At 37.7% G+C, this 72089-nt stretch overlaps 2 protein-coding genes and 1 long non-coding RNA gene across 3 annotated transcripts; all 3 read right to left on the bottom strand.

Moving 5' to 3' along the window:
* Positions 1–11096: 11096 nt before the first annotated feature.
* On the bottom strand, positions 11097–13733 carry LOC121430808. The gene is made up of 3 exons (XR_005972069.1): positions 13648–13733; positions 12713–12780; positions 11097–12245 (listed from the first exon to the last, which is right to left on the bottom strand). It is a non-coding gene; the product is annotated as an uncharacterized LOC121430808 (long non-coding RNA).
* Positions 13734–37012: 23279 nt separating this feature from the next.
* LOC121431155 (zinc finger protein 646-like) lies at positions 37013–45145 on the bottom strand. Its single transcript, XM_041628660.1, has 2 exons — positions 45028–45145; positions 37013–38178 (listed from the first exon to the last, which is right to left on the bottom strand). Exon 2 carries the CDS (start codon positions 38165–38167, stop codon positions 37013–37015), a length of 1155 nt encoding a protein of 384 aa, XP_041484594.1. The 5' UTR covers positions 38168–38178; positions 45028–45145.
* LOC121431153 lies at positions 41227–42105 on the bottom strand. Its single transcript, XM_041628659.1, has one exon. It carries the CDS (start codon positions 42103–42105, stop codon positions 41227–41229), a length of 879 nt encoding a protein of 292 aa, XP_041484593.1.
* Positions 45146–72089: the final 26944 nt, after the last annotated feature.

The following is a 72089-nucleotide window of genomic DNA, read 5'->3' as shown; positions in this document are numbered from 1 at the left end:
CCCCCATCAGCGGAGGCTGGTACCGTGTCTGTATCCGATATATTATTTGTAAAGATGCCTCTACAAAGGAGCTATGTTGTATTGTATTGTATTGTATTTATTTTCCGTCAATTAAAAATTACAACAAAATATACAGTTACAAAGAAACGATCATTAAAAAGACGGAGGGATTGCCCTACTCAGCGTTGATAACACATCAACGCTGTTTTACAGAGGGGTCCCTTACATAGATATTTATGTAAATATAACACAGGAAAAGAAAAACTAATCGATTTACGATAAAGACGTTTACAAAATGTGAAAAGGTATGTTCTTGAAAATGTTGTTCTTACTAAATTCTATTTCTGCTCATACTCATTAGAAAGGTGCAAATTTGAAACTGAGCATGTATACCCATTGCCATTATTTTGACCAGGGTATAGGTGCATGAACAAAATTTGTTTCTTAGCAATCATGGTACAAGAACGATTTATCAGTATAGTTTATCTAATGTTCAGTCAATATCAAATTGGAATGAATGTGTCAGGCAAGCTCGCCAACTATAGTAAAAAGGTTCTTATAAAATTTTACGTTGTGAAGAAAGTTTGAAATGGTCACTCGTTTCGTGTTAGATGTCAAGTAAGATTTGTTTATTTATTGGAACGGGTAAAATGAACATTGAGCATTGTCACAGCACCCCCAGTAATAATAAAGATCATCCGCCCATGGCCAGGTCCATGATTATTTCAATGCACTATGAATTATGTTGCAATAATTTAGGCCGATAACGCAACATATTCATTTATAGCTTTTCTCTCATAAATACAGTCCGATCGTGGAGGTAGAAAGACTGTACCTCCATGGTCCGATTGCCAGTATCCGGATATTTATCCATCTTATAATGAGGGATGTACCTGTATGTGCATGACTTGTTGTCAAGTTAGAAACGAAAAGTTGCAATAAGTTTTGAGGCCATCATTGTCAGAACAAATTCCCAACGACGCGATCTTAGCTCCCCTCCCTTTTCTTCAGAATTTCTTTCTTTATCTACTAATTTCTCTCTTTCATTTTTCCTTCTCGTTCTCAGTTTCTTCTTGTGCTTATAATGACTTGAAAATCAGTGCTTATTATTAAATCATTGTCCCTGCTATTATTTGCATCGCGCACATGGTTCTTCACGCGTCCACCCCAGAAAGTGTTGATTTGAATCAATTAATAGAAAAAAATCTAGCAAGCATAATTTTGAAAATTTCACCAAAACCGGATGTAAAAATGAATGAAATTAAATTGTTTGAATTATAGTCTTAGAGATTTGAAAATAAGAACCAACTTGACTGCAATCATCAAAATGTGATCCACAACGCTTATATATTCAGGAACAAATAACACTTTTCGTCACCTTTTCAATGAGGAGGAAATTAGATAGTCATATTTCATATACTAGAATACAAAAAGAAGTGTGTGCCGTCACGTGTCATTATTCATATACAGACCAGGATGTGCATATAAATTACTGTTCTGTGAAATTATGATAATAAAAAAAATTACATCCGATTTTGATGAAATGTTCAGTGCTTGCATGGATTTTTCTTTTTATTCAAATAAACTTTTTGTTGCGATGGACTTCGTTCAATCGATCGCCATGCTTCTTCATGTGGATAGAGGACGGTTAGTAGCAAATCAAGTGACCGTTTGCCATATTTTTCCACATAAAAAAAACACGTTATAAAAATCATTTATTCAGTCTAAAGTATAAGAAGGTAAAATCTGCGCACATCGATCACTGAATATATGCATAGAGATCTGAGAAGTGGGACAGATATTCATAACAGTAACATTCGATGATCCATAATATGGCGTCATGCAGTGCCCCCCCCCCCCCCCCCCATTGCCAGTTATAAAGAGAAAGGGAAAAATTGAAATATGGAGAGAAGTATGACGATATCGACGTTACACCCGACCCACATTTCATTTTTTGGCAGGCCTATATTTTAGTTAGTGGTTTACCATGTGAAATGGCCTACATCCAATTATGGAAAATATACTTTCAAACGGAGTGTCATATTTACATAACTTTATCCAATAATTAATTACAAACTTATTACTATATCCATAGGGTTGCCGGTTTTCCAAAATTTGAAACTGACATGCTGAGTTTTAGTTAGAGCTCGATTATCTCTAGGCATGCAGCTAGGAGATAAAAGAGCATGCATTGACTCTATACACACACGTACCAGGGATATCCTGCATACAAACCAGTGGACTGTACTGTTCATGACCTTTTTCTACTGGTGTCCATGCAAGAGCATGGTGCAGGCAAACCTTACGTAACCTGCAGTGATTCTTCAACACAAAAACACACATCCCGGTCTCTCTCACACACGTATCATACAAGTGAATGAAATTCCAGGCCAGTCAACGTGCATACTGAAGCTAGTCTATAAATTCAAACACTGGTCACCCAAAGACGGTTTACAGTATATATAATTTTAGTGACAAATCGGTGCATTTCCAAAACATAAACAGGATGCATAATCTTGGAAATTCCTCTGTAAGGGTTTCTTTCTGTTGGTTTTATGTCCCTTTTTTCTCTTGATTCATCAGAATCACAGAATAAAACTTTTTTTTTCAATCGACTTGAAACAACATATGAGCAGAGACTAACACGCGGGAAGTCAGAACAGAGAAGAACCGAAGAGAATTTTTTTTTCTTCCAATTCTGTGCTAGTTGTATTCATTGTGAATGTAGTTTTATAAGTTAGTTGTTCCCGTGTTTATTGGCAGTCAGAGAGCTTATATTTATGTGCAACAGCGTATCACATCGTGGTTCCACTTCTTTTTTTTTTTTGAAATGGGGACGATCGGAGCAAGCTGCAAGGAAGATAGGAAAACAGACTGGTGTTGCATGTTTTGCATGTGAGTAACGTATACAAATCGATATGCGATCGAGGCTTTTTAGATCTAAATTAAAGTCTGGCCTGCCGTTCATTGTGTGATGCAAGAAAAATTGATCAAATTATCTTATCAACGAGCTTTGTAAAACTGAGTAACTCAATTGCGGTAGCGGACTACATTCCCGACCTTTCGTTTGAGGACGCGGACGCTAATTTACAACGGTAATTGATTTTGGAAGAGGTTTTTGGGCCCGTCGTAAGACTCTGGCCGGCAATGCAAATTGTGTGACATGAGATTTTTTTTTTCGTTTCGCATCTGCGACGGAAACGTTCAATATGCGTTTCGTGTGCAAAATTATGGTTGCTACTATGGTAACAGCGATATATCCGATCGAGGACGACTTTCCAAATCAACATTTGACTCCTCCTAGAGCTCGAGATGCCGCCCGGGGGGCCCACTTCCATTGATTAGTGGATACCAAGAGCGACTCGCGTAAAAGGGGACAGAGTGGGCAAGTACATTACGTATACGTTATAAAGGTGTCAAAACGATGTTTAAGATGCTGAAAAAAGGATACATATCCAATACTTGTAGGGTTTCACACTTGTTAAGAGATGCATTTTCATAATCTGGAAAATAATTAATTGCTTCCCTTGTTTAGCGGGGTACTGTTCGAAACCCCTGGTATCGATCCACTCATCAATGGAAGCGGTCCCCCGGAATTTGAATCTTCTGCGGAAAGTAAAACATAATGCCCATTACATCGTGTGCTAGAGGCATATCGTTTGTGTAGAAGGGGTTAAACAAAAGAAACAAAAGAAACCCGCGAGGTCAACACGTCCCTGGTCAAACGTATTGCATGCTGTGTACATACGTGTATCAAGGCATGCGAAATGAAATGTTCGGCTGGAGAGGTTGATCTAACCCATGAAATCAATTGCCAGTGATCCACCAATAATCCACATTAAATGCAATATCGATTCGATGGACTGTAATGATCTATATCTAAGCCTTCATTCAGTAAGTTTTTCCTCTCTCAATATGTAGTCGATTTTTTTGAAAAACCACTTTCTTATCCATGTCATAATTTATTTTAGGTCCTGCATTTCGAATATCTCCAGCCATCAGTCGTAATATAATAATCCCGACCTTTCGTTTGAGGACGCGCACGCTTATTTACAACGGTAGTTGACTTTGGAAGGGACTTTTTGGGCCCGTCATCATGGTCGTAAAACTCAGTCCTGCAATGCAAATTGTGTGACATGAGATTTTTTTTTCGTTTCGCATCTGCGACGGAAACATTCAATATGCGTTTCGTGTGCAAAATTCTGGTTGCTACTATGGTAACAGCGATTTATCCGATTGAGGACGACTTTCCAAAGCCACAGTCCCGACCTTTCGTTTGAGGACGCGGACGCTTATTTACAACGGTAGTTGACTTTGGAAGGGACTTTTTGGGCCCGTCATCATGGTCGTAAAACTCAGTCCTGCAATGCAAATTGTGTGACATGAGATTTTTTTTTCGTTTCGCATCTGCGACGGAAACATTCAATATGCGTTTCGTGTGCAAAATTCTGGTTGCTACTATGGTAACAGCGATTTATCCGATTGAGGACGACTTTCCAAAGCCACATTTGACTCCTCCTAGAGCTCGAGAGGCCGCCCGGGGGGCCCACTTCCATTGATTAGTGGATACCAGTAGCGACCACCCGTAAAGGGGGACAGAGTGGGCAGGTACGTTACGTATATAGGCCTATGTAACGTTATAAGGGTGTCAAAACGATGTTTAAAATGCTGAATAAAGGGATATATTTTATTCAATACTTGTAGGGTTTCACAGGCCAAATACTTGTTAAAGGCCCTATCTCACCAACGGAGACGTCGCCGCGACAGTCTCCAACTTATCAGTCGCTGCAGTCGCGGAGACGTCTCGGAGACAAAAATGGCTTGCGCTCTCACCAAGGAGACATCTCGATGGAACGTTTGAAAAATCATACACCTGACTTGGAGCAGGAGGAGGGATATCAGCACGCGTTCAGTCACATGGTTTCTGAAGTGGGTCAAACAGTGTGAAGAAGTGTCGCGGAGACGTCTCCGCAATGTATTATAATTTTTTTGGGTCTCCAGTAGGTCTTCGCGATGTCTCTGAGACGTCTCTGAGACATCGCGGAGACATCGCGGCGAAGTCTCAGCAGTCGCGGATATCATTAGTCTACGAGACGTCGCAGCAACTGATGGAGACTTCTCGGAGACGTCGCGGAGACTAGAAACAGTCTTCAAAAATATTAAACATGTTTAATCTTCTTGCGACTCCTCGGAGACTCTGTAATTTTCATGAGACGTCTTAGAGATGTCGCGGAGACGTCTCTGCAACTAGCAAAATTTGTAGTCGCGAACAAGTCGCGAACTTGTTTCAAGCCCAGTGAGATACCCCCTTTAGAGATGCATTTTCATAATCTGGAAAAGAATTGCTTCACTTGTTTAGCATGTTTAGGGTACTTATCGAAACCCCATGGTCGTGCCTGGTATCCACTCATCAATGGAATTGGTCCCCCCGGAATTTGAATCTAATCCCTATTTCTGGGGAATGTAAAACATAATGCCCCTCACATCGTGTGCGAGAGGCATATCGTTTGTGTATAAGGAGTAAACAAAAGAAACAAAGAAACAAACGAAACAAAAGGAAACGAGTTCAAAGGTATCGCATATGATGTGTACATATCAACGCATGCGAAATGTTCGGCTGGAGAGGTTGATCTTATCCATGAAATCAATTGCCAGTGATCCACCAATAATCCACATTCAGTGTAATATCGATTCGATGGACTGTAATGATCTATATCTAAGCCTTCATTCAGTAAGTTTTTCCTCACTCAATATGTTCTCGATTTGTTTGAAAAACCACTTTCTTATCCATGTCATAAATCTATTTTAGGTCCTGCATTTTGAATATCTCCAGCCATCAGTCGTAATATACATGCATGTATGCGGTACGGGTGTCGCGGAAAGGGATTTTGCACACGAAAAGCAGATTTGTAGGGCCTGTAACCCCCCTGTTACACAAAGCTTAGCATTGATCGTAGAGCAGTTTTCTACGTTTGATTCTATTGACTGTAATGCACAATCAATCTTAAAAATCAAGTGTATGATTAAGCGTTAACTTTTGTGTTAGGGGACCCTAATACTAGCGTCCGTGATGATTGCGAAAGGTCCCAATTTGACTCCTCCTAGAGCTCGAGAGGCCGCCCGGGGGGCCCACTTCCATCGATTAGTGGATACCAGTAGCGACCACCCGTAAAAGGGGACAGAGTGGGCAGGTACGTTATTACGTATATAGGCCTATGTAACGTTATAAGGGTGTCAAAACGATGTTTAAAATGCTGAAAAAAAATATATATATATATATCCAATACTTGTTGGGTTTCACAAGCCAAATACTTGTTAAGAGATGCATTTTCATAATCTGGAAAAGAATTGCTTCCCTTGTTTAGCATGTTTAGGGTACTTTTCGAAACCCCATGGTCGTGCCTGGTATCCACTCATCAATGGAAGTGGTCCCCCCGGAATTTGAATCTAATCCCCATTTCTGGGGAATGTAAAACATAATGCCCCTCACATCGTGTGCGAGAGGCATATCGTTTGTGTATAAGGAGTAAACAAAAGAAACAAAGAAACAAAAGAAACAAAAGGAAACGAGTTCAAAGGTATCGCATATGATGTGTACATATCAACACATGCGAAATGTTCGGCTGGAGAGGTTGATCTTATCCATGAAATCAATTGCCAGTGATCCACCAATAATCCACATTAAATGTAATATCGATTCGATGGACTGTAATGATCTATATTTAAGCCTTCATTCAGTAAGTTTTTCCTCACTCAATATGTTCTCGATTTGTTTGAAAAACCACTTTCTTATCCATGTCATAAATCTATTTTAGGTCCTGCATTTTGAATATCTCCAGCCATCAGTCGTAATATACATGCATGTATGCGGTACGGGTGTCGCGGAAAGGGATTTTGCACACGAAAAGCAGATTTGTAGGGCCTGTAACCCCCCTGTTACACAAAGCTTAGCATTGATCGTAGAGCAGTTTTCTACGTTTCATTCTATTGACTGTAATGCACAATCAATCTTAAAAATCAAGTGTATGATTAAGCGTTAACTTTTGTGTTAATACTAGCGTCCGTGGTGATTGCGAAAGGTCCCAATTATGGTGCGGGTGTCGCGGGAAAGGATTTTGCACACGAAAGGCAGATTTGTAGGGCCTGTAATCCCCCGGTAACACAAAGCTTAGCATTGATTGTAGAACAGTTTTCTACGTTTGATTCTATTGACTATAATGTACAATCAATCTTAAAAATCAAGTGTATGATTAAGCGTTAACATTTGTGTTAGGGGACCCTAATATTAGCGTCGGTGAAGATTGCGAAAGGTCCCAATTATCGTTCTCGCGTAGGCCGTAGCACCATCTGAAGAGATCAGTGCGTAGCACACGTACGCACGCATGCACGCACGGCAGCAGCGATGATTTTTGCGTTAAAAGCCGGGTTTCCCGACAGGGTTTAATATACACATAAAAGAGCATAATTTATCATGAAAAACACCATTTCATTTCATATCATCTACATCATGACTGTTTTAGGGCATACACATTCATATAACATATAGGATAAGAACCAAGATTTCCTTCAGATTAATTGTTATCCATTTTAAAACTAGACAATCTTGCAGTCAGAAGAAGCAAGAGAGAATTAACAATGATGCACACAATTTATTATAATGATGCCCCAAATTCTTTGTTGTGTATGTTTAAACGATATATTCCACCATATGGAACCAGAAATTCTTCTCACAATTTGTCAATTCCCAAAAGTCATACAAATTATAAATTAAGGAGCCTTACCTTTAGGGGATCAAAACTGTGGAACTCACTTCCAGAAAATATAAAAAATATAGATAACATAAATATATTTAAGAAAAGAATAATTGCACATTTCAGATCACATACACTTCCCTTTTCTTTTTAAGTATCCTGGATCTCGGGGGGGGGGGGGAGGTTTCTGTAGGTTCGTAACCCCGGTTATTTTTTTTCATATATATAATTTCGTTATTACTTCACCTCTATGTGATTTATTTTCTCTGCAAAATTCGTTTATCGTTTATCGTACTTCTTTGTTTTTATAAGTGTTTTGCATTATTTTTGTGCTATTCATATTGTAACTGAATCTTTATGGTTATTGTTGTTTTTTATTGTTATGTTATTTTTTTATGCATTTTCTCTACTTTTGTTTATCATCAAATAATTTGTTTATATACGTTGTTTCATATGATTTTTACCTTTGCACGGACTCACAGAAGAACAGCCAGTAGGCTGAAGTGGGTATGCCGTGATTAAATAAATAAATGAAATGAAATGAAAAAAATCAATTAGAATGGTGACAGGCCGATTTCGAGGAATTTACCAAAACTATCCACCCTCTTTAAAGTCTTGTTAGATTATTATTATTATTTTGATGTTATTTCTTCTTCATCTTCTTATTAGGTGGTCTGTCTTTAACAGATCACCTCTTAATTTCGTCAGAATTTTCTTCTTATTTTTATTTATTTTTACGGATTTTCTTGTCGCCAAGATATCTCAAAAATTTCAAATAATAAAGGCATGTCATTCTTCCTTATTTTGCGTGTAATCTCTATGGGACATGGCTTTTTCTCAAAATTAGATTCGACATTCCTCTATTTCGTGAGCCATATCTACATTTTTGCTTGTCAGTTTTCCCTGAGCTTTTGTTATGTTGTAGCTGATATTCTAAGCTTTCGTTATGTGCCCTCCATTTTTTTGATCAGATGCCGGGATCATGCCCGTATTTCGCTTGCAAAATTGGAAATATAATTCTCAAAATTGCTTACGTGTAATCTCTATAGGGAATATCGTGGCTCAATGGATAACGCATTTCACTTGCTTTCTCGGGGCGCAGGTTCGAGTCCTAGGGTAAACAAGATTTGTTTCCATTTTTTTCTTTTTACCACCTCTTACCATGCTTACATGATCCTTTATGATAATTAAAAGGTATAAAAGTTAAAATATACACTGTAGCAAGATAAAACAGATTATAATTACATATTTCATATCACATGTATCGTCATACATCAAAGAGACCCTTTTCACAGTGCCTTATCATCTCCCGTCTTTCACAAGTATTCCATCCATAATGAGCATTCCGTTGTCATCATGAAGATCATATTGATCTGCATGAACATGGTAATAGTAATCATGATGACTAGAGTAAAGACAAACCACCTAATTCGTCCGCATGACGAATTAAAGTCTAGTTTATTTATTTGTTTATTTTTAACGATTTTTTTTGTCGCCAAGATATTTTGAAATGGACTTGGTCAATTTCATTGAATTTCATGTCATTTATAGGATCTTTCATGGACACGTCAGAATAAGCTTTTCAAGGTCATCAGGTTATGATGACGTCATCTAGGCGTCATTTTGTAAAATCACATTATCAATCATATCTCAATTATCAAAAATCGATCAAATTAACATCACATCAACTTCAGGTCAAGGGTCATCAGGTAACGTCATCAAACGTCACCTGGAGGTCACGACGCGCGCGTCAAAATTTCAAAATGCTCAATATCACTTTTTGACCAAAGTAGAGTACGTTTCAAGGTCATTCTAAGCATTTCAAAAATTAAAACGGTGTTTTTGCACTGTGTTAAGGCATTACGCGCGGAAACGCGCGTAATGCCTTAACACAGTGCAAAAACACCGTTTTTATTACATCATTGCATTGACAATATGGCCCGAATTCACAAAGGTGGACTCTGCAAAATCCACGGAATCCGTGGATTTTTTAGTCCATGGATTCTGGAAAATCCATGGATTCTGCAGTTTGTGATTCACAAACAGTGGACTCAAAAATCCACGGATTCTACCAGACCCACGGTTGAGTTCATGGATTCAACCGTGGACTCAACCAAATCCACGGATTCAACCGTGGATTTTCAATCAAATTTAGGGACTTCCCCTTTTTGAGACTGCACTGCGCATGCTCAGTGTCATGAAAACAAACATCTGCAGCATATACACAATATACACAATATATTATTCTAAAATAAATGTTTACTGGTACCCCCCCCCCCCCCCATCTCCCAAGAATTATGTTTGCTGGCATTGATTGTTGTATATCTCTACACACACACACAAATAGAAGCACATCATCAGCTAGCTGCACCTGATCGACCATGGCCTCTGAAGTGGCAAAAAGCAGAAATCCATTATTTAATCGAGTTAATCTAAGATAGACAGGATAAGATATGTAACTGAGAAACTAATCACAATCCTTTTTACAGCAACCAATACCACATCACTAAAGCACCACTGGATCCATCTTTAAGAACAAGGTAATCACTGATTGCTAATTCACTTTGAATCACACCATGGTCATGATACAATCAGGAAACTAATCATGAATAACGTTTTCAGACATTCCAATCCTTTATACTTAAACATCATCACCTAATCTAAAATATCACAGCATTATATTTGATTTTGACACACACACACAAAAAATCATCATCATGATCACTCTTATGAATGGGAATAACATCTGGAATAATTCAAAGCACAATCAATTCAATTTGATAACAGACAACAATTTCATATATTATTTTGTCACATTTTCCACACATGAATAACCACACTTTACATGATTATTTAACTATGATTACATAGATTATGACTTAAAATTAATTTTTCTGCAAGTCAAGTGATATGCATGTAAAAATTATTGTTTTTTAATTTGTATACATCATACTATCATGGAATACCATCAATCCTATACAGGCCTCGGAGCCCCCCCCCCCCCCCGCCCCTCAATGATTTACGCAATATTTTTTTTAACGTCCTCGCTGACTTTTACTTGCAAGTCTTGCGCAACTTATGTGACCATTATGTCAGACCAAAAATTGCTCAAAAGCGTGATTTCGTGTACAAAATCAATGCAAATTATGTTTTCAACCCAAAATCATAAATGTATGATTATTTTTAGCTTTGCTGGCTTAAATGTTTTATTTTATGCTGTTTATTATCAGAAGAGTCCCCAACAAATTTCATTGAAAAAACAATGATATCAAATATGCATTACGTGAAATTGGGAGTTGGGAGAAATTAATTGCCAAACACAGATTTACAAACTTTTTTTGAGGGGTTTATATTGTATCAGCAGTACTGCAGATTATATTAAATACTCATAGATAAAGAAATAACAGAAGTTCTTGATTTGTTGATGTGGTTGGGAGAATTCATTTGAATATTGATATCATAAAAACTGTATATAGACATATCTATTCATAAATTAGGAATTATGTTGCAATGGATGACATTGTACTATAAAGACCAAGAAAAGCAATATAGTATACAGATAATACAGTACCTGACTCATTATCAATATTCATGAAAACTAGGGCCATACATTTTAAATGTCCAGCTCAGACGTCAGATAGGGGTAATACTATATTATATTTATGTTATTAATGTACTTATATTCATCACTCTGTATGATGATTAAGTATTTATTGAATATTGATATATGACTTCGGTATTATCAATTGAAAAATACACGAAGAGCATGACAGTAAGAAAGTGAGTATTTATTTTTAAAGTAAACCTAGTTAGAAGGATCTGGTCTTTGTCTGAATGATTTTCACACTTCTCTAACTTAAAGAAATACAATGGAATTATAAGATTTTGTATATATATGTTGATATATCAAACACAATTATCGAAAGACTCACTTAAATTCTTAGTCTGTAGCGTCTAATATCAAGATAAATGAATTTGTAAGGAAAATGCTCAAGAGCATATTTAAAGGACAAATAAGTACTGTACAGTACATTACAAAGAGAGGGTGCTAAATAAAACAATCTAAATTTCAATGCTTAAAAATAGTCAATGACCGCTATTATACTTTAGTGACATTGGAATGATGATAGGAGTACAAGTCACATTATCGACCCTTCCCCAAAAGTTCAGACTGGCATAACAGAGTCTACATTTATATTAAAAATGCAATCTGCACACTGACGGAATACCTGTTCTTCCGATTAAGGAAGTACAGGGCTTGTTCCCCACCAGGACTCCTAATGTAGACATGAGTCCCATCGATGACACCTATGACAACAGGTAGAGGTTCACTACATTCTGTATTCCTCCTCAGATCACCCTCACACATGTTGATGAGATGGAGTGCAGTCTCTTTTGAGAAGCGATACCGCATTCGAAAGGCTTCATCCATATACAACTCAAAAGGATTCATTCATTCCTGTAATCCCGTCAGGGTCTGGGCCTGTTGGCTATCTGTGTATACATGGAAAAAAGAATCAGAGTAGACAAACATGAAAAAAATGATAATTCAAGATCCCTGAACAATAGGTAAGGTTTGCTAACCATTCAGCCCCTCCCCCTAGTCTTCTTAGGTACAGTATGGAAATAGCCCAGTCTATTTAGGATTAAGTTTTTCTTTTCCTAATTTTGTTTTTACATTAATATGCATTGCATACATCAAGTCAAATGTTTCAAATAATCTGCTGCTTTAATTGCTGTACTCATTTCATTCATTTTGACTCCATCCATTTTTAAATCTTGAAAATTGTCACTGCTTGTGCAAGTAGGAACAAAAATTTGCCATGTTGGTTTCATCACTAGTGCTTCAACCAGTATCTCCTCCATATAGAAACAAGTCATAATTTTGTCAGTTATAAAAAAGGGAAATATTTTGCAATAAGCACTGCATCGGTTTATTGTTCAATTGAAACAAAGCTTACCTCTCTGAGGCTGTTGACACGATCAAGATGCATTAAATGAGCACGGTGATTTTCTGCCATTTTTTGTTCTGCATAGAAAATGAAATTGACATAGGGTTAAGTTTCAATGGCAAAGAAAATAGTCATAAGAAAGATGAGCATGAGACTAGAATGAGATTCAGTCATCAGTCATTGAGATAACAGTTTGAGAAAATTCTCTAAAATCTGTATTCTGAAAATTGTCTCATCTCTGTAAGGACATCCCCTATTTTATCTCTGAAAATGCCCATTTTTTTTCTTTGCTAAAATAAAAATACATGACTGCTCTCCCAAATTTATTTTCTTTGAAACGATTCATCATCTCAAATGAAATCTTCAAAATTGCTGAAAAGACTAGCCTGGAGGTTCCTGGAGAGTAAAAATCAGTCTAGGCATACGTAGTCATAGCCGGCCCGTAGGCTTACTCATGACCATCATGACCATGGATAGTACCATTAGTGCTAACTGAACTTCTGTCAGTTCTGAATCTGATTATCATTCTGAGATGCACCGTAGAGTACGGTAACTCAACTGATTTTTACTCTCCAGGAGCCTTCAGGCGTGCAGGCTAGAGTAAGATAGACCATGTAGATATAAGAAAATCCAGGAACAGGGTCAGGGGGATTCAGAAATTTCGGAAGAATCGAGTGAAAAGGGGAACAAGTCAAAGGTCTAATCGTCTAACGTCAACGAGTACGTCTAGCCGTGTCAAAGAGCTCGCGAAAGACCAACACAGAAATGCACTTATGGGGCTACACAAAACCATTTCCGCGAGAATTTTTTTCACTAACTCGACTCTCATGACCGTACCTAATATACATGCATTTATGACATAAATTCGGACATTACTTCACAAATCAATACATAAAAAGTGACAAAAAATATTGCTCATCAAACAAATATGTCAAATTACTCACAATTTTCTCGGAGCTCGGTCCAGCATGTATTTTTTCCACCACTTTCACGTCCAGTCTTCCACCTTCCATTTTGCTGCAAAATTATTGTCAAATTGGGGAGCTCCATTCCAGCTGCAAAAGTTTGTCATCAGCTAAGAAGAAGGGGTATTTTCTATTTACAAAATATATTGGAGAAGGGGGAGTGTCAAACTGGTACAAACTTTGTTGGAGCAGATACAATTGCTCGGGGATTTAAGAGCACCACCATCAACCATTCTCTGGTCTCATCTACGAAGAGACACGCGGTGTACTGAAAGTCTTCTTGGAGAATGTTTTCTCGTTCAGAGAGACGACAGCGAGGACTCAATATAGTAGGGCGTGCAACTCACTATCTCTGAAAATATCAGGAAAATTCTATAAATTACCAATATCGCGCTGTTAGACTAAATTATGCATTCGGAACATCCTTCCTATGATCAAGTGACAGGGTAAGCGAGCATTTGTGGGCCTTTTTTAGCACTTCACACTTACTTTATGTCGTAGGTCGCACCTATATACGTACCGTACTAACATTTAAATTTCCCGCCCTTTTACCAAAGGCCAATCATGGCGACTGGGCCGGCGGCATCCGATCCGGACCATACAATAACGAGTACGGATGAAGACATCTGGATGATACACTGTTAGAAAATTTATCCTTAAACTAAAAGAAGTTCCTGCAGCAGAGTCTCGAGAACACCTGTAATCTTACCAGATTGCGTAATCTTACAGGAAATTGGTATTTGGTGTGTGTAATCTTACAAATTTCCTTAAATAAAACACTCTTTTCCCCTTTTTCTAACAGACCTGTTCTTTTAAATTGCAGAAAAATTCCTGTTTCATGAATTTAAAAAATGATTCTGGTATTGCTTTCTGCAAAATCTTCTTTTATTTTTCTGTAAAATCAGGGTTTTTTTAACAGTGTACAAAGACCACGTCGAAAAAAAAGCACTTCGTACCAACCAGAAAAAGAAAAAGAGGAAAGAGTGACGATAATACAATTGAAAATATTAATCAAAACGCATCGTCAGACTCTGACTCGAATACATCATATCGTACTCCAGGTTTTACTTCAACCAAAAGATTGTCTGATTTCAAGCTATTTGTAGCACATATAGATAGACAGAAAAAATTGAATTTAAGGAATGTTGATTCCTTAAAAGTAAAAAAAAAAATCGATCAGAGATGTGACTTCGCAACCAGTAGAGTTTATTAAACCCATTAGCACTGGGTTGGTGGTAAAATGTATCAACCTAAAGCAGATGAAATCCATATCACAGATTCAAAACATAGGTAATATACCAGTCAAGGTCACGGTAAGTAGGTCGGGAACTAAAGGAGTGATATATGGTGTCCCAACTGAAACATCAGAAGAGGATATTCTTGAAGAATTGAGAGACCAGAAAGTGACAGCAGTAAAAAGAATAGTAAAGAAAGACCAGAGAAACAAAAAATGAAAAAGAAAGAGAAGGTGCTGATAATAATCAGCCTATTTTTATTCCTTTGAGGATTGTGATTCTTACTTTCAGTCTGGCAGATCTCCCTCAGAATGTCAATCTAGGCTACCAGATGTTTACAGTAAAACCATATATCCCTCCTGTATCCAGATGTTTTAAGTGTCAAAGGTATGGTCACACTGCTGATATATGCAGATCTCAGATTAGGTGTGTTAGATGTGGAGATCATCATAATTTTGATCAATGCCAGAAGAAATTGATACCAATATGTGCCAATTATGGAGGTGAACACTCCGCAGCATTCAAAGGATGCCAGCAGGCCAAAAAAGCAAAAGAGGTACAAGAAATAAAGATAATAAGAAAGCTAACATATGCTGAAGCATCCCAGGTCTGGAAAACACAAAGTGAACAAAGAGTCACACAGACAGTCACTGATGATGCTAAGGAATTTTCCCAATCAGTACCTAAGGTAAAAGTAAAAACCTATGTAACAGATAACCAGAGTAAAGTTACAAATCCACAGGTAGGAACGGTTCCAAGCGAACTACCTATGGAGACTAACTTTCCTGTCAACACCCAACAAAGGGATACACCACTGTCTGAAGTTAAAGATCAGGCTACCAGGTCAGCCGGTACATCGGCAAAGAATACCACACCTAATTTCATAAGTTTAGCCAGTGATGAGCAAATTGTTGTTTTTATATGTCAATTGATTATGAGAGAAGAAGAAGAAATAAATGCTTTAATTTTAACTGCTGCAAGAAGATTGCGGCAACAAAAAAAAAGGAAATCATAACTCAACAACGCAGGAACTAACGCTTTCTTTGCCCTACTTTCCATCCTTCAATGGAATTCTCAGGGCTTATTAGGGCACGGACAAGAGCTACTTAATCATTTAAAAACAAATAAAGAATATGATTTAATTTGTGTTCAAGAAACGTGGTTTTATGATAATAGTTCACTTTGTATTCCAAATTATACATGCCTTCCAAGAAATAGGGAAGGTCAGCGAAGAGGGGGTTGTGCAATATATATCCACGATAGGATTAAGTACGAAGATCCAATCAATGATCCAAGTCTAGAATTACAACAAGTTAACATATATGTCACCAATAAAACAATATCTATTATCAACTTTTATAATCCATGCAAAAGATTAAACGAATCAATTCTTAACACATTGTTGAAGAATGTTAATGAAACAGATAACCTAATAATCTTAGGTGATTTCAACGCCCTTAGTACCCTCTGGGGCAGTGACAAAACCGACAGAAATGGACAAGCCATTGAGCAATTTATATATGAGAATAACGTCATAGTATTGAATGATAAAACAGGAACTAGACTTGATCCTTGTACTGGAATGCTTTCGTGCTTAGATCTGAGTATTTCCTCCCCATCACTGGCCGGTAAGGCGATATGGAAGGTTAAGGAATATTCTTTTGGGAGTGATCATTTTCCAATTATTATTCAAATAACACTTGGAAAGAAAGGAAAAAATCATGGAAATCTAAGTAATCAGGCCAAAGATAACATGTCTCATGAACATATCTCTTTTAAGAATGTTAACTGGCCCATATTTGCATACAAATGTGAAAATATTATAAAAAATGATATAATTAATTCTGAAGATGATATTCAGAACATTGTTTATACATTTATGAACGCTTGAAAGAATGTATTCATGAAGCAATTCCCCAAAAAAGAAAGACAGGGAAAAATCCTGTCCCATGGTGGAACAAGGAATGTACTGAAAAGATTAAAGAAAGAAATAGAATAAGAAACCATCTATCAAGAAAAATTACACTTGATAGAATTAACGAATACAAAAAAAGAAGGCAGAAGCCCAACGATTTCTCCGGAAAGCGGAAAGAGAATATTGGCAAGCTTTTTGCAGAAGACTAGACAGATTCATGCCAGAGACAAAGATATGGTCTTGTATAAAACATTTAAATGGCGTACCTGTCAAAAAATCACAAAATATGCCTATTTTGATTGAGAAAGGTAAAGCCATTACGTCCTTACCAGAGACAGTAGAGATTTTTGGAACTTTTTTTCCAATCCTTAGGACACAAAAAACAAGATATCAATAAAACATTAACCAAGGAAGTACAGAATTCTTTCTACCAAAATGAACATGTCATTAATGAACCTTTCTCGATGAATGAATTTGAGAAAGCAGTTAAATCTACTAAATTTGCTGCTCCAGGAAAAGATATAATTCCATACATTGTATACGAAAATATGCCAAAAAACACAAAATAAATTATGTTGAACATTATTAATAGAATATGGGAATCCGGGATATCCCGAGTTCTCTAAAACATTCAATTTTAGTGCCAATCTTGAAATCTGGTAAGGACTCAAAAAAACGTTATCTCTTACAGACCAATATCACTTACATCTTGTTTTGCCAAAGTTATAGAGCGTATGATAAAAAATAGATTGCAGTGGTACATAGATGAAAATAACTTATGGCCTAATTTCATCAGCGGTTTTAGAAAAGGTCGTAGTACAACTGACAATATTGTTTTATTAGAAAATGACATTCAAAAATCTATCAATTGCAGTGAGCACACCCTTGCAGTATTTTTGGATGTCGAAAAGGCTTATGACAGTCTTTGGATTGATGGATTACTTTACAAACTAGCTCAATGTGGTATAGGAGGAAATATGTTACATTTTTTAGAAAAATATCTAACAGAACGTACCTTTCAGGTAAGAGTTACAAATACTGAATCCAGAACATTCCAAATCCATAACGGACTCCCCCAGGGGAGTGTTCTGAGCCCCCTTTTATATAATGTCATGATGAGAGATATTCCAATTGATCCTGAAGTGACAATATCCATATATGCTGATGATTGTGCAATATGGTTTTCTGGAAAAAATGTAGAGAATATTAGATTAAGGATACAAACTTATCTAGATGTATTATGTACCTGGTTTAAAGACTGGGGATTCAATTTTTCTATTGAGAAGACTGTTCCGGTATTTTTCACTAAGCTTACAAACGTTACACCTCCAACAGTCAAGTTTGAAGGGAGTATACTCACTTATAAAAATAATCACCGTTTCCTAGGAATGGTATTTGATAGTAAATTGTCTTGGCTTCCCCATATAGAGAACGTAGTTTCAAGAAGTAAAAGGAAACTAAATATATTGCGAAGTTTAACAGGAACTAAATGGGGAAGTTCATCTAAGTCCTTACTTATGGTTTACAGGGCAATTATTAGATCAATTTTTGATTATGGTTGTCAAGCTTATGATAGTGCTCCAGTAACTACAAAAAAGTTGTTAGACTCGGTGCAATATCAAGCACTCAGAATATGTGCTGGCGGGCTGCCGTTGACATCGCTAGTTTCACTGCAGGTGGAAATTGGAGAACCTCCTTTAGATTTTAGAAGGCAAATGTTATCAAGCAAGTACAGAGAAAATATAGAAAGACATAGTGATCACCCATTAATAACACGTATCAAACCATGTTGGCAGTTCGATTATCTTAAAGGTAAGAACGTTAGTAAACCGTTTGGTTATAGGATTCAATCTAAGATAGGAAAAGAAATTCGTATTGAAAATATTATTTCTCCAGCCTTTCCCCTTGGTTATTTTGTCCACAAGTTATATCTACTGATAGTCCAAGAGCATTAGGTTTAACATGGAAATTTCTGGTATCAAGCTGATTTTCTCAGGATAGGTCCAGAAAAATGTCTAGAATAACATACTAAAAGTCCCCATAAATCCTCCGTGGGGTTTTCCGTAATCCAAGATGGCGTCCAAAATGGCCGCCATTCACAGATAATGGACATGACTCACTCATTATTCACACTAAACACCACATTTCGGTGCATATTTATTGGTTTAAAGAGGTAAAAGATCTAGTGATATAAGTTAGAGTAAAAAGTAAGCAGACTAGGGTACCTAAAAATCCAAGATGGCGTCCAAAATGGCTGCCAAAGCCTAAAAATCCACCATTCATCTGTTTTGTGCATACAGTAGCCCATTATTTAGATGATCATTCGCATCTTATTGGTATATTCCTGGACTTCTCCAAGGCATTTGACACTATTAACCACGACATTTTACTTTACAAGCTGTCTCATTATGGAATACGTGGAATTGCCTTGGAGTGGTTGAGGAATTACCTTCAAAATAGAAAACAATATGTTTATTTAAATAATCACATCTCTGATCAACATGACATTAAATGTGGTGTCCCACAAGGTAGTATATTAGGGCCTCTTTTATTCATTATTTACATTAACGATTTTCACAGATCATCTGACATTCTTTCTTTCCTTTTTTTTAGCAGATGATTCCAATGTATTTTTTGCTCACAAAAACCCTCAAACTCTAGTTCAGATCATGAATTTGGAACTGCTAAATTTGACTCAATGGATACGCGCCAATAAACTATCTCTTAATTTAAACAAAACCAAATATATGATATTTAGTAATTCTATTGAATCTTTACCTTTTGACATTATCTTTGATGATACACCTTTACAAAGTGTTTCCCAAATTAAATTTTTAGGAATTATAGTTGATAATAAGCTTTCTTGGAAACCCCACGTTCTTCATGTGAGCAAAATATTATCTCGTAATATTTGTATAATTAATAAGTTAAAACACTATTTTCCTCCGGTCACATTACTCATGTTATATTCCTCCTTGATTTTACCGTACCTTAATTATGGAATATTAGCATGGGGAAATACCCATAATTCTTTATTGGACAAAATATTAATTTTACAAAAGAAAACACTCCGAATCATATGTAATGCACTAGTTCGTTCTCATACAGATCAATTGTTTCTGGAACATAAAATCATGAAAATACAAAAAATTATATTCATTTCAATTAGGTCAATTCATGTATAGATACAAACATAATTCGTTGCCACGCATATTTGACTCTATGTGTCACCAAAACCAATCCCTCCATAACTATCCCACCAGGGAGTCAAATGAATATCACTTGCCCCTCCTCAGAACGCATCTAGCACAAAATACTTATTTATATACAGGTCCAAGATTTTGGAACTCCCTTAGCGATGAGATTAAAGATGCCCGTTCTTTATTGTCCTTTAAAAACAAATTAATATTTATGCTCCTTATTTCCTGATGAATTATATTCACTATTTAAACTAAAATTTTGTATCATTTTTTGCCAATCTATTATCTATGTTTATACAGAACATAAAGCCTTATTATTATTTTTTTTTCCAGTTAGACATAAAATTTGAAATATAATTATATATATATATATATATATATATATATATATATATATATATATAAGTATAGCTTGTCTATACATTATATTGTACCTTTTATATTGTATGTGTGTATGTCCGAGTGTGTGTGAGTATGTGTGCGTGTGTAATGGTGTATTTGTATATGTGTGTATGGATGTGTGTGTGTATGTGGGTGTGTGTGTATTGATGTGTATGTATGTGTAGACATTATATATATGCAGCAAATTAGCTTTGCATCCCTCTCCCTATCTCTATTTTCTTTCTATATTCTAGGCAGTTTTCATCGTACTATTGTCCACCTCATGTTCCTGTGTTGTGTTGTTTCGTGTTATTTACTATTATTACTTGCCTTTTCGTTATCTTCATGTATTACTTTACGTATATTTCTATATTGTATCTATCTTGTACCTATTTTTGAGGGTCCACATTATACAAGCTTTGCTTTTCAGTGGACCCCTCCATTCTTCTTATGATATATTCTTCTTATGATATATAATTGCATTGATTCAATTATATTTAATGATATTGATTATATTGATTTAACTTGATTTAACTTGACATGTATGTTAATTTATATTTAAATTACTTTCAAATATGTATTTTTTTTTCAATATTGAATTTTGTTCATGCTATTGTTTATTTAAATTGAATCAATCTATCTTGTACTTATTTGTATCATTTTGAAGAATGAAAATAAATTTTAATTGAATTGAATTGAATTGAAAAAAAGGATTTAAAAAAAGATTTTGCACAAAAAACTTATAACTGCCGATTAAAAATTAGCTGCTGTGGAAATTAAGGCGCCTTTCCATGTGCAATTTTAGAATGTCAATTTCGGTAAAAATCGTCTGAAATTTTGGAGGAGTTTTTAAGGCGTTTTACGTGCTCCAAACTTCATTTCATATTTACCGTATTGTATTATCACCACCATCATTATAATCATCACAATTGTCATCACCACATTAATAATCACATTTAGCAATGGTACAAATTTTATTCCTATGATGTCTATGATCAAGATTATCAATCATATCTAAGTAATTCATTTCGTACAACATTAGCCGACACTGAATGAAAATTCATGACAGACCACCTAATTCGTCCTCATGACGAATTGAAATCTAGTTAATATTATTATTATTATGAAATGACATCTAGATCATCTTGCCATTTCTAATCATTTTTTTTAAGATATAGCTACGCCCACTGCCGCCACCACCACAGAGGGCACACTAGCTACAACTAACATACAACCCAGCACACTTATTACAGAAGATACTAGTACTACAGATTTAACTACTGATGCTTCTGATTCTAACACTCTTCCATCAAAAATCGCTTCGCCCGGTATGTTCATATCATAATAATTCACTCCCCAAAACTAAACGTTATCTGTATACCCGTGATCAAGGTATCACAGGAAGATGATATTCAAATATTACAATTTTCTTCCTAGAAACCTTTGTGAGCGTCATGAGGATTGAGATCACAGTCAACAGACGAAATGGTGTACTGCTTGTATTCACAGAAGAACTTAATGATCGGTCTACGGACGCTTTTAAGGCTTTGGAAGATGTATTTTGCAGTGCGGTGAGGAAGTTCACTTATTTATGTTTTCAATGCTTTAATTCACTTCATGTGATGAGATTAGGTTAAATCAGAACAAATTAGATGAGATTAGATTCTACTTTATTTGATTTAATCAGATTTTGAGGATTTTTCTGTACTTGGTATAGGTCTTTATACTTCTTGGTATACAGACACTATTGAAAGTCTTAAGCATCGGGACAGCTTTTTAATTCTATTTAGAAGACAGTGTATATTTTGTTGTAACAATTTCTAGATTCTGATTCATTCTTGTAACTGTCTACCCGCCTTTCTATCCCAAATGAACCTTATCATTCACAGGTTTCAACGTATTTGATTGTAAGCTTGAATTCAGCTCAGCTCATCGATATCACATGTGAGGTAGTCTCTTTCCGAAATGGTAGTGTGATCGGTGATCTCCAGATGGGACTCGCAGCACCATCTCAGGATTCCGCTGATAGTCTTGCTGAATCAGCCACTGACCTGCCACCTGTGGATGAGACATTACCCTTTCTCGACGATTCTCTTTACATCGAAGGGTTAGCTGTAGACAGTAAGTGCATAGTTAAATTTTTTTTAATCTAATTTTTCCGTTGAATAAGTCATTAATAAACTAAAAGTAAAAGAAAGTAATAAGAATTTGCTTAAAGACTGTTTATAAGGAAATAACCCTTTTAGAACATTATGTAGTGCCTCCAATATGTTACTTCTAGTGCTTTCAATTCTGTATCCTCCCGCCCAAACCCAACCGCATCTTCCTAACATCTAAATAGAGCAGAGAATAAATACATCAAAAACAAGCACACAGCAAAAATAAAATGTTATACGGGTATTATTCTGTTTGTTTTATTAGATACCGATATTGCAAATAATTATTAAAGGCAACAGTTTTTTTCTCACACTTGCCGGAGATTACATACTTTGAGGAAAAAAATACTAAAAATAAAAATGAATCCATCCGTCTATATCAGCCTTTTCTTATTTCTGGAGATGTATTGCCAAGGTATTCCTCTCTTGTTCAATCTTATATCATTCTTCCCTATATATTTTTTTACAATTTATCATTATGGTTCTAACAGGTGGCAAAGCAGCTTCCTGCCTTACAGAGTAAATCTCTTTTTTCACTATCAAAATTACTGCATTCAAATCTTTTATCCTATTAGAACTTCCATCAATCCCTAACGAAGTGTCTTCCATGGAGAGACTTTCTTATTCTTTTTTATGATCCTAATTTTTTTCCAATATCTTTTCAAAGCGCTTGAACATTCGGGCAACCTTTAATCTCTTTGACACGTTTTACTAGGTACCAATAGCAGTGAAATCTGTTTTATCATAGTTGGCATTACTCTTAGCCATGTTTTACTGAACACCGATAGCTTTGAAATTGGTTCATATATTATCGCTGTTAATACTCTTCGCCATATTTTACTAGATACCGATAGTTGTGGGGACAGCAACCCCTGTAGAAATGGAGGAAATTGCACAGATGAATTCAACACGTATAGTTGCGCATGCCCGGAGAATTACACAGGGAAAGACTGTTTATCATGTAAGCATAAATTGATTTATTTGTATTGTTTCTCCCACAAGAGGTGAATGCGAGACTTAGGGATCCAAATGTCGTCCGTCCGTGATGTCCGTCACAAAACTTATGACACATAACTCTGCAACCGTAAGTCACTTTTCAACGAAACTTGGATGGTAGATGGCCTTAGGTTACATGCATGTTATGCTGCAGTCAAAGGTCACATGGTAAGGTCAAAGGTAATTTTCAGATCAACGTTAAAGATTACATATAATACTCTCTTATGACACCTAACTCTGCAACCGTAGGTTACTTTTCAACCAAACTTGGATTGTAGATGGACTGGGGGATCTGCATGTTATGCTGCATTCGGATGTCGCATGCAAGGTCATTTTCAGGTCAACGTTAAAGTTTACATGCAAGACCCTCTTATGACACCTAACTCTGCAACCGTAAGTCACTTTTCAACCAAACTTGGATGGTAGATGTACTTAGGGGACCTGCATGTTATGTTGCGGTTGGAGGTCACACGGTAAGGTCAAAGGTCATTTTGCAGGTCAACGTTAAAATCTCCCATGACACCTAACTCCGCAACCGTAAGTCAATTTTCAACCAAACCTGGATGGTAGATGTACTTGGGTGACTTGCATGTTATGCTGCAGTCGGAGGTCACATGGTTTGGTCATAGTTCATTATGAGGTCAACAAGTTTACGTGCAAGATTTCTATGACAAGTGTTATTCCATCCCAGTCATTTCACAATGAAGTTTCGATACAATTCTGTTGCATGCCCTCGCAAATCACGATATTTCTGGTTATTTTCATAGGTGGGCGAGACAGAAAATCGTTTTTGCCTTGATACTCTGAATGTAGTCATATTAATGTGCTGGTAAGATTTGTGGAATAAGAAAGTAATGGCAAACTAGCCCTCATGCACGATTTGTCCTATTATCAATGCAACAAATATTTTCTCCCTTGATAATCGTCAAGTTTCAAATTCTTATCAAAGAATTTCAAATTGAAAAATTATGCTTTGACCATCAGTATCCCTCAATATATCTTGCTGACACTTACTCACTTATACTTCAAAGAATTATTTTAAAATCGCGAGTATAATGGTATAATGAAAAGAAATAGGGAAGCATATATATTTACCCATTAACACGATCATAACTCCAGCATGGGCGCTAGTAGGTGTGAGCGTCCACCTTATTATGGGTGTTCTCTGCATCATACCCCAGGAGGGCTTTCTACTCCTTAGCTAGGAGTTTCGCTTTGTCCTGTTATTGTTGAGTTTTAATAATATTTAACCACAATAGTTTGCATTTCCCATTGGACGAGCAGTTTGACACTAAAAAAATACATGATAATCATAATGTTAAAGTCCCATAGGTAAATTGGTAAAACACATAAACATTAAATATATATATATATATATATATATATCAATATTATCTAACAGAATCCGTTCTTATTCATTTTCCCCATAGTCTCTGGTAGGACTGACCTAACACCTGGTGTTATTGTTGGAATCATACTTGGTGCTATGTCAGGAGCTCTGATCTTCGTTATCTGCGCATGTTTAATAATGGTCCAGACAGTCCGTCGTAATCAGGCAAATAGGATAGTAATGGGGTAAGTTATATTTGTATGATTATTTGAAGCAGCCTTGTATTGATTTTTTCTTCTTCATCTTCTTGCAGTGATAAAGTGATGCTGTTGACTTACGGTTTTATCCCTTATAAATTGGACAGACGGACATGACGGATCCTAATCAAATATGATTGTTTGAATTCTATCACATGACCAATCATTTACATGTATCTTAGCTAACAGAAATATTGTCCACTGATTGGTGCTAATGACTAGTTTTATTGACTGGTCTTGGTTTGAAGCAGCTTGCTATTTCTCTCCTTCTCCGCCTTCTTCTTTTTCTTTTTCTTCTGTGAATCCATTTGACAGTACAGATCAAATGGCTGACGTTAAAAAATGCAGCTATATTATGAATTGGTGAAATGGATCCTAATCAAATTGGTGGCTGATTTCTATCACATGGCCGGTCATTTATTTTCAATAGCCGACATGAAAATTGTCTAAAAAAATAACTGGTTTCTAATGACAAATTATATTGACCAGTCATGGTTTTGAGATGATAGAATATCAAAATAACAAGGAAGATCCATATCACTATCTTATAAAAAAAATACACATAATTTTGCTTGGGCATTAGAATACTTGTTCACTTTTTTTTTTCGTAACACTTGTTACTTTGAAACAGTCCAGATATAAATGTTAAAAATGATTCAAAGTTATTTTGCGTGGAATTCTTCCTAATTCCTTTGACATTGTGTATTAATATATTTGTATTATGGATTACGCAACTGTAAAATTTACTGTCGATAACTGGGATATATTCATTTGACTAACTAATTCATTACGATTAACTTGCACGCCGAATAAAAGTACACAATTTTTCCAGCGCGCGCGGAGTATCTTCCTACGCACGCACTATCCTAATATCATCACGCAAATAGGCATACATTTCCTCTTCCGCTGCAGCCGCTTTGCTGCATTCTGTCGGTCTTATTGCCAGTGTCGGGCATCGAGTGGATTTAGATTTCTCCCGCCAGCCCGCACTCCGAGGAGCCGTCTGCGAGTTCACCTACATGGGCATCCCCATTCATATGCAAGTACTCCCGAATTCGGAATTCGCCCTCTACGTCAAGCTGGACAGTTTGACCGGGAAGCGCGTTTCCGTTTTACACCCTGGCGAAGGCATTTTCCGGAAAAGTAGCCAAAAAGCGACTAGTGAAGAGTCTACACACGTCGCTGGTTGCATGCAGCGTGCAACACAGGCGAGTCCACCACAGTTAACAATTCGTTGGTCCACCACCACCGCATGCCATTTGCGCAGTTACTGATCAGAGCACAGAGTTCCTCGGACTTCATGTGGCAGTCAGGAGTGAAATCCGAACATGCTTTTGCAGTCGCGTTGTTTATGATAGTTTTTTTTTCTAAAAATAAATTATTAACGAAATGAATAGAATGACAGACAAAATCAAAATAAACAGATACTTATAATGGAAAGACACATTGAAGTTTGATGGATTGATACACTTAGAAGCTGCCGAAAGATAGATATAGAAGACTGATAAATAGATAGAGACAAGAAAGACAGATAGATAGATAGATAGAAATAGAGAGAGAGAGAGAGAGGAGAGAGAGGTGGATAGATAGATAGAAAGAGAGAGAAAGAGGGAGAGATGGATGGATAGATAGATAAATAGAGAGAGGGGGAGAGACAGAGAGGTCGATGAGGGAGAGAGAGATGTTATAGATAGAAATATGGACGGACAAAGAGAAAGAGAGAAAAAAGCCAGACAGATGCTAGAGAAGGAGAGAGATAGAGAATTTGAGAGACAGATAGATAGATGTTAGATAGATAGAAAGATAAAGAATGAGAGAGACAGAGAAGATAGACAAATTAACAGATAGATAGATACATAGATAAATAGATATATAGATAGAGAGAAATAGAGAAAGACAGACAGATGGATAGATAGATGGATAGAGAATTTGAGAGATAGATGTTAAATAGATTTAAAAGTGAGAGAGACAGAGAAGATTATTAGATAGATAGATACTGCAGTTACATAGATAGATAGAGATAGAATTTGAGAGATAGATAATAGACAGACATCAGCAAATCGGCAAGGCAAACATTCGTATTGAACCTGGAAAGTATAAGCTCAGCTGTATTTCCAAGTACGGTATGTTCTGCGGATAACTGCGGACTTTGGATCGCGCGCCCAGCTGATAATGTAAACAAACGTAGACGTAGACTCTTCACTAGTCGCTTTTTGGCTACTTTTCCGGAAAATGCCTTCGCCAGGGTGTAAAACGGAAACGCGCGTCCGGGAACATACTTACGGCGACCACTCTTTCAGCATTAACTCTCTCCATTCTACCCCATAGGCGGGCCGCGCGTTTCCGTTTTACACCCCGGCGAAGGCATTTTCCGGAAAAGTAGCCAAAAAGCGACTAGTAAAGAGTCTACACACGTCGCTGGTTGCATGCGGCGTGCGACACAGGCGAGTCCACCACCGCATGCAATTTGCACAGTTACTGATCAGAGCACAGAGTTCCTCGGCACTTCATGTACAGAGAGAGCGGCAGTCAGGGTCTCACAGGCCTAATTCATTCCCCATAGACTCATGTGTTAAATTGGCACTTTAAAAAATTCATAAAAAATAAGGATGAAATTCGGGGGTCGAATGTTTACTACCAGTGGATAGGATTTATATCTGGCAATCCATATCTGACCAGAAAAGGGTCCCTCGACCGGCTCATTTTAAAAATAAATTGGCGTGTTTGAAGACACCGTCGGGGGAGCAGATTCATCAACTCAAACAGCAAAATAGCCGTAATCCTTCCGCCAGTCAAAATATAGTCCAAAATTGGTGATATTTCTTCCCAATTAGGGAAAAGGAAGTTCAGTAATTACCAAATATAGAATCAGTGTTAGATGGACAATCATATGCATACACTTTGTCAATCAGCCATATCAAAATAAAAAAAATAGCAATGGGTTGGCTCGAATGAATATCTAGGGCCTGCCACTAGTGATTAGGCCCGTGAGACCTGTAGGTCACACAGGCCTAATTCATTCCCCATAGACTCATGTGTTAAATTGGCACTTTAAAAAATTCATAAAAAATAAGGATGAAATTCGGGGGTCGAATGTTTACTACCAGTGGATAGGATTTATATCTGGCAATCCATATCTGACCAGAAAAGGGTCCCTCGACCGGCTCATTTTAAAAATAAATTGGCGTGTTTGAAGACACCGTCGGGGGGAGCAGATTCATCAACTCAAACAGCAAAATAGCCGTAATCCTTCCGCCAGTCAAAATATAGTCCAAAATTGGTGATATTTCTTCCCAATTAGGGAAAAGGAAGTTCAGTAATTACCAAATATAGAATCAGTGTTAGATGGACAATCATATGCATACACTTTGTCAATCAGCCATATCAAAATAAAAAAAAATAGCAATGGGTTGGCTCGAATGAATATCTAGGGCCTGACACTAGTGATTAGGCCCGTGAGACCTCAGGAGTGAAATCCGAACATGCTTTTGCAGTCGCGTTGTTTATGATAGTTTTTTTTCTAAAAATAAATTATGAACTAAATGAAGAGAATGACAGACAAAATAAAAATAAACAGATACTTATAATGGAAAGACATATTGAAGTTTGATGGATCGATACACTTAGAAGCTGCCGAAAGATAGATATAGAAGACTGATAAATAGATAGAGACAAGATAGACAGATAGATATATAGAAATAGAGAGAGATGGATGGATAGATAGATAAATAGAGAGAGGGGGAGGGATAGAGGGAGAGGGGGAGAGAGAGAAAGAGAGAGAGAAGGATAGATAGATAGATAGAGAGAGAGATTTTGTAGATAGAAATATGGACGGACAAGAGAAAGAGAGAAAAAAGACAGACAGATGCTAGAGACGAAGGAGAGAGATAGAGAATTTGAGAGACAGATAGATAGATGTCAGATAGATAGAAAGATAAAGAATGAGAGAGACAGATGGATAGAGAGATAGATAGATGTCAGATAGATCAAGAATGAGAGAGAAGAGCGACAAATTAACAGATAGATACTGTAGTTACATAGGTAGAGAGAGAGAGAAATAGAGAAAGACAGACAAATGGATGGATAGATAGAGAGAGATAGAGAATTTGAGATAGATAGATGTTAGATAAAGAATGAGAGAGACAGAGAAGATTATTAGATAGATAGATACTGCAGTTACATAGATAGATAGAGATAGAATTTGAGAGATAGATATATAGACAGATAGAGAAAAAGACAGACATCAGCAAATCGGCAAGGCAAATGATCAAGGCAAACATTCGTATTGAACCTGGAAAGTATAAGCTCAGCTGCATTTGCAAGTACGGTATGTTCTGCGGATAACTTCGGTGCGGACTTTGGATCGCGCGCCCAGCTGATAATGTAAACAAACGTAGACGTAGACTCTTCACTAGTCGCTTTTTGGCTACTTTTCCGGAAAATGCCTTCGCCAGGGTGTAAAACGGAAACGCGCAGGCGGGCCTGCAGATTGGGAAGTACGAAAGTGAGAATGTTCGGCTGTTTTTGAGAGGGCAGGCGCGTAGCCAGGGGGAGGGCGGTGGGGGCCCCCCACAAAAAACGTCCCCAAAAAGAAAAAAAGGGAAAAAAGAGAGGAGAACAGGAAAAGGGAAGGGAGGAAAGGAAAAGAAAGAAAGGTAGCTTTGTGTTTTTTTTCTTTGTATTTTTTTTCTTACAAGAGAAACTCCTTCACTCTTGCTCTAATCTATATATGAATTTTACTAAACAACCATAATTTTGGAGCAAACAATTCCTAATGTAAAAAGAGGAAGGTATAAAATTTGTGTCGTATCAAATAAAAAAGTAAAATTTTTTTATCAAGTTCTATTAAACTTTATGTCATTTCCCTGCACATTCATCTCCTGTCCTGCTTTGCGCCCTCACTTTAAAATTTTTAATGACACTTAAGTTTCTTTATAGTTCAAAATGAAGCGCTTCAGGATAAGTCAAAGAAATTAGGCATCCCTTTTCTTATATAATGTCAATAAATCACAGAAATGTCTACTTCTTGCGCTCTATTTTCCTTTCAATGAAGTTCAATAATCTTAGAAAATCAATCGAATTAAAGCCAATGGGGTATTAGAGATTTGAGGAAACGTCAGCCCTTTAAAATTTTAGAGGTTCATTGCTCTGCGCGGGGAGGAATTACTTCTTCTCCTCTGTTTTGCGAGGTAAAGATATGCACTGTCGCTAAATTGTTTTATCATGATGATGCACAGCATTTGTATAGCGCCATTTATCTATCAAAGACATTCAAAGGCGCATTGGAGGAGCCAGCCAATCTGGGTCGCCAAGAAGGGAGCGCACACAGAACTGTGACCCGCAGGTCTCCTCCCGATATCTGTTTGGGGAATGCAGGTGGACCACTTCACCGGGGTTTCCCCCTACTCTCTTCGAATAGTGCAGTGGGTTCGTAACGTGCAAAGGTGGTGATTCTCCTCTACACGGGGCCTCCATTTAACGTCCTATCCGAGGGACGGAGTGTTTTCTACTGTAACATAGTCTGCATCTATGAAACAGGGTAGAGACGTTTACACACAACGCACTGGCTTCAGTCATCCGCTCGGGGTGGACTCGAACCCATGATCTTTGCTTCGACGGGCAGACGCTTTCCGACTGAGCTGATTTCGCTCTCATTAATCAAATCTGATCTTTCCAAGGGAAGTATTCAATATATCTTTGAGAAAACCCTTTTCTTGGGACCCTTTTCATGGCAAAATAATTGAGAAAACGCTTTAGCTTCCGCGCTTCGCACGGGGTTATTATTTTTTTAATTTCCTCCATTGTATTCCTTTTTGTGCATTCACAATCACTTTTGAAAACAAGGTTCAAAATCACAATATATTCAACTGAATTGGAGCCAGTGGCGTAACTACGGGGGCATGGGGGGCACGTGCCCCCCCCCCCCCCTCCCATCGGCTGGGCAATAAAAAAAAACGGGAAAAAGGAGAAAAAGAGGGAAAAAGGAAGGGAAACGTAGTGGGGAAAGAAGAAACTATTGTTCATTATAATGTTATATTGTTATGTTGGCAAAAGAAGCTGCTGAAAACTGCTTATCTAAAAAAAAAAGAGCCAATGGAGTAAAATAGAGAGTCAAAAGGGGCCTAAGCTTTCGATCCTAGCAGAATCTTCTTCGGAGGCAAAATGACAAACATATAAAGTGGAACAACCATAATATAGACCACAGACATTCAACAGCAACGCTAGAAACAAGGAGACAAAAGGGGCATTAGTGAGAAGAGATGACCAATCAGGTTAATGAAGGGGATGAAAGAAAAGGAGTATGCAGACACAAAGGGAAGTTAATGTAAGTAAGGCCAAAGAAAGACCTCAAGCCGAGAGGGATTAAGATATGAGGCAGGCAACATCAAACAGGATCTGGAACAAAACAGTGATAGAGGGTGTGAGGAAGAGATGAATGACAAGAGAATTAGTGAGAGGTGGGTCAAACAGGTAACAAAGAAAGGCATAATAAACTGGTAAACTGGTGCATAAGAGTGGGGAAAAAAGGGGGAAAGAATGGAGAACAACTGATAATGTACAAAAGACATAAGTATGTATGTTGGAGCTGTGTTAACGGTTGATCTATGCCCGTAGCAAAGCTGGACACTCCAGTTGGCCGCCATTTTAACCTTCCCAACCACTCTATCACTGACATGATGCTACAGGGCATCGAATCTTTAGGTACCCGTCCTGACTCAGTCCGTACTAGCAGAGGGAAGTTCTGGATGAGACGACTTCGCACCATCCAACCTCATGGCCTGTACATCCAAGAGGGGAACGTCTGATCTATCCTTCTTTTCCACTTTCCATTTGTACACACATTCCCCCTCCCCCTCAGCTCTTTTAGATTAGTTACATCATAGTTTTTGCCTCTACTTTCCTCCCATATCTCATATAAGCTCAGCTCCATTTTTTCCTCTTTTATTCAGGTGATATAATTATTATTATATATATTTTTTTTCTCTCCCTTCATCCCTTAGATTTACACTTATTTATTTTGCTTATCTTCATGTTTACTATGGTTTTTTTCTTAATACACTCCCTTTCCCATACAGCATCAGTTTCTTTATTTGCTTTTACCCTTTTAGGCTATTTGCTTCCCTTCCATATATACAGTTTTTTTTCTGTATAGTTTTTTTTTCTTTATAGTCTTCTGTTTTTTCCCCTCACACCAAGCGGATTACAATATCAGTTACACCATTTGTATTTATATATTTTTCCTTTTTGGATATATTTATATAATTTTATACTTACAGATTTAATTTTACACTTACTTTCTTCTCTTAGTTTGTTTATTGCTCTAACATACATACTTATGTCTTTTGTACATTATCAGTTGTTCTCCATTCTTTCCCCCTTTTTTCCCCACTCTTATGCACCAGTTTACCAGTTTATTATGCCTTTCTTTGTTACCTGTTTGACCCACCTCTCACTAATTCTCTTGTCATTCATCTCTTCCTCACACCCTCTATCACTGTTTTGTTCCAGATATCTTAATCCCTCTCGGCTTGAGGTCTTTCTTTGGCCTTGCTTCCATTAACTTCCCTTTGTGTCTGCATACTCCTTTTCTTTCATCCCCTTCATTAACCTGATTGGCATCTCTTCTCACTAATGCCCCTTTTGTCTCCTTGTTTCTAGCGTTGCTGTTGAATGTCTGTGGTCTATATTATGGTTGTTCCACTTTATATGTTTGTCATTTTGCCTCCGAAGAAGATTCTGCTAGGATCGAAAACTTAGGCCCCTCTTGACTCTCTTTATGCTATGTTCTCAGTAGTCGATTGGTTTGATTTCCGCTTTTCATGAACTTAAATCTGTCCTTAAAATATCAATTTTTCTGATCTGAATATCAAAAATTTTCAGCTCGCGCTTCGCGCTCACGGTATTTGGTTAGAAAGATACGTATGATAAGTAAATCACAGTGTCATCTGTATAGAGATGGATGTTGCATGACTTGAAAATAGTAGGTAAATCATTAATAAAAATTATAAAAAGCAATGGACCTAGTATCGATCCTTGAGGAACCCCTTGCCTGATTGGTAATTCTTCAGAGTTGCAGTTTTGAATACACGTTACATTTTTTATGTCTGAAAGAAAGCTATGAAACCAGTTCAAATTCGTTTCTTCAATCCCCGCTCTTTTAATTTTTTTCAAGTAGACATTGAATGTTAACCATATCAAAGTTCTTGGAGATCTACGAAGACCGCACCAGTGTATTTTCGTCATCAAGGTCTATTAACCAATCATCCGTGACTTTGATTAGGGCGGTTGAGGTAGAATGTTTAGGACGGAAGCCTGATTGGTCCAAAGTGATGATGTTATTGTAATTTAAATGTTGTACGAGCTATTTATTTATTAATGTTTTCAGAACATTCGATAAACAAGAAAGAGTTATTAGGATTTGATCGATCACCTTTTTTGTGTAACGGAATAACTTTGGCAATTTTCCATTTCTTTGGAAAGACACCTTGAACGATGGATTCATTCATAAGATAGCTAACTGGACGTAAAATTTCATTTATGGACATTTTTAGGATATGAATGGGTATTCCGTCTTAACCCACGGATTTCTTATTTTTCAGTTGTAGTACTAGCAAATCTAATGATTATATCCCAGTTAATGACAGTAAATTGTAAAAATACAAACCGTTATTTTCTTATTTCCGCAAATTGGCAAAATCCAATATCCCGCCAAAATATGCAAATTACCCATGAAAATCATTGGCTGTGAAATGCACGCAATTGTGTGGCAGGAGTGAAATACTCTCTGAAAAAATAATTTTTAACAAATTATTTATTTTTCTGATATTCAAAATGGCCGCCATAGGTAATTGTATACCTTATTATGTACATGTACAATATGAATAGGGAAAACTTATTTTCACAAAAATGAGCACTAAACTGCAAAAAAATCGCGATGTATGAACAAAGTTATATATGCAAATCATTATTACTAACGAGATATATCATTTATTATGTCATATATGAGAACATTGCTGTATTTTGATATCTAACATAGCCGCCAATGGACCAAACAGTATTGCGCACAATGGCAATTAGGGCCAAAAAATTCACAAGAGTGATCATTGAAATGCTTATTACAAAGATTAAACAGGTGGAATACTAACTATAAACATAATTATTAACGAAATATATTATTTATATGCCTATGTTTGTGGTGAATGTTGTATTTTGATATTCAAAATGGCTGCCAAAGGCCCTAAAAGTATAATGCTCGATGAGAAATGATAGCTAACTGGACGTAAAATTTCATTTATGGACATTTTAGGATATGAATGGGTATTCCGTCTTAGCCCACGGATTTCTTATTTTTCAGTTGTAGTACTTCTTTCAATATATAATTTTGACTAACAGTACAAAGTTTTAATAGATGTTCAACTGCCATACCAGTTACGTTTTCTGTCGCAGAGGCCAGGTTCAACAAATTACCTATATTTGCAAAATATTGATTAAATTGGTTGGCCATGGTTTGACTTTGACTAGATTGAGGTGGAGACGAAGAAATGTTCTTGGGTAACAAAGAAGATAATGTTTCCCATGAATTATTATAATTTTTTATCTTGGTTAGTTATCTTTATGGACTTTACTTTGCATGAGGCCTTTTGCCTCCTCTGTCCTTAAGGAAGCGGCCTTCGTGTCTTCATCTCCCTATTTTGTAGGCAAATTCTCTTAATTTAGACATGCCTCCCTTCACGTTGAATCCGTGTTGGTCTAGCAAATCTAATGATTATATCCCGGTTAATGACAGTAAATTGTAAAAATGCAAACCGTTATTTTCTTATTTACGAGATAACTGGATATAATCATTTGAACCCTCCCTCCCACCCTCGCCTTTAGTCCAGGAAAGAAGAGGCATAACCTTGTTTTTTATATATACAATATTTTTTTATGGTTTCCTGTCAATTCGAGGGTGCTGATTACGAATCTGGATGATGCCACTCGTGTAACCTTGAGCATTTTCCGCAAATTGGCAAAATCCAATATCCCGCCAAAATATGCAAATTACCAATGAAAATCATTGGCTGTGAAATGCATGCAATTGTGTGGCAGGAGTGAAATACTCTCTGAAAAAATAATTTTTAACAAATTATTTATTTTTCTGATGTTCAAAATGGCCGCCATAGGTAATTGTATACTTTATTATGTACATTTACAATATGAATAGGGAAAACTTATTTTCACAAAAATGAGCACTAAACTGCACAAAATCGCGATGTATGAACAAAGTTATATATGCAAATCATTATTACTAACGAGATATATCATTTATTATGTCATATATGAGAACATTGCTGTATTTTGATATCTAACATAGCCGCCACTGGACCAAACAGTATTGTGCACAATGGCAATTGGGGCCAAAAAATTCACAAGAGTGATCATTGAAATGCTTATTACAAAGATTAAACAGGTGGAATACTGACTATAAACATAATTATTAACGAAATATATTATTTATATGCCTATGTATGTGGTGAATGTTGTATTTTGATATTCAAAATGGCTGCCAAAGGCCCTAAAAGTATAATGCTCGATGAGAAATGGTAGAAAGGAAATCACAAGAGCGAGCGCTAAAATGCATATATATATGTGATAAATTATTTGGATACTGTCTAAAAACGTATTAAAATATATCATTCAGGTTTCAAGTTTGTGTAAAATACTAAATTTCGACTTTCAAAATGGCCGCCATCGACATTATATGTATTATGTACAATGCAAAGTGGGAAACCAATATCCACAGGAGTGAGCACCATAATGCACGTAACAGTGATCTATGAGTAAAATATTGTCTAAAAGCATAATTTCTATTAAGATATATCATTTATTCTGCCAGTTAGCTGATAAATACGGTTATTTTAAAGTCAAAATGGCCGCTACAGTCCCTTACGGTATTATGCACAATATGAATGGGAACAAATCAATTCAACAGAATTTAGCTTTGCTTGGTCAAATGGTAATGTATGAGTGAAATGTTGTCTGAAAACATGATTTGAATAACAAAATATTGTGATGGGTTCCCTCCCGTCACTCTCTCCTTTCTCTCTTCTATTAACTCATTAGACGGGACCCAGATCAGTTAATTGTGTCATTCACTCACGTGGTCAGCTTCCAATACCAGATTTCTCCCAAAACACATCCATAAATACAACCAACGCATATAAATTATACTTGAAATCAATCTTGAAGTTACAGCACTTTATTTCCGGGTAACTTACCCGTATACTTATACAAAACACTGTGTCACACGAGCGGCACCTCGAGATCATCTGCAGCGCCCGGCACGTACGTCCTCCCGCAAGGCCTCATAAACCGCAACTAACCATTTTCAATGGACCGACGGACATACGTGCCGTGCGCTGCAGCCGTCTCGCCACGTGCACGCACGTTTACAATAAACTGACTTCGTTACACAACACCCACCCAAGATTGGTCAGTCCCCTGGCTGACATGCAAGTTTTTTTTTTTTTTTTATATCGTTTTGCCTTACTTCGAAATTAAAATCTGAATGACAGGGAATAACACTTGACCCCTATGACTTTAACGTCTGAACAAATAAAAAAACATCTTTGATTTAGGTCAAGCTAAAATGTCTGGGGGTTTTTTAAGAAGCAATTTCCATTTCATCATAAATGATTATTTTTGTTTTTCTTTCTCTTCAATAATCCGTAAAATCTCGGATTTCATCCTTTTAATTTTTAAGAAAACTTGTAAGTGTTATAAAAAAATGTTCCTTTTCAAGTACAATCTCAAAAATAATGTCCTCCGTTTTCCATGAACTTTTCGGGGCTTTGTTGAGGTCCAACAAAGCGAATCAGAAACGTAAAATTTAGCTTAAAAGTTTTGAATAAAAAGAGGGTCATAATAGCAGTCTTTCATCAGGAATCCGGCTTCTAGGTCTACCTCGTACGCTGTGACGACCTCTTCCTGGTGCATGAGCTCGCCGTCACTGAATGTTTTCCTTTTAACTGTTTGGCTTATTTTCTTTACTTTGCCTACACATGTGGCCTCCAACTCTTTGTCTGATAACGGGGTCCCTACTTTCGCGGCCTCGTCCACTCCGTGTATCTTTATGGTACCTTTAGCATGTTTATTTTGGTTTGCAGATTCTTTGTGATTTTGGTGCACTGTCACTTGATAACGCCGTTCCTTGCTCTCCTGGTACACCTTTCCTTCCTTCCCGAAACATGTCGTGGAACTGTATTCGCATACATTCACAGTTTTCCCCTCGAGAACTCTCTCTACTTCTAAATTCCCGATGTCTCGCCCTATCCGCACTCGTCTGATATCATTGGTAACTGGGACGTCATCCTTCGCTTGAACCAATGTCCCCTCTGATTCTTCTGCGTCCTCACATGTGCTGTCGGCCGGTCTTGCCTCTGATTCTTCTGCATCCTCGGATGTGCTGTCTGCCTGTCTTCTTTCTGAGGCCAGAAGAGCCCACATCCCTCTTGCTTTTCCTTTTAAGGGCTTTCTATTCTCTCTCTCCACTTCGTTACGGGTCGTTGGTGATACGTCAATCACCAGATGATCGCCGAAATCATCTTCCCTTTCACTTCCTCTCTTACCAGAGGATCGTTCTTTACTTAGCCTTCTTTCTGAACCTCTCCCTCTTTTGCAGTCGATCTGGTTGCTTTTATGTTGATCACAGTGTGGGCGATCTCTGCTTGCAGTACTCCGTGGTGACCTACTTCTTTCCCTTGTATGTATTTGGGCACGTTTGGGCAATCTTTCCTCCAGCTGGTACCTCGATGACCGTGGACTCCTATGGGGAGAGCGGCTTGCCCGGGGGCTTCTCCTCTTAGGGCTTCTCCTGTGCTTTCTCTCATGGGCCCGTAGATTATCCAGTCTCCCAAAGGTCTTTCCACATTCCTCACATTCGTACCTTCGCGGATGCCCATGTTGATCGTCTAGATGTCGCTTAAGGCTTCGATAATGACGGAAGAACCGGTTGCAGGTGTAGCATTTGAAGCTTCCTTCAGATCCCATCTTGATTATGTCTGTATCATAACAATAAAATGAAGAAACAAATAAAGCAGGTTAATCCCGACAGCCAAAACACTTTATTCATTGTTACTGTGGAATCACACACTCGCATCCATCTACTGCAATTACATTCCTAAAATATATCGTTTCGGAGCGACCCTTTGTCTTGAGGGATATTGTTTTCGAGGAGGTGGTATGGGTTTCGAACAGCTAGGATTTGTACGTGGAGCAGGTGAGGGGTTCAAACTAGTTTGATTTGTTCGTGGAGCTAGTGTAGGTTTCAATCTTCCTTGCTGTGTTCGTGGAGCTGGTGTGGGTTTCAAACTTCCTTTATTTGTTCGCGGTGCAGGTGTGGGTATCAACCTTCTTGGGGAAGGAACTGGGGTGTCTACTACTCCACTTGAAGTGTCCGAAGTAGATGTGGCACCTCCCTCTGCTACCATTCTTCGGGAAGGAATTGGGTCGCCTATTCCTAGATCTTCATCACTAATGTTCATGTTGTCCTGACCAGAGATTTCTTCTAGAGTGGAGTCTATTACTCTGGTAGTTTCTTCCAAATCGGTTTGTGGCTCTGCGATCCACGCTTTAAGAGTTTCTCCTTGGTAGGGTTTTAGCCGATCGCAATGAATCACTATCATTTTTCCACGTGGTTTCCTTTGGATTCTGTAGATGACATCAGACAGTTTATGAGTAATGAGGTAGGGTCCTTTCCATCTTCGCTGTAATTTTGGACTTAGCCCTTTAGTCTTTGCGGGATTGAAGTACCAAACATATTTTCCTACTTGTAGGTTGTCTTTCTTGGTTTTCCTGTCATAAACTTGTTTCTGATGCCTCGCTGCTTGAGCTAACTTCAGTCGAGCTTGCTTATGGGCCGACCTCATTCTTTCTCTAAGCGCGAGCGCATAGTCTGTTGTCTGCTCATCATCCTCTTCCGTGTCACTTGTAGATTCCATAGTAAGATCAATGGGCAATTGAACCTCACGTCCCAGCATTAGCATATTCGGGGTCTCTCCTGTTGATTCTTGGACTGCTGAACGATAAGCAAACAATGCCATGTGAACTTTTTCGTTCAAGTCCCGTTGTCTTCTGATCGGATCTATCATCATGGAGACAATGGTAATTAGTGTCCCATTGAATCGTTCGACGAATCCATCCGACTTCGGATTGTACGAAGTTGTTCGCGTTTTTTCTATTCCCAGAATTGAACACATTTCTGAAAAAAAACTTTGGACTCAAAACTATGACCCTGATCCGAGTGCAAAACCTTTGGTACTCCGAATCTGCAAACGAATTCATTTACAAATTTATCCGCAATGGTTTTTGCCGTCTGATCTCTTATGGGGTATGCCTCCATCCATTTGCTAAAGTAGTCTCCGACTACTAGCAAATACTTGTTGCCTTTCTCCGATTCAGGTAAGGGCCCAACTACGTCCAAAGCGACCCTTTCCATTGGATTGCCTACTGGTTTTTGTTGAAGCGGAGCTCGTCTTGTCTTGGTAGGTCGTTTCTTGCTTGCACAAACATCACACATACGCACTATAGACCTAATGTCGGGATCCATGCATGGCCAATAATATCGCGTGCGGACCTTCGCGATAGTCTTGTTCGTTCCCAAGTGTCCTCCTGTGGTATTCCCATGAAGTTCCTGGACAACTTTCTTCCGACACTTTTGCGGGAGAACAATTTTGAATTTGACTTCCTCTCCGTTATCTGACTCCCAACGACGACATAGAACGTTTTGTCTCACTTCAAGTTGATCCCATATCCGCCAGAGAGACTTCTTTGCATGAGGTTTGGCTTAAACTTTCGACAAATCTGGTCGGAGTCCACCTTCCTTCTTAGCTTCAATGATCCAGTTCATGCTTTCGTCTTCACATTGCATCTTACTCATATCTGTAGCAGTGATCGAGGGTTCAATCGTTACAGCATAGACGTTGTGCTTCTTTTCTTTCTTAGCTTATGTCCCCTGATGTAGTTCTTCATCGTCTACGACTTCGCCTTGGCGATCAAGCTCTTGTCGTTCACAATGGGAACATGAACCACAAGGCCTCCGGGAAAGACTGTCAGCATTGGTATGAGAGCGACCGGCTCGATGCACAATCACTAGGTCATATTCTGCTATAACTTGTGACCATCTAGCGATCTGTCCTTGAGGTTCTTTGAAGTTCAAAAGCCAACGTAGGGCACCATGATCAGTTCTAACTGTGACTTTCCTTCCGTAGAGATACTGTAGAAATTTCTTGAGAAATGTAACTACTGCCAAGAGTTCTCTTCTTGTTACGCAATAGTTTTTCTCTGCCTTCGAAAGTGTCCTACTAGCATAAGCCACTACCCTCTCTTCTCCATCTCTTCTCTTCTCCGGTTTCTTGTGATAGAACAGCGCCAATACCCATATTGCTTGCATCTGTATCTAGGATAAAGTCCTTTCGGGATCCGGATATGATAAAATGGGTGATGACTGAAGACGAGACTTCCGTTCCTGGAACGCTAGGTCACATTCGGATGTCCATACAAAGTCCCTTGACTTTTCCGTCAATTTGTGCAATGGACGGGCAATATTGGCGAAACCTTTAACGAATCTTCGGTAATAGAGGCAAGTCCTAAAAAAATCTGTACCTCCTTTACATTCGTAGGCTTTGGCCAATCTGCTATTGCTCTCGTCTTCTCCAGATCAGTGGACACACCATCTGATGATACAATATGCCAAAGATAGAGCACACTTCGCCTGAAGAGAATACACTTCCGTGGCTTTAGTTTCAAACTGGCTTCTCTCAGTCGACTAAAGACTACATCCAGTCGTTCCAATTCTTCGGCCACTGTATTTGCGAATACAATGATGTCATCAAGATACACCAACAAGATTTTCCAGTGAAGGCCAGCAAGGACTCGTTCCATCAACCTTTCAAAGGTCGACGGAGAGTTGCAAAGCCCGAAGGGCATTACTCGCCAACTGTACAGACCTCCACGGACAACAAATGCCGACTTCTCCCTTGCCTCTTCTTCCAATTCAACTTGCCAGTAACCTGACGCAAGATCGAGCGTGGAAAACCATTTTGATCCATTCAGTGTGTCCAGAGAGTCATCAATCGGGGAATAGGGTAAGCGTCCTTGATTGTCACGTGATTGAGTTTCCGATAATCGACGCAAAACCGCTTAGTCCCATCTTTTTTCCTAACAAGGACGACGTTTGATGCCCAAGGACTTCCAGACGGATCAATCACTCCTCTTTCCAACATGGATTCTATTTGACTGTCGATTTCTTGTTGCTCTGCTGCTGGAAATCGCCGTGGCCTTTGTCTTATAGGTTGTGTGTCTCCAGTGTTGATTTTGTGTTTTACAAGGTTCGTTCGTCCAATATCTGTGTCTGATTTGGCAAACACATCCTGATTCTTGATCAATAAGTTGGCGATCATTTCGTGATGACTCTCGTCTACATCAAGTTTACTTCTCTCAAACAGGTCTTGAAGATGATCTGGTACGATTCCTCCACCAGTGCCTACTGTACACTTTGAAGGCATGTTGTCTATCTCGTTCTCATTTACGGGTGTAAAGTAACCTGCCATAGTTCCTTCCTTAATCACTGCATCTTCTTTACCTGGGTTAAAGAGTCTCAGGGGTACCAAATTTTGATTTACATCTGCTAACACACGAGCAACCAAAATGCCTTTCTGCCCAACCTCACAACTATCCGATGGTTCTATTATTCCAACGCCTTGTGTTTCTTTCACTCGTCCCCTTACCAACACCTCTTGGCCAGGGCTTACTCTTGTGGTTTTCTCGACCGTCACTCTCCTGCATAGTTTCCTGCCTTGATTATTCATTAATTTTATGTTCTCCCCATTTAAGGACAATTCCATTTTTCGCAGGTATAAATCTGCATTAGTAGCGAGCAGAAAGTCCATGCCGAGTATCCCATCTATGCTGCCTATGTTTGCAAACATTACCTCGATACTACAAACACTTTTCCCAACGCGCAACTCTACCGTGGAACTTCCCAAAATTTCCATGGGACTGCCGTCAGCATTTCTTACTTTTGAATCAAAGCTTAACAGCGTTGGTCTCTTTTCACTTGGAAGTTCGTGGTATACTGTGGAGGACAAAATTGTGTCGGTCGCTCCTGTGTCCACCAGAAGTGAAGTTTTTACCCCTCTTATCTCAACATCTACATACAGACCATTTTGTCCGTCTTTTATGCTAGATGGAGAAGTGAAATATTTGTCAGAATTATTTATATGTGCCTTTCCATCTAGATTTGCTAAGTTGTTAGGCCTTTCTTTCCTATAAGTCTTCTCTCGGCCAGCAGAGTCAGCTGCTATTCGTTTCCCGACGAATTGTTTCTGTTGTGTTGTTTACAATGCCTTGCAATATGTCCCATTTTGTGACAATTGTAGCATTCGAATGTTGCCCATCTTTCTTTCGGATCGAATCTTCCCCTTGGTCTCTTCTCTTCACGTTCCTGTTCTTTATGTTGCAATTTTTCACGTAGGAGCTGCACCTCATTGTGAAGATTCAGAATGGCAGAATCGGACTCATTTTCCGCTTTCCGAACGGCATGTCTTGGCCTTCCTCTACTTCGCTGCTCTTCAAGTTTGATGAAGTTTTCACTTGTCAGTGCTGCTTGTATTGCCTCATCCATCGACTGCGGACGAGATCTGAAAACACCTTCTCTGGTTGATTGATCTTCGATAGCCTCGAGGAAATGAGTTCTAGCCAGGCGGTCTTGTGCCTCCTCATGCAATTCTGGATATGCTAGTACAGATAAGTCCCGTATAGCTTGTCCAAGCTCCTGCAACGTTTCATGATTACCTTGACGTCTAAATCTGAGTTCCAGTAGATAATTCTCTGCAAGTTGTCCTGGTCCGAACCTCTTTTCTAGAAGACCAATGAGGTCCTTGAAGTCTAAATTCTGCACATCAGCATTAGGACAGCCAATAACCTTGATTGCAGGTCCACGGAGACTGGCGCTAAGAAAAACCTTAGCTTCTTCTCCCCAATTGTTGGCTAAACAACAAGCCTCGAAATGTCTTGAATAATCCCTCCAGGGAACTTTACCATCAAACTTGTCTGGAATTATGTTAGGTTTGGCGACCTTCAGCACAGATGTATGTGTAATTGGCTGTCCAGAGCTACATGTATCTCCCATATGGAAGAGCCGTGGTGTAGTGGTTCTGACTCTCGCCTTGTAAACAGAGGGTCGTGTGTTCGAATCCCACCGCGGTCTAGCGTCCTTTGGCAAGGCGTTAATCCACACTTTGCCACTCTCGACCCAGGTGCTAAATGGGTACCCGGTAGGATGCGAAAGATATTGTATGTTTGATTTTGCCAGCGCCATAATGAGGCTGCGATGAATGCAAGGAATGCTCCCCAGGGAGTGGAAATTGTGCACTTTTCGTGCGGGATTGAAATGAATCCAATGACCGGGGTAATAATATGCTGTAACGCGCTTTGGGCCATTCTGGGAAAAGCGCTTTATAAAAATTGGGTATTATTATTATTATTATTATTATTATTATTTCGTTGTTTCCCTCGTAGACCGTTTGTTTGCATAGGCTCCCCCATTTCTGATCGAAGATGTCTCCTATTAGTAGAGGAGAGTGGTGGTTCCCATTGACTATCCTCGAATGCTGTTCGGCCTACAGGTGAAAATGGAGGTTGGCGTTCATCGATGCGAGGAGCACTCTCCGCCGTCCAGTTTTCCATTTTCCTTAATGGATCCATATATTGCTCAGTCTGACAAGGCTTTCTTTCCATTGAACTGATCAGGCGACCCAAATTCTCACGGAGCCCATGATTTTCTTTCCGTAGCTCATCACTTTGCAACTGTGAGCGCTGCAACTCAGCTACCAATACCTCTAATTCATCTTCCAACTGAAGTTCCCCCGCCGCCATGTTGACGATTCAATGCCTACTTGGCAGAAAATTGATAAGATGAGCTGATAAAGGCGTCTGCAATTGAAAACACACTAGTAATTGTGCACCGATTTTGCGCCTATAATATAGGTGCCAAGTAATAGAAAGCGCCTGCAGGAGTCACGATGACAAAGGAGCTTAACAGCACGAAGATCCCGTAGATGATGACAATGGAGTATACACGTGCTGTTTTGTGTACCTTTTGTCCGTGTCAAACAATGGTTGCTTAAGGCGACTTGAGATAGAGTGAAAGCGCCTGCAGGTGCGGTCATGTGTTTCGCCTGTGCGTGCTGAACACTGCTCTAATTGTATAAGGCGCCAATGAGATGAAAAGGCATGTATATGTGCTTGTGTATCGCCTGTAGGTGTTAAACACTACTTCAAGGCGCCACCTTGATAAAGGGGCCTGAAGGTGCTGATGTATCGCCTGTATATAGGTTTTAAACACTGCTGAAATTATTCAAGGCGCCACCTAGATGAAATGGCCTGTAGGTGCTGATATATACCGCCTGCAGGTAACCACTGGTGAGTTTGTTTAAGGCGTGTGTAGGTGAAATGGCCTGCAGGTGCTGATATATCGCCTGTAGGTGTTAGCCACAGTTGAGTTGGGTTAAGGTGTACATAGGTGAAACAGCCTGCCGGTGCGCCTGTAGGTGCGGTGAAACTTGAAGTAAACCCTCAACAAAATTAAAAATCCAGTCAAAATCCTATTAAGCTGATCTATCCCACCGCTGCCACCAAATTGTGATGGGTTCCCTCCCGTCACTCTCTCCTTTCTCTCTTCTATTAACTCATTAGACGGGACCCAGATCAGTTAATTGTGTCATTCGCTCACGTGGTCAGCTTCCAATACCAGATCTCTCCCAAAACACATCCATAAATACAACCAACGCATATAAATTATACTTGAAATCAATCTTGAAGTTACAGCACTTTATTTCCGGGTAACTTACCCTTATACTTATACAAAACACTGTGTCACACGAGCGGCACCTCGAGATCATCTGCAGCGCCCGGCACGTACGTCCTCCCGCAAGGCCTCATAAACCGCAACTAACCATTTTCAATGGACCGACGAACATACGTGCCGTGCGCTGCAGCCGTCTCGCCACGTGCACGCACGTTTACAATAAACTGACTTCGTTACAATATATAATAATTATCTTATGTAATTTAGGTGATAAATACTGCAATTCAACATTCAAAATGGCTGCCATATGCCCATTTTGTGAACATTATTTGTCTCCACCCAAATTGTATATTATACGATAAGTGCCAATGGTGGCCATTTTCAATTTTAAAAATGCAGCATTTTTCACCTTAATTACACAGCATTATAATATATCTCGTTAGAAACCATGGTTTTAGACAATAATTCACCCTTACCTCACAATTAACAATTATACGCAATTTTTAGAGTCGAGCAAAGCCAAATTCTATCAAAATTATATGTCCCATGTTACAATGTACACAATACTTTTAGGACCTATGGCAGCCATTTTGGATTTCAAAGTACAGCATTTATCATACCTCCACCATGACAACGACCCATATGTGATGTTTTTTAGTCTTTTTTTATTCGTACATCTTTTGTTTTTTCTTTACTCGTACATAACAGTTATATGCATTTAATGATTCGCACTCTTGTGAAAATTAGTTTCCCTGTTCGCATTTTACGTAATTTAGTTAGGGCTAGTAGAGGTTATTTTGAATGTCAAAAAAGTATTTATCATCTATATGGAAGAAGAAATGCAATGATTAAAAAAAATAGGTTTTCAAATAACGTGTTACTCATACAACAGGATTATATGGATGTCATAGTCTAGAATAATCTAAATTATATGTCCCAATTCACATTATAAATAATACTGTTAGGGCATATATGGGCCATTTTGAATTTCATAATACAGTGTTTATCTCATGTATGACTAAAGAATTGATATATCTTGCAATAAAACATGTTGTCAGGCAATATTTTACTCATAGATCAAATTACATGCATTTTATGTTTCTTACTCGTGTGAAAATTAGTTTCTCCATTCGCATTGTACATGAGTAATATACAGTGCCGGCCACAGGAAACGTCACGCCCGAGCACGCGAACACCCTAGGGGGCTTTCGCGTCTAACCGAGGGTATTCAAGGGGAGCAGACTAGGGCGTTTAGACGGGCCCGCGGTTTCCTGCGTGCTATGTAAAATTGGCCGTGCCCGCACTTACCCTAGGAAATCCTAGGGTACGTACATTGCATTATGTTTACATGTGCATGTACTTCGATTATCTTGTGATAGACCATTATGTTTTTAAACTAGCGTGATCGGGATCTATTGTAGGTTGAATTTTTGATTTAAGATGTTATTTGTTTTCTTTCATCCTTTCTTTCATTCTTTAATTTCTGTTTTCCCTTTTAATGTAGTGTTATCTTGTCCCTTTCTTTATTTTCCAATTTAGAGTTTGGCTCATTCCTTTCTACCTTCATTTTCTTTGCCTTTAATCATCTTAATTCATTTCTCTAATCATGCTAATGCATTTGTATATCGGGGAAAATTGTTCTTTCTCACATCATAAAAAGTAGACGCGCAAAAAGCGAACACTAGCAAAACAGGTTGTGCTCATCGATTTTTTTATTTGGTTCTTTTGTTATTGTCAATAGTCTGTGAGAGTCTTGCTCCCCGTCCACACCGACCCCTCTCCTTTGATCACATCCGCTTACCAATTTATGACAGGATGTTCTTAGAAATGGGGGGGGGGTATTAATTATCTGATGCGTCAACAACAATGAAAAAGTATAAATTTACCCCAATGTTGCAGATTTAACAAGTTTGTCTTTTTGCTAAAACATCTGATTACATTATCTGCTCTCGATTGCGGTGTTAGTTACATCGGTAGATATTCGGATTGGGAAGATAATAATAATTAACATAATCAAAGTAAAGATTACTTGTCCAACGCATTTATTACGCGCAATTTTATACAAAATTATAGATGGGTTTAAAACGAATATTAATATCCTTGATACACTTATATGATGATCGTCGAAGTAAAGATTAACCTATTATTTTTACGAACTGCAGTTTTATATTGATAGATTAGTTGGATATTATGGAGGGTCTAGACATTTTTTCAATTATTTCATTTCAGTAAAACAAGATTTTCCTTCGAAATATTTTTTTATATGAATTGGAAATGATAAAACCAAATCACAAAACCAAACCACAGCTCGGTACAATACATAATTCAGTGTTATATGGAAGATAAAAATAATAATACATGAGATTTGTAAAGCGCACTTTCCATCTTGATTAGATGCTCAATGCGCTTCAGAGCAGAACAACAAAACTATTTGCATATTTGTAACAATTGAAAACTTTCCTAACGCATTTAGCTTAAATGCTTAGCCCAAGCAAAAGTATGTTTTCGAAAGCTACTATGACGTATTGTATGGAATGGGTACTTAACGAGTTAATTATCACTTGCCGACAAAGCAAGAATGGAGCTATACAAACCATTCTTTTCTTTTATTAAGAATTTTAGCGGGTGCTCACGCAAACGCTAACTATCAAACCTAACTATTCTTTTCGGGGAACAAAGGAGTTAGTCGAGCCAAGTTGAAGAATAAAAGCCCGTCCCGGTTCACCTCTATATAATTATAGTCGAAAATCCCTTTAATCATCACGCTCGATATCCCCCGCTATATTTTCTCTTTCTCTCCCTTTCCCCTCCTTTTTATCCCCCCCCCCCCCCATTTATTCACTCTTTTCCTTCTTGCTCCCCTTCACCTTTTTCTCTCTTTCCCTCCTTCTGCTGTCCCTCTATATATTTTTTTCCCTTTCCTTCTTTTTCCCCCTCTCCTTTATCCCTTCTCTTCCCTTTTCCCCTCTTCCTTTTCTGTGCCCCCTTTCACTCCTTGATTTGTTTCTCCCTTTATTTTCTCTTGCTTTCCCTTCCCCTTCTTTTGTAATACCCTCTCCGTTATATTGTGAAACAACAGTTTCTTGTATTCTATAGAAATGTACAAGTAGCTTGGGAAGAGAGAAAGCATAGTTTGAGAGAGGGATTGAGAAAGAACTAAACGATAAATGAAAATAAATATGATGATGAGAGGTGCATATGAAAATGATGTCCACAGATAAACATCGGAAAAAGATGAGAGCTAGTGGTTGAGATAGATAAAGGTAAATCAGGAAGGGGATAAAAAATGATGAAAATTAGAGAGGGGTTCCAGTATTTTGATAAGAATAGTCGTATCCTTTTCTTTCCTTTTCCTTGTTTCTTTTCTTAGTCCCTTTCCCTCTCTCTTTCTCCCCTTCAGTAACTTTTATCCCCGCTATTTCATCTTTCTCAATTTTCATTTCCTTTTTAATTTCTCACCCCTTATTCCTTCGCCTTATCCTTCTTTCTTTTATTTGCCTTCCACCTTCCCTCTTTTCTTTCTATCTCACCTTCGCTTTTTTTCATCACCTCTGTTTTCTCTCTCTCTAGGTTCTTCTTCTTGTTTTAATTTCCCCCTTCCTTATCCCTTCTCCATTTTACCTTTTCCTTATTTCTTTTCTTTGCCCCCCCCCCCCCGTTCCCTCTTTCTCCTCTTCGCCCCCCCCCCATTCACTTTCTCCCCTTTCCTCTTCTCTCAGTCCGGGCTCTCAGTTTTCTATTTCTCTTATCTCTTTCCTTCTCGTCTTCAATCCATCCCTTCCTTTTCGCCTTTTTCTTTCATTTTTGCTTTCTTCTCCCTTTTATCTGCATCTCGTAGATCCGCGCCTGAAAGGCATATCAGGGTATATAAAAAAGGATGGCCATGCAGGGAAAGAATAGAGTAAATGGTTCTAGGACGACCTCCGGAATGTAGGGTCAACATCCAGGGGCGGATCCAGCTTTCGCCAATAGGGGGGGCCGAAAAATATTTTCATCAAAATTTTTCTCGATTGGCCGCTATAATCTGATTTTTTTGTTGGTTTTTCAGGGGGTAGTCCTATAAAAAGACTAAAGTTTAAGTATATGTTAGTTGTTATTGTTATAAACAAGATAAGGTATCACATGTGGTCTTAATATATAATGCGAGCGCGAAGCGCGAGCTAAAATTCTTTGATATTTTATGTCCTTAGAGCTGAAGATTCTGAGCAGTTTTTATAATCATGAACAAAGATAAGTATCCAAGTAAATAATGCGAGCGCGAAGCGCGAGCCGAAATTTTATTATAGTAATGTGAAAAGTATCATCAATTAAATAATGAGTGCGAGCTCAAAATTTTTGATATTCCGACCTGAAAACTGGACAGTCTAAGCGCGTTTTTATTTAAAAAAAGAACAAGCTGTGTGTCTCAAACAAATGCGAGCGCGAAGCACGAGCTTATTTTTTTGATATACTGACATGATAAACAGATAAAGGAGCATTTTGACAAATTTTTGAAGAATTTCCAAAGAGGATAGGTATCTCACAAATCAAACAATGCGAGCGCGCAGCGCGAGCCTGAAAATTTTGATATAACAATTTGTGTAAATCAAACAAAATAATTAATGCTTGACGTGCGAGCTAAAATATTGTGTGCAAATTGACATAAGAACTGAATATATTAAGTGTCATTTAACCCTCTTGAATGTGATTCATTACACAGGCAATGCGAGCGCGAAGCGCGACCGATTTTTTTATATTAAGTCTATTTTCCGATTCTTCCCCTCACCCTTTTCTTGTTTCCTTTCGGGGTCGGGCCGGCCGTTACGAGGCTGCATGTAAATTACACATCATGTTTATAATACCTCTTTCTTACTTTTCTTTGTTTTTCGTAGTTTCTATCAAGTTAAAGAGTAGACTTTTTTCTGCAGGTTGTCAAAAAATAGGGGGGCCGGCTCGGCCCCCTCCTGGATCCGCGCCTGACATCGACAAATACCGGCTCCTTTCTCAGAAAATCATTATATCAGTGAATGAAATAACGGACACCACTTGGAGAATATTCATAGGAAATGACCATTTACGCTGGTGCCAGTGTGTAATCCAACACAATAAGTCATTTGGTGAAAAGCCTAAAATCCCAGTTATCAGCCCAAAACTTTTGAATGTAATTTTCATAACAGATTTTATCCACGATAAATGATCGAAAACTTATGCTTGGTATGAGAAAAAGATCACATGCAGTCTTGAACGAATGTGTCAAATCAGACTTCTTCTTTCGACCAAGAATGCACTGCCGAACATCCTAGAGGAAACACTAGAAGCGGGCGCTTACTGCAGGCACTCATGTCCTAGGGGAGCGGACGCAGGCTTCTTCCCGCGTCCGCTTCCCTCAAATGCCCGCTACGGCCTACCGCGTTTGCCCTAGGGGGCATTGTGACGTTTCCCGCGGCCGGCACTATAGGGGCTATGGCGGCCATTTTGAATTTCAAAATACACCATTTATCACATAAATGGCATATTTACAATTTCCACTCGTTTATCTGAATAATATGCATTTTAATGCTCAATCTTGTCATTTTTTTTGGCCCCGGCCATTGCCTTGGTACATAATACTCTTTGGGCCAGTGGCGGCTATTTTAGATATCAAAATACAGCAATGATCCCATATTTGACATAATAAATAATATATCTCATTAGTAATGATGATTTGCATATATTACTTCGTTCATACATCGCGATTTTTGCAGTTTAGTGCTAATTTTTGTGAAAATTAGTTTTCCCTATCCGTATTGTACATGGTAGTGTATACAATGGCCTATGGCGGCCATTTTGAATATCAGGAAAATAAATATTTCTTCAAAAATTATTTCTTCACTCCTGCCATGCAATTTCATGCATTTCACAGCCAATGTGTGGACAATTTTATGATTTTCATGGGTAATTTGCATATTTTGGCGGCCTTATTCGATTTTACCAATTTACGGAAAATGCTCAAGGTTACACGAGTGGCATCATCCAGATTCGTAATTAGCACCCTCGAATTGACAAGAAACCATCAAAAAATATTGTATATTTAAGAAAACAAGATTTGGTCAATTTTCTATGGGGCCTATCCTGGACTACTTGCGTGGCAACATGTCTCGCGTTCAGGCTCATAAGAAGAAATGGACGCCTATTTGCGTGATGATCTTGGAATAGTGCGTGCGTAGGGAGATGCTGCACGCGTATTTTTATTCGGCGTGCAAGATAATCGTAATGAACTAGCAAACCAAATGATTATATCCAGTTATCTCGTAAATAAGAAAATAATAGTATTTTCATAATATATATATATATATATATATATATATATATATATACAGATTATGAAAATACCATTATTTACGCCATTACCCCCTCTGTTATTTTTTGTTATCTTATTGAAATCCCTCTGTTCTGTACTCAACCCCCTCTGTTGTTATTTTTGCTATTTAGTTATCCTAGTGTAATCATTCTGTTCTGTACCCTTGATTACCCATTATTTACTTTGTTGGTATTACGATTTTATTTGTATGGTTTTGTTCCACTTTGTTTCATTGCATTATAGGCCTAATGAAGGCCCTAATTCTGGCCGAAAGCTAGCCCAATTAAAGAGATACTTGAAGCTACGTCTTGCATCAATGATTGAGTCATTTACGTCTGTACATAGAACATGATGCGCTGCAATACGCGTTGTGCGAAGGGCCCTCTTCCTTTGTTTATATATACATATATATGTATATATATATATATATGTATATATGTATGTATGTTTATATGTATGTATGTATGTATGTACAAATTAACATAATCTTTCAAATGCAATTTGACAGGATGCAGAAGCATAGCAACATATACGATTACTCGTTTGAAGCTTCTCCTGATCGTCGACAGTATGATATCGGTAGGGCTGTTGATCGGATAAGACAATATCAAGGCATGGATAACCCTGTAAGTGGAATAGATTATTATCGGGTAAGAATAGTGATTTCGTTTCTTCATTCTGTCGTACTCCCCCTGTTACCCCCCTCTCTCTCTCCCTTTCTCTTAACTCTCTCTCATCATCTCTTTCCCTTTTCCCATCTCTCCTCTATATGCATGTCTCTTTCACTCTCTCTGTGGTTTGTCTTTCTCTAGTTAATGGTGATATACCAAGGTTCAATATAAGAACAGAGATGAAAATTGAATAGAATATTCCACAGCTAAAAATACCCACAATGCATTATGAATCAACTAAATTATTTAATACAATATTTGCAGACGTTTGCAGTTATTTGTACATGAATATGTTGTTGATCAATAAAAAAAAAATTAGGCCCCCGTCCCCCGGAAAAAAAGTATGGATTTAGAATTTGCTTAATAGTTGAAGATATATGAAATCCATGTAATTAAACATTAAATATACCTTCCCAATAATCCTGCTTGTTGTGTACTATGGGTTTTTTGTAAAGTTCTCTGGCAACCCCCCCCCCCCCCATTCCCTTTTATAATTATTATTATCTTATTTCATTCCATTTTCTTTTCCACAAATCGATCAAAATACAAAAAACATATAACTCATTCCGAAATAGTATGCATAATTACAATATAAATGCAGTTTCAAAGTGGATGGACCTAAAGTAAAGCAAAAGCTTGTTGTGGATAGGCCCTTAACAAATAATTAATGTGTAATCATTGATAGCTAAAAATAGTTAGAGCAAAAATAGAGCTGAGCTCGGAGAAAGTAACAGAACTAGACAAGGACAAAAACAGAGAACGTTACAAAGAACAGGGACCCACAAGTTACTAGACAAGACAAGGAAGACAAAGCAAAACATAAAAGACAGAAAGAAGGAAAGAAAACCCGTCTATTATATTGCTGTTCACAATTGAGATGTTTAAGGATGACATGAAATATTTTGACAGAATTGGTCGTATGCCAATGAAACAGAAAATAGTAGACGGGTCCTTTGTTAGGGTATCTGCAGCTGTAAATACGAATACAAGTGATTTATCTACAATTATAAACATACGGACATTGTGAGGGGATGAAGCACCTGGTAGACGAGGAAAAGGAAAATCTTGATAGTTGCTAAGTGAGAAAAGGTATCAAAGGATGCAAACTTAGAAGAGGTATGTGGTTGATAAAAGAGTACCCGGACTACCAGGTGCCCAATCCATTTTCTGACCGTCCTAAAAGTAATACACAAATAAGTACAAATAGATGAATTTATATTAGGTATTTAGAGCGTACAGTTGGGTTCTACGAGAAGTAATTGGGACCTTTCGCAATCCTCACGGACGCTATTATAATTAGGGCCCCTAACACAAAAGTTAAAACTTAATCATTGTAAACTTGATTTTTAAGATTGATTGTACAGTATAGTCATCAGAATAAAACGTAGCAAACTGCTCTACCATGTCTACAGTCAATGCTAAGCTTTGTGTTACAGGGGGATACACGCCCTACAGATCTGCTTTTCGTGTGCAAAATCCTTTCCCGCGACACCCGCAACATGCATGCATGTATATTACGACTAATTGCTGGAGTTATTCGAAATGCAGGATAATGCAGAATAAATAATAGTATTGTAGGCAAATTATCTTCTGGTTTTTGAAATATGAAATGAAAATGCTTGGCGTGTTGGATAGTCATGCAACTGGTTGTTCTTTATGAACATATAATTAAGTGCCGGAGGCAAGTCGTTATTGTTCAATTGAAACATAAAAGAACCCAACTGCAGATACAAAATATCAGAAACCCTTAAAACACCCTTTTCTAAAAAGAGAGGACCTGTATGAGCCCGTATATGGGCGTTGGAAATTATACGAATTGCTCTCTTTTGGATAACCAACATTTTATCAAGTTGAACATGTTGAAGCTTACTAGAATTACCCCAGGCAAGAATACCATAGTTTAAATACGGGAGTAATAAAGTAGAATATAACATTTGCATAATATGGGATGGAAACATTGATTTAAGTTTATACATTATACCAGTATTTCTAGATAAAATTGAGCAAATGTGGTTTGTATGAATTTTCCAGGTCATTTTATCATCAATAAAAAGTCATAAATACTTAGTTGGTTTTACCCTACTGATCTGGACATTATTCAATCAAATATTGTCAGGCATTGTTGTAAGAGAGTTACTAAATAACATAAAATTTGTTTTATCAAGATTAAGAGAGAGTCTATTGGCAAATATCCATTCACAAATACTTTGCAACTCCGTGTTAAAAATTTCAACAAGCATTTGAGGGTTTTTATGCGAGAAAAATATACTTGAATCATCTGCATATAGAATAAAAAACAAAAGTGGAGATGATATTGGAAATCATTTACATAAATGATATAAATCAGGGGGCCAAGGATACTCCCTTGAGGAATACCGCAAGTAACTGGTTGGCTTTTAGATTCTACTCCATTCAATGAGACACATTGTTTTCTGTTCAAAGGCTATCTAAAGGCATGGTCTCACCGCCTGAGCGTTTTTGGAGCGTTTGTGGAGCGGTAGGAAGAGGGAGTCGAATTTCGCTCGCAAAATTGGGGAAAAAATCAAAAACAAAAATCGAAAACAAAATAAAAACAATCGAAATCGAAAATGGTGAATGGTAGCGAGCGGTGATAAGGCCTGGTCACACCGCCCGAGCGTTGTTGGAGCGGTCTTTGAGCGGTAGGGAGAGTGGGTCGAATTTCGCTTACAAAATTGGGGGAAAAAATAAAAAACAAAATAAAAACAATCGAAATCGAAAATGGTGAACGGTAGCGAGCGGTGATGATTTTTTCTCTCCGCTCCACGACCGCTCCAACAACGCTCGGGCTTGGTGACCATGCCTTTAGATAGCCTTTGAACCACTCCAAGGCCTCCCCCCCCCTTACACCATAATGATGCAGTTTATAAAAAAAAAGAATACTATGATCAATGGTATCGAAGGCCTTGGAGAAGTCTGAAAATAAACCAATTGTATGGCAATGTTTGTCAATAGCAGATGAAATTTTGTTAAAAAATTAAGAATTGCATGTGAAGTTGTATGTTTTTCTCTAAATCCAAATTGATTGTCAGATAAAAGTTCATAGCGTATGAAGTTGTTGTTGTTTGTTGAAAATTAATGGCGACCAGTCATATTTGACTATTATTACCAACTCGTTAGGCCAACTATTATTTCTTTTCTTTTTTCGACGTGTCTTTAAAATCTATTGTACGTTTATATACCAGTCTTTCTAAAAAAAATTTAAAAAGCAGTTAGGAGAGAAATTGGTCTATAATTATGACACTCAAGTGGATCCCCTTTCTTAAGGATAGGTATCATTATCACTTTCGCTATCTTCATTTTATCGGGTACAATAATAATAATAATAATAATTTTGTATGCCCCCCCCCCCCCCATGAACAGAGACCAGGAGGTTCGGATAACTTTGCTCTACCATATGTAGCTGATGGGCATATCAGCGCCAGTTGTGAGGTAAGTACCTACTTACCCCGTATGCTCACCACACGATTAGAAAATTCACACTCATGAGGAATACATATACATCGATATACAGCAATTTGATAGTTATCTGAAAATGATAGTATCCGGAGGAAATATGTGGAAACTGCTGTTCTGTAGAAACATATTTGTTTCATGAATGTTGTAAAAAGCCAATTTTGAAAACTCTGTCGTTATTATATTGGAGAGGACTACAGGATCAACAGACTAAAATTGATACAGATGATCTATTAAATCATCAATATTGTTTTGATGCTACAAAGGTTATATCTGCTAAACAAGAATTGCTGCTATCCAGGCCACCTCTTGTCAATATACTTCTGATATTTCCAGTTCATCGTTCATGAATTATATTCATTTTGTTTTGAACATTATTGATTCTGCGCAGGTATGCGTTGTTATTTGGTAAGAAATAATTGAAATTGAACCTGAGTGTACACTCTCCATAAAGAAAACTATTGTTTTAATTTGTCCTTCTTATTCAATATTTTGTACGATTTTATTGTTTACAGAGCGCCGTTGAACGAAACCCGTTACACTACAGATACTACTAAGGCTTAGAGGTATCTGCGAACAGTCCAAGCATTATTTTTCATTTTGATTTGCACCCAACCTACATGTGATGTGAATGGGTTCAGGATTGGTTCATTGAATACACTAAGCACTGGAAACGGCAACCAGACCCAAACCTGGGATAGTATTAATGCGCCTCGGAATAGACTAGGCTTATAATCCAGAATCGAACAATAGAAATGTCAATTAATCTTCATTCTGATCGATATTACAACTGTTCTAATTATTGTTCAATAAATATGCTATGTGAGCTAAATATATCTCAATCAAACTGTTCTATTATTATCAAATTCTGATTATCATGACAAAAATCACAATTTCTTTATTTCAGAATATTTTAAAGTATGTTGTACAAAAAAGGGAAACAATATTATACTTAGGTGGAGTTTGAATTGTTTATAGTTTCGTCATTATTGTTATAATTCACATGACAAATTCATCATTTTCATTTCTAAGGGTTTATTTATTCGAAACATTATAGTACATGTCTGTGTTATCAAAAAAATAAGCAAATATTAAATGTATGCATTTTTACCTGTTTACTTAAAAATACATTTGCATTTCATAAACAGAATTATAAAGGAAAGTCCTTCTAATAACACATGTCAACATTCATATTTTTGACAATGGTATGTAAATCAATATCATTCAAAACAAGTAGACGGAAATGGCTTCACCAGGGAAGCGTTTCAACTTTGTCTTCCGAAAAGTTATCAAATCTGATAATTTTCCTTGAATTTGATTGGCTGAGAAGCAAAGTTCATGTGGAAACTGTCGGATGAAATACCTTTTTCCTTTCATGAAACGCTTCCCAGGGGTTAATCAATTTCACGATAAATCATTCAATTTTTCGTTCAGTTAAGAAGTCCATTTTAAGAGTTCACAGATGTGTGATAACCTATCGTCATTGTAAATACTTTAGTTCCTTGTACATGAAAGTTCAATTTACTACGGCTCCGATATCAAATCTTAATGAATATAATGAATGTTTAGCTTATTATACACAGACCATGTAGTAGTATTGGAGAAATGGAGGCTATCTTCATTGTCTGGGGCGAACACTTCATATCTAAAACTGAATTCCTTTTTTTAATATATCTAATATATTGATTTCTACAAAACATCAATTAGGTATATGTATTTCAGAAATATGTAATATTTGATGTTTCAAATACAGTACCCAATATCGCAACTTATTAATGGCATTTATTATTTGAATATTTTCACGTATTGTCACATAAATATTCCAATATCAAGTTCTTCCTTATGAATTCCTCTGTGCAGTCATGTGTATGTACGATTCAGTTGTTGTGAAAAAAACACCAAACTAAATGCCTCTCTTGTTTTGGCAGCAGAGCATTATTGAGGGCAAAGCAAGCATTTCAGGTACAAGACGATGTCTTTAATTTGATGATTTCTCCGATTTGTCATTTGTATAAAGGGGCTGAGGAAGAATTGTGTGTGTGGATGAGGGTGTGCGTCATGGTGTGCGTGTGTCATGTGTTATCAAAGGTATTATCAAAAAGATTGAAAAAGGTTCTGAATGAGATAATTCATATTGATCAAATACGCTGAAATAGGGTATGTTGAAAATAGTAACATTGAAGATGATGTGAGATTAATCGATATTTTATTTCAGTCCTCTTTTGGAAATATTGGATAATTGATCACGGTTGACTTTGAAAAGGCTTTTGATTCTATTTCCAAAGATTTTCTTTTTAAGACTCTTAAATTATTTGGATTTGGCCAGTCTTCCTGTTTTGGGGTTCGTGTTTTATATACAGATATAACTAGTTGTATTATGAATGGAGGTTATTCCACTGGTTATTTTGATATACCACGAGGGGTAAGACAGGTGAAACCCCTTTCTCCTCATCTGTTTTTGCTGTGTATAGAAACACTAGATTTGGCAATAAGAAGAGACGCTCTAGTTGGAGGAATTCAGTTTGGATCTCGTGAAAGTAAGCAAATATTGTATGCCGATGATATCACTCTGTTTGTTAAAAATAGCAATTCTGTTAAACGACTTAAATATCTTTTGGAATAATTCGGAAAAAGTGAGCGGTCTGAAGATAAACAAAGGGAAAACAAACTTTTTTGGATGGGAAAAGGTCAAGACAGACCTCAAACTCCGCTATTTGGAAATTTGGTTCAGCAAATTAAAATCTTAGGCGTTTATTTCTCTCTAAATTTAATAATAAAAGAAGATCTAAACTTCAAAGAGATACTTAGCAAAATAAAAAGACTTTTGGGATGGTGGAAACAAATGGATCTAACCCTAATGGGTAAAATACATTTGTTGAAAAGTTATGCATTATCAAAATTAAATTACGTCTCGTCACTTTTAGCTGTTCCTTACTGGTTGTTCGTTGAGGTAGAACGGATCACTTTTGAGTTTTTATGATCAGGTAAAGACTGTATAAAGAGAAACATTATGTATTAGGATTACTCACACGGTGGGTTAAGAATGATGAATTTTAAGTTGTTCACAAAGGCCCAACGTCTAATGTGGCTGAAACGTCTATTATACGGGGAACACAATGCTGGGTGGAAATTGTATTTTGATTTCTGTTTTAGATCACTCGGTACGTGGGAGACTGTTATTGCTATGCGAGTTTGAATTTTGCAAATTAACACAGACAATGCCACAATTTCATTCTGAAATGCTTAAGGCTTGGCAAGATATGAGAAAATGTAGATATACAAAAGAGGAAGTAAACCCGATTATATTTAACAATAAGAATATATGTGTAAGAGGTAAAATGATTTTGGATATTGATCTTTATAATAAGGGAATAAACACTGTAGATCATATTTTTTGATAACGGAGTTGTGAGACCTGTGGCTTATTTTCAAAATCTTGGGGTAACCGCAGAGGAACTGCTCCACATTATTGATATAGTATATGCTATTCCAACTACTTGGAAATATGCCTATAGCTCTATTAAATTTATAAAGATTGGCGATGAGAATTCAATGTTAATTTGAATATCAGTAAGCTGGAAACTACGTTTGAGGTGATTAAATAAAAAACGATTTATAATTGTTTTGTTGAAAATTTACGGGAAACGTATAATTTAACATTGAAAGATAAAAACATTAATTCGAATTTTACAGATGTTGAAATGTGTAATAGGCCTGCCTTAACCAGGAGCATATACCATGGTCACATTTGCTACGGCCGCCGTAGATTCTAAAATTTCTACGGCGAGTAGCAATTCTACGGTCGCCTCAGAATTTCCACGGCCACTTACTCTAGCGGTCACATATGTTACGGTCGCCGCACGGCGTATTTTTTGATTTATGGAGAAAAGAAATCTGCGGCTGACGTATGTCCTTGAAATCATGACGTACGGTCGCCCTAGGGCGACCCTGCGCTGGCCGTAGGTTTTTGACAAATACTACGGCAGACGCAAGGTGGCCGCAAGGCGCCCTCACGGCGGCCGCAGGGGGACTATACAGTGAGAAATACCATCATGATATTTTACATTAGACATTTCATTTCAGAAAGTTTTCAGTGTCGCACCATGCCCATGCGCGTATTCTGGGCGGGAGGGAGGGGGTTCGGGGCCCGGGCCCCCGGGTAGGCGAAAAGGGGGCGCCATAAAGAGGGAGGAAAGAAAGGGAAAGAAAAGGGAGAAAAGAAAATGAGAAGGAAACAAGAAGAAGAGAAAAGGAGAGAAGAGAAAAGGGGAAAGGAGGAGGAGTAATAAAAGTGCTGGGGTGCCAAATTGATGTTCGACTTAGGAAGGGGGGTCGCCAAAGTAATGTTTGATACTGATCTGAATATTATACGATCAGTAATGTTCGACCTAGGAAGGGGGGGGGCAAATTCGACCTTTGTGGTGATTCGCGCTTCGCGCTCGCATCGAATGATTAGTTAGATGACATCCTGTATGATTACCTCAATTGCGTAGAATGTCTAGTTTTGGAACGGAATATAATCGAATAATTTTTAAGTGCCCATCCTGCTCATGATTACCAATAATGCTTAGAATTTCCAAACTTTGGGTCATTTTGGAATATAGACAATCATCAGCTCGCCCTGACAGATAGATAGATACCCATCCTGCTCATGCTTACAAAACTTCTCAGAATATTCTTTTTTCAGGTCTATACACAAGCTATCGAAAATCGCGTTCGCATTATTTATTTGGACTTATGAAATAAATCTCCCTTAACCATGTTAACTTGTTTGTATGAATAAAGTTAATATGTTAATAAACACGTTAGTCTTAAGTAAGAACTACACCCCAGGAAACAACAACAAAAATCAGCATTTAACTCCCCATTATAGTAATAATGATAATGATAATAACATCATATTTTACCCAAGTTAGCCGCTAGTGAAAGGGCAATATCTGTGCTTCCTGGTCACATTTGTTTTTTTTTAAGTGGTATTACAGTATATCATATTCATGGATAGTTTGCTTTTTTATTAAGTCATAATTAAAAAAGTTGTCTGCAGTTGTCCTTTTCATGTGATTATGAAATAAGATAATTCAACTTGCATTTAAGGCACCTGTTTGCCTGACGAGGAGGGGTTGTTGCACCCACAAATGTAATAACGCCCACAAATGTAATAACGCCCACAAATGTAATAACACTTTACCCACAAATGTAATAACGCCCACAAATGTAATAACACTTTACCCACAAATGTAATAATTTTTGATCGCCCACAAATGTAATAATGACTTTACCCACAAATGTAATAAATTTGAAGGGATTTTTGGCGAATCCGTTCTAAACTAAAATCCTATAGTAATGCGTTCATATAGCACAAAAGTGCAAAGTCTTTTTCAGACCGGGTTAATAAAACATCAAAGTTCAAAGTCTTTCTTCCAGACCCGGTTGTTTCAAAAAATATAATAAAAGTCTAAAGTCTTTTTTTCCAGACCCGGTTGTTAAAAAAATTGTGATATAAGTCCAAAGTCTTTTTTTCCAGACCCGGTTGTTGCAAAAATTATAATATAAATCCAAAGTCTTTTTTCCAGACCCGGGTGTTTCAAGAATTTTAATAAGTCCAAAGTCTTTTTCCTGACCCAGTTATTTTAAAATTTATAATATAAGTCCAAACTAAGATACGATAATGATATTTTCCTGTGGAAAAAATGGGAATCGAGCTTAGTCTTTTCTCCAGACCCAGTTAATTAAAACTGGTGGAATTAATGTATTTGTTGTTGTTTCAACTTATACGGTGTATATTGTGAATATATGCACTAAGAGTAAATTGAGAATCAAGCGTAGTCTTTTCTCCAGACCCGGTTACCTGTTATCTAAACATTATGAATAACAGTTTAAAAACAGTATAAAGACCCCACAATCTTATTAATGCTGGATATATAGCGTAGTCTTTCAGCCCGACCACTTTTTTCTTAAAAAAACGCTAATAGTAAGAATTAAAAAAAATCAAAGTTTAAGACCAAACAAACCTTCAACCTAAGAACCTGTTTTAAAAGAGGTTTAGAGTGTTGTCTTTATTCCAGACCTAAAACAGTTACGAAAAAAAATCTTTTAACATAAGACCTTATATTCTTATTCTCCTGGAATAACACGAGTTTTAAAACGTACTCTTTCCTCCAGACCCGGCTATTAAAAAAAGTAACTGAAAATCTTCGAATCTAAGACCAAATTTCCAAAGTTTCACCCAGTAAAAATATGTCTTTTTTTAAATAATACTACTATCCCTACAAAACATTGTAATAAAGCGTGGGTAAAGCAGACATCCTTTTTCCAGACTTGGTTACTAATTGAAAAATAAAATAGCTTTTACAAATATTCTAAAACGAATACCCAATAATCTAATTACTGTGGAAACAACATGAAGACCGATTGTCGAAGATCGACTTTCCTCCAGACACAATTATTTCAGGAATAAAAAATCAATAAAACTCAACCCCAACAACGAATCTAAGAACCAACAATCCTCCAAATTAAGACCATGCATGTAGAAAAGCACACGTTTAAAGTGTTGTCTTCATTCCAGACCCGGTGATTTAAAAATGATTTTAACAATCCTAAAAACAAAAGACTCATATTCTTATTCTTGTGGAATTACACGAGTATTATGCTTAGTCTTTCGTCTGGACCCGGTTATTTAAAAGATAAAGAAATATTGAAAAAATGACAGCTGAGACCAATCTTCAAAATTAAACCCCTTTAAATGCTTGGGCTTAGAGTGTTGTCTTTACCCCTCACCGACGTATATTATAACTTTTGAAACGACCGGGTCTGAAAAAAAGACTTTGGACTTGCATTATAATTTTTGAATTAACCGGGCCTGGAAAAAAGACTTTGGACGTATATTACAATTTTGAAACAACCGGGTCTGGTAAAAAGACTTTGGACGTATATTATAATTTTGAAAAACCGGGTATGGAAAAAGACTTGGACTTTTACTGTAATATTTCATTAACCGGGTCTGGAAAAAAGACTTTGAACTTTTGTGCTTTATGAACGCATTACTATAGGATTTTAGTTTAGAACGAATTCGCCAAAAATCACTTCAAATTTATTAAATTTGTAGGTAAAGTCATTACATTTGTGGGTAAAGTGCATTATTACATTTGTGGGTAAAGTGTTATTACATTTGTCGGCGTTATTACATTTGTGGGTAAAGTGTTATTACATTTGTGGGCGATCAAAAATTATTACATTTGTGGGTAAAGTGTTATTACATTTGTGGGCGTTATTACATTTGTGGGTAAAGTGTTATTACATTTGTGGGCGTTATTACATTTGTGGGCGATTATTACATTTGTGGGTGTAACAGGGGTCACCATTTTTTCCCGAAAAGTACACATGCATATGGGCCAAAATTATAGGGCGGGCCCACAAGGTGCAAAATTCTGAATACGCGCCTGGTGGCTTCCGAGCAGATAACACAATAGGAGAAGGGGAAAGGAGGGAAGAAAAACACGAGGGCAGCCGCACGGCCACCGTACGCTCACCGTACGGCCGCCGTAGACCGTTCTACGCCATGCCTACGGCTAGTCTAATTTCTACGGCGAGCGTAGAAAAGAAAAAATGTTATAACTCCGAGTTAAAATTCTACGGCCACCCCTACGGCCTGTAAAAAGTAGGAATCCGCCGTACGTCGACCCTGCGGCCACCGCAGATTTTCTACGGCCGCCGCAGAAATCTCTCGAATTCATGTATCTACGGCCGCCGTACGGCCGCCGTAGAGCATATGTGACCAAGGTATAACTTTGATTAGGAAACAAAGAGAATTCCAGTTCTTACTTTTACACGGGGCGATTTATACCAAAGAACAGTTATTGAGATTTTGGTATGTTAAAGACAGTTTATGCTCTTTTTGTGGCAGAGATACCGAATCATACATTCATATTTTTCTAAATTGTTCCAATGTAAATCCTTCATGGGAATTTTTAATTAAATATTTCTGTATGTCTGAATTAAGAGATTTAGAACGGAGAGATATACATTTGGGATTATGTGGAAGTACGAATAGAAATAATTGTGTAAATTGGATAATCTTTTTTCATCAAATATGCCATTTTCCAATCCAGAACTAATGGTCAGGTTCCTTCCTGCCACAAAATACAAAAATATATTGCGGAACGTAGGGAGGAAGAAAAATGCTTAGCTATAAAATCGGGCAAATCGAGCTTGCATGTAAAGAAATTGGAAGAACTGAAGGTGAATGAGGCAGCGAATGCAAACAGGTATGAAGCGTCTGCTGGTGCTGTGAGTGTGTGATGGTATGTCCGCGTGGGAGTGTGCAATGGTATGTCCGCGTGTGAATGTGAGTGCTTTCTGCCAGGAGTGGGGGGGTCTTTCCATCTCCATGGTTAGCAAAATATGTTTGAGTAGATCCAAAAAAAAATATTTTGTTTGGGGGTGCGGAAGAGGTTTTTTTTTTGTTGTTGATGTTGTGATTGTTTTGTTTTCGTGTGTGCTTTATATATAAAATCTTTATACAGATTATTGTATTCTTTCTAAGAATAAACAGAGAGACTTTTTTGTATTGTCTTACAACAGTTTGAGGATTGGATGCATAAGTACGTGTATAAGTAATTTTTATGGGATAACCTCTTCACTTAAAAAAGTCTTTACTTTTGATATTTCATCATACATTACGGTATTATTATACAGTAAATACATGTGAAATTACGAGGTTTTTGTTATTGGAATGATGGGTTATGATTATATTTCTTCGAACAATTTATATCAAAATGTATATTATTTCATTTGTTATATTGCTGTATACGTGCACTTCACTTTAATTTGTATACATGTATTTGATTTATTACACTCTTATGTATGAAAAATGTAATCGTATCTGAATAAAGGCTAAAAACGGCAAGAAAAAAGTGTGTGTGTGATAGAGAAGTGTGGGGTTTTGGATTGGGATATGCACTTGGTTAAATATGTTTGTAAGACATTGTCTATCTAGCTGATCCTCAGTATGCAAGAAATACCTTTCTGAAATATTTTGTGTACCTTTAATTTGCTTTTGTATTCGTATCTATGCGGTTCTTGTTTAATGTAATTTTCATAATAAATGAAATTAATAGAATTGAATATACATGTAGATAATCATAAAATATCATTTTATAAGTGAAAGTGGGTCCACTTGTTTGTGTGGTTGAGGGTGTGTTTGCACCTTTTTAATAACATCAAAATACCACTTGTCTACACACTAATCTAAACGTCCAATATTAATATGTCAGTATATATTGAGCGTTTTCACAATTTTTATTTTCTCGTAAAATGTTGAAAAGTTATCAAACCTGTAATCATTAGCTATTATCATGGAGCTGCTCCATGCTATGACTTTCGAATAAAGTAATGTGTATGCCTACATATTGAGTCCCCAATTGAAAATGCTTCTATGCACAGTAAACGTGGGAATCAATTTTTATTACATTAACGGTAAAAATGTGTTTATGCTATAGGTTTATACTTTTCTTTATTTACCGAGAGAGCAATATGATTAAAATATATCAAGATGAATAAATTTGTAGTGATCTCCATTTTGTAATTTTGTTATCTTATTTGCATGATATGTTTGTTGAAGTGCATTTAATGATCACCTAGTTTATGTTGCATTTTTAGGGGCCGGGAGGTTGGCCAAAAAGTTGTTCTCACCGACATTAAAAACTTATCAAGTCCAGAGATGTTTAAAATGTTTCTTACCATAAATCTAAAGATTACCCCTAAAAATGTTTAATATTCTACTATCTATTTTAGGGTCTTTAGATTCTGAAAGGGAGTGTGTGGGTGGTCACGGACCACAAAAATCCATATTGTTAAGTGTTTGTCTTTGGTGCTTAATCTCACTGCATGCATATCATCATCACTATCACCATCATCAGTATCAGTATCATCATTACCACCACCACCATTACCATCCTCATCCTATCATCACCATTTCATTATCGATCTTCATTATCACAATCACCACTAACTCCCGATTATTAGTCCTGAAAAACTTACGCCGATCAAGAAGAGCGGCTAAACGCCTTTCATCATTGTCCATGTCAGCTGCCTCGGACGTATACTGCATGGCAGGACAGAGTGAAAATATAAGGCCCTTCAGCGTTGTGCATGCTGGCTTATTCTGGCTCTTTAGTCAAAGGTGCCTCAAGTGATAGGGGCATGTTCGCCGCATGAAACTTTGGCAAATCCTAATGGGATTCGCCAATGTAAGGTGGGCTGTGTGATTGGTACTAACCCTATAGTTTCCGGCATGAACAATAACACTTGTGAAGATGTAGATGACAGTCGCCATCTGTGGAGAGCTACTATAAGTGAAGGGATCAAGACGTCAGAAAATAATCGGAATGCTACACAAGCAGACCAAACACCAAGGAGGAAGGCTAGGGCAGCATCTCTATCTGAACCTGTCTTAGTGCCATCCTCCTTCATCTGTACAAATTTTGCTTTTGAGACTGCCACTCCAGAGCGGAGCTCTATACATCTTCCATGTCCACTCTCGAAAATGTAATACCTAGCGCGCTTCCCCGGGGGGCACTTCCATTCACCATGTTCACGAGTGGATACCAAGCGCGACCATGAGATCTCAAAAGGCACCCTAAACACATATTTTCCATATTCTGAAAATGCACCCCTTAACAAGTATTGGCGTGTGAAACCCTACCCTTAACTAGTATTGAAAACAAAACGATACTATGGGAAGTATTCCCTGAATTGAACACCTAAACAAGTACAGCGATATTTCAATGTCATGTCACGGACGTCGGTTGTTTGTTTTATCTTTACCTACATCATTGGGTTTAGAATACTAAATCCCTTTTTTTTAAAGGAAATGGAAAAACACTTTCAAATTCGAAAAAAGACTTTAAAGCCTCTTCACTAAAAAAGTATGACTGGACATTAAAATAAATAAAAATACACGCAAAATTGATCATATCCCAAACCTGAAGAGGATTCATTCTAAGATGAGCAGTTAATGTCGAACGTGTGGCAACATCTTAGATCTGATTTCCCCTTGAACTAAAAATTAATTAATAGAAATTAACCCTTTTGGGTGCGGGTCCGTATTTCCGAAATCACTCACCTCTGACTAAGCCGTTTTCGCGTTATTACAACTTTGACACAATTTGTGTGTAGCTTCATTTTACACCACTTGGATTTTACTTCAATGTCAGCAAAACGAAAAATTTTGTACATAAAACTTGAAGAGTAGAATCTAATCTTTCAATTGACGCAATATGCATGAAAGCCACGAATATTAGAATCACAAATTTCTAAGATGAAAACGCGACATTTTTACGGACTTCGGATTTCTTTTTACTTCTCCATTGGTTCATGTACACGCGTTGCAGCACGCACGATTTGTTCACGGGGGCCTGACTTGACTATTGTCTCACTTCCGGTTATTCCAAAAACATTGTGTCGTCTGCTAAATTTGTTAAAAAGCGTGGTGTACGAAGCTTTGTTTCCTCGACAATATGGCTACCAGCTCTGTTGAGTCATAGTGATTATGCCTAATACAATACACGGCTTATTCATAAAGTAGGCAAGACATGAAAGATGACGCTACTATACTTAAAATTTTATTTCTAATTTACGTTGTTTGTCCATTCTCCAAAGATTTTTCGAAATATTTCGAAAGACCAAACATACTTTGAAAGTGTGTTTTTAACGAATGATTTTTTATTATGAAATTGAAATTAGTTAAATTGATTTATAATATTTATTGGGTTGTTATATAAATATATGTGTTTTTTTATTTACCTTATCACAAGATATCCAGAGCGATCTATTAGGCAATGGAATGACATCTAGATTATTTTGTCAAATTTAGTGAAATATCGTGATGTTTTTTTTTTTATTATTTGGTATTGACAGTGTAGAATTAGAAATTTTCACGCCAATCTTATTATTTATTATATTCATGGACCAATTGTCGGCCCTCTGATCAAAATCATGTCGAGCAGGTTTTTTTTCTGTCAAGCGATTATGAAGGACGTCTTATGAAGAAAATTGAAAATCAGAAACATTACTCCATTTTCTTTCTCAATTTTGTAAATACCTTATTTTTTACGCTCTACGTCAAGAAAGGAGAAATGCATGTCTTGCACTACCAGGCCGCCTGTAGCTCCAGGCATTATATAGCCTCTTGTTGAGGCCCTGGCGGCTGCTTCCCGAGCGAAGCAAGGGTTATAGCGAAGCAGAGCGCGAGCCAGGGCCTCTTGACATCTGAGCCGAATTTCACCCACTTTCTTTTGTTTTTTATTGTTTTTACCATTATTCCGACCAAAATATGGTCGGTCAAAAAAATCATTCAATGAGAGCGCGGTATGCTATGACGTCATATCGAATATTCATGAGCTCATTTTGAATGGCGACCCCCCAGGTAACAAGCCAACGTTGGTTCTACCTTGGAAACTTGAAAGTCGTTGGACGTTGGAAAAATTTGATGGATTTACGTTGAATCGACGTTGGAAACTAGTTTGATGGAAAGATGATTGGCAATCAACAATGACACGACGTTGATAACGTTGGAAACTTGTTAGTTGGAGAGTTGTTGGACTGTCGACAATGTCACAACGTTGGAAACACGTTTGATTGGATAGTTGTTGAACAGCCAGCAAAGGCACAACGTCGGCAACGTTGGAAACTAGTTCGATGGAAAGTTGTTGAACAACCGACAATGGCACAACGTTTACAAAGTTGGAAACAAGTTTATTGGAGATTTGTTGTAAAACTGACACTGGCACAACAATGAAAACTGGTAGGTTGGAGATTAGTTGGATAGTCGACGATGACACAAGGTTGGCAACGTTGGAAACTAGTTCGATGGAAAGTTGTTGATTAACCGACAATGGCACAACGTCGACAAAGCTGGAAACTAGTTCGATGGAAAGTTGTTGATAAACCGACAATGGCACAACGATGACAAAATTGGAAACTAGTTTGTTGGAGTTTTGTTGGATAGTCGACGATGACATAAGGTTGGCAACATTGGAAACTAGTTCGATGGAAAGTTATTGATCAACCGACAATGGCACAACGTTGACAAAGCTGAAAACTAGTTCGACTGAAAGTTGTTGAACAACTGACACTGGCACAACGTTGGAAACTGATAGATTGGAGATCAGTTGGATAATTCACGATGTCACAACTTTGGCAAGGTTGGAAACTAGTTCGATTGAAAGTTGTTGATCAACCGACAATGGCACAACGTTGACAAAGTTCGAAACTAGTTTGATGGAGATTTGTTGGATAGTCGATAATGGCACAACGTTGGAAACTAGTGTGTTGGATATTTTTGGACGGTCGAAAATGGCACAACGTTGGAAACTGGTAGGTTGGAGATTAGTTGGATAGTCGACAATAGCCCAATGTTGACAAAGCTGGAAACTAGTTAGATGGGAAGTTGTTGAACAACAGAAAATGGCACAACTTTGGAAACTAGTGTCTTGGATATTTGTTGCACAGCCAACGTTGGAAACGTGTTTGATTGGATAGTTGTTGAACAGCCAACAAAGGCACAGTGTTGACTACGTTGGAAACTAGTTCGATGGAGAGTTGTTGACAGTTAACATTGACACAATGTTGGAAACTGTAGTTTGTTGGATATTTGTTTGACAGTCAACATCATAATATACACAGTGTAGAGAACGTTAGAAACTGGTAAATTATGGAGAATTGATGCAGACGACAACTACTCGCATAATTTCCAATGGAGCCAACGGGGGGGGGGGGGGGGAGGGGTCGATCAAGTAAGTTTGCTTGTCTATCCATGTCATCCTTGTATCCTCCCAGCAATAAGTGGAAAATAAATCGAGAGAAAATGAAATAAATGGGAAGGAAAGAGGAATTAAAACTTTTCGGGAAAACAAAAATACTGAATAGAGAGGCTGCACGGGGGCTGCAAATGTGTTAATATAGAAAATAAAAGAAAAAACAAGGAAGCAAATGCAGTTCAAGACCATAATTTCCAGAAACGCCCTCGTCCTTTGCAGCTGACTAGGCCTTTCAAAGTAAGAAATATAGGCCTACCGTCACATAGCTAAAAGAAATTGAAGGAAATACAAGCATCAAATGTGCCTATTTAAAAATACGGGCCAGAGGCATTCCATTTGCATGTCGTGCACTGGCTTACGACACTCTCGATATCGCTGTTGATATTCAACCAATGAACCCAATCGCGTGCACGTAGCTGGTTTTCGTAGAACCCTGATGGCCTTCATGGAACTTTCCTAACACATACTCATTGACTTTGGCACTACAACACGGGGACTTTCATGATGATTCCATCTTCAACTGACAGCTCACCACGGAATGACCAATACGGTCTGAGCTTAGATGGAAGGTCCTTCGTACGCTCTGGCCATCCTATGATAAATTTCAACTGCGATAGTGTTGAATCCGCGTTGGTTTCTCGCTTTACATCTGCGATTCGTTGCTCTGTGAACTGGATATGGTTGATTTGCATGTCGAGTGCGATATGCGTGTTGTCATTTCCTGGAGACCGCGACAGCCCACGACCAAAATCCAATTGAAACCAGTTGGATTTCCAACTGGTTTCAATTGGTTTTAACTGGAATTTAACATTTTCCAGTTGAAACCAATTGAAACCAGTTGGGCAACTGGAGATTCTAACTGGAACCAGTTGGGCAACTGGAAATCCTAACTGGAACCAGTTGGGTAAATGGAAATCCTAACTGGAACCAGTTGGGCAACTGGAAATCCTAACTGGAACCAGTTGGGTAACTGGAAATGACTTCCAACTGGAAATGATTTCTTACTGGAACCAGTTGGGTAACTGGAAATCCTAACTGGAACCAGTTGGGTAAATGGATATGACTTCCAACTGGAAATGATTTCTAACTGGAACCAGTTGGGTAACTGGAAATCCTAACTGGAACCAGTTGGGCAACTGGAAATCCTAACTGGAACCAGTTGGGTAACTGGAAATCCTAACTGGAACCAGTTGGGCAACTGGAAATCCTAACTGGAACCAGTTGGGTAACTGGAAATGACTTCCAACTGGAAATGATTTCTAACTAGAACCAGTAATTGGGTAACTGGAAATCCTAAATGGAACCAATTGGGTAACTGGAGATGACTTCTAACTGGAAAGATGGGTAACTGAATTCTAATTGGAACCAGTTGGGTAACTGGAAATAAAACTGGAACCAGTTGGGTAACTGGAAATCCTAACTGGATCCAGTTGGGTAACTGGAAATGATTTCCAATTGGTTTCCAATTGGAAATTTTCCAGTTACCCAACTGGATCCAATTGAAACCAGTTAATTTGCATATTTTCTGCCAGTGTGCACAGATTAATGTTTTATGAGATTCATCATAATTTACAATGTATCTATTTAATTTTTTTCAATTTGAAGTTCCACACTTTTTTCAGATAAGTGTTTCCAATACTTACCAGTGAAAACCATGTTCATAAATGTTATAGATTATAATTAAAACAGATTCAAAGATAATTACTACACCACTGTTACCAAATTACATCAAATAAAAATACATATATCTAAAGAACTCCAATATGAATATATACATATGAAAGTCTGTATTTTATCAATGCCCTTTACATTGGTATTAAGAGACAAAAAGCACTGCTTCTGTGTTGGCATGATCAATAGTTAGTGCAAATGTTAATTAATTTGTAACTAATTAAGTTCATTCCAACTGGAAGTTCCAATTGGATCCAGTTGGAAATCAATTGGTTTCAACTGGTTCCAGTTGAAAACCAGTTGCCTCCAATTGGTTTCATCTGGAACCAATTGAAACCAGTTGCCTCCAATTTCCCTATTGAAACCAGTTGGCCAACTGGTTTCAATTGGTTTTGCTCTAATTGGTTTCAACTGGATTTTGGTCCTGGGAGACTATCAGCAATTGGGAATTCTTTCCCCGGGTGGTAGATTAACTTGAAATCGTACTGCTGGAGGCGTAGTAACATACGCTGTAAACGCGGTGGCGCTGAGGTAAGCGGCTTCTGGTGGATCATTTGCAACGGTTTATTATCGGATTAGACTGTGAAGTGCTTACCGAAGACATACATATAAAACCGCTCACATCTGATGACAACCGCGAGCATTTCACGCTCAATGTTGGCGTATCGGGTCTCAGTATCACTCAGCGCTTTTGATGCAAACGCAATGGGTTCTCCATCTTGGAGAAGTGTAGCTCCTAATCCGCGAGATGATGCGTCTACCTGTACAATGCTCTCCTTGTTGAGGTCAAAGTAACGTAGGGAAGCACTGTCGCAGATCTGGGGGCGTTTCATGAAAGGACTTGTCGGACGATTTATCCGACAAGTCCCATTTTATCCGACAGTTACCATAGTAACAGTACCTCTCAACCAATCAACATCAGAGAAAGATGTCAGATCTGACAACTTGTCAGATGAAAATGTTGATGAAACACTCCACTGGTCGCGTATTTCATCCATAGCTCGCTGATAGTTCTCGGACCAAACGAACTCGTTGTCTTGCGGAAGAAGCTCACGAAGATCTACTGTACGGCTAGAGAGATAGGGGATGAACGGGCTCAGGTAGGTAGCCATCCCCCAAAAAAAACTCCTGGAGTTGAGTCTGTCACGTGGAG

The sequence above is a fragment of the Lytechinus variegatus genome, chromosome 17 (assembly GCF_018143015.1).
Source record: "Lytechinus variegatus isolate NC3 chromosome 17, Lvar_3.0, whole genome shotgun sequence".
NCBI lineage: Eukaryota > Metazoa > Echinodermata > Echinoidea > Temnopleuroida > Toxopneustidae > Lytechinus > Lytechinus variegatus.
The sequence above is the reverse complement of the archived record's forward strand: the minus strand, read 5'-3'. Positions and strand labels throughout refer to the sequence as shown.

Coding starts and splice junctions, on each gene's coding strand:
- LOC121431155 (XM_041628660.1), bottom strand. CDS start 38,167: ATGGGATCTGAAGGAAGCTTCAAATGCTACACCTGCAACCGGTTCTTC.
- LOC121431153 (XM_041628659.1), bottom strand. CDS start 42,105: ATGTTTGCAAACATAGGCAGCATAGATGGGATACTCGGCATGGACTTT.